Consider the following 71510-nt stretch of genomic DNA (forward strand, 5'->3'; position numbering starts at 1 on the left):
CTGCGACACACCTTGAACCATTTCTTGTAAGTAGGATTACATTTAAAACTCTTCCCCTTCCGGGCAAATACGCTATTATTCTGCCTTAGTTAATTCAATTAATTATCTATGGGACATTAGGCCGCAATGATTTCCCTCCACTATATTCTTGTCCTTGGCAACATGTTGAGCCTCGCCCCAAGAAAGGTCGATCGCTGCCACCAGCTCGTCCTTCACGGTCTTGCACCACATGGTCTAGGGTCTCCCATATTTACTTTTGCCGTTGGTGTCCATTTTAGGGCAATTGTTGGTATACGGTCCTGGTCAACTCTCAGTACATGCCTTAGCAATACATTAATAATTGATATCACACCAGAGTGAAAGTGCAGCGAACCAAAAACAAATGTAAAGATACTGTTATAAAACGTGCCTGGTAATGGCACCATGCGGTGTTATTATCGTTTGTCACGACGCCATATTTGAAGTTAGATAAAAGTCTCAAAATTGCAGGAAGCCAATAATTATTTTTTGAATACTCGTCTCCACAGCCGACGCAACCTACTGTCTGCTCTCTTATTTTCCGCATCAAACTTAGTGATAAAATTTCTAAATGCCTTCAAATGGAACTCAAAGTCACATGCTCTATCTCTCAGTCTCTGCGACGTTTCTGACTTGCTTCCGTTCCTTATACTATCAATTAGATATATCACAAATGCTTTGCTGATGCCTATGCTGACAGCGCTAAAAACTGGTGCAAGGAAAGTATTGGACAATAGCTCCATGCTCTTGGCAGGACGAAGTTTCTTCGTGTTTGAGGCAGAACCAAGCTTTTTCGCTTTGCCCCCATCAAGAGTGCCATCTTCTGAGGTGGCCCATCGTCTTGCCTGCAATGTGCCGACCTTAAGCTCGTCTTGAAGCTTATTTTGCGCTTCTCTTAAGGCAACGACCCTCCGATTACGAGGCCGTTTTATTTCAAGCTGGTCGCAAATTTTGATCAACTCATTGAGACACTGCTTTAGACTATCCAGACTGTTTCCCTCTGCTTCAAGGGTTCTATCGACTTCATCAAGGCTATTGTTTTCAATAAACTCCTTGGAGAGTATTCTAGCTGGAGCATACTCTTTGGAGGGTATGCTATCTGTAGCGACCTGACTACCAATCAAACCCAATGCCATTCCACCAGCCGTCAGTGCAGTCAAACCAAGAATAACCGGGGAGGCGAAAAGACATCCAACTGCCGCGAGAGCACCAGTGGCCATGGCGCCAGCTCCCACCAACCCGGCGTCAACTCCCTTTGACCCGGCGCTATCAACATTCCGCTGCGTCTTGTCCAACGCGTCCGCAATTCTTCGGAAATGTGAAATTGTCTCCTCCCTCTTCCTCTCCCACTGTATGAAGGCCCTGCAGGTCTGCTGATAGGTTTCGTCAAACGCTCTCTTTAATTCACCTGTTGACAGTCAACACAGAGTGGTCGGATCAACATGCCATGAGTGAGCATCTCTTAATGTCACGCACAGTGCACACAGGGTCTTGTGGCTGGCACCACGCCTGGCCAATTTGATCTTCCCTTTTGCTGATGTATACACACCACACCAGGTACTCTGTTAAGGCTCCATTGACTTAGGGAACGACCAGGACCGGCTGTGATATCACTGACTCCTGAAGATAGCCAAAATAAACGAATTATGAATCGTAACATTGGTCGTGAAAGCCAACGTGTACAAAATTAACAATGTTTGGCATACTAATTATAACTCGAGAACCAACAGTAGTACAAATAAACACGTTGGGAGGTTCTGATCTGAGCTATGAGAGTGCGCAAAACACGTTCAATGGTCAGACGAGCTCAGCTACCACCACCTCTGCCATCTGCGAGTCACAGAGCTATAGACATAGACGCGGACACTGAAGAGTGCACAACAGTGCATGTTTGGACAAGACAGAGAGAGAATGGGAATTGAAGGCCATTCAGAATTTATCCATGTACGCGAGTTAAAGCAGGATATGGCTGCGGATAGCACGACAATGCCAAACAAAGGGCACAATAAGCGTTGACGAACGTTTACTCGTCCTTATAGCCATTCTGTATCTGCGTTGCAGGTTAGCTGAGTTCCGGGCACGGGATGCTCCTGGCAGCAAGTGGTGGTCGCTCCTTCGCTCCGTCTAGAGAACGAGCCACAGCAAACACAGAAAATGCACGAGTGAGTGGGGAGGCAGATAAAAGGGGGGTTCTACTGTAACCACAATTACACCAAGTCTACACAAATACTGGCTATTAACAGAACTGAGTCTTACTGTTCGTGTGCTACTGTGTACTTAAAAAGGTTCAGTTGTCAGTATTGTGTCACCATTTTGAAGGGGGAATAGCGCACGAGACTCAAAAATACCACGATTTTGATCGAATGTTGTGGGTGTTTCTTAGCCGTGTCTAAAAAACAACTACTGTGGCCGCCCACGGTGGCCATGACCTTGGTGGGGGGGGGGGGGCAAAGCAGTAACGTGGCGTGGTCAGCATGGGCCCCTGCAGCAAATGGGGCCCCCCACTGTTAAAATGCCCTCTTCATCGACCAGCATTTGCGCCCCCTCCTGCATTGGTTGGGTACCGGTGCAAGGTGCACCGCCTGCACACTCTACAACGAAGCCGCTGGAATGATCGGCATTTCAATGATGAGGCGGTTCAGTCTTCTTGGTTCTTTCGTTAGTCACGTAGAAGGGAAATAAAAAATAATAAAAATAAAAAATAATAAAATTAAATTCTCACGACGTTTCGGCCACAACACAAGCAGCCGTCCGAAACGTCGTGCGAATTTTATTTTATTATGTTTTATTTTTATTATTTATTATTTCCCTTCTACGTGACTTTACCGAACGATTTTAATTTGGAGCTTTTGTGACTGCAGGAATTACTTATTGGTTCTTTCGGTAAAGTCACGTATAAAGATAAAATAATAAATTAAATAATAGCATACTACGACGTTTCGATTGCAACACAAGCAATCATCAGGTATAAAAGAAATAGCAACAAAAATCTAACCAGAAAACTATAGACAGACATATAACAAGACAGATATCACAAAGATACACAGAGAGAGAACACGCATCGGCACAAAGAGAGAGAAAATAGCATGTCAATGAGTAGGACGACGCGTGGTACGGTAAGAAAGAACCAAGAAGATGAATCCCTGCAGTCACGAAAGCTTTAAATCGAAATTTAGGCGGTTCAGTATTGTTTTAGCGAACTTGCAGAGAACGGCAGATATAGTTCTCAGTATCTTCTTTCTTTGGTATGTTTTGAATATTATTTTTATCTCACTGTCGATAATACATTTTTGGGCTGCATCGGTACACGTATAAGTGTATCTTTCAGACTTGAGAATTCTAGTTTCCTGAGTGCTGTCATATGCTTGGCGGTCATTCGATGACACGTACGGGGACGTTAAATTAACTGCGAGAATCTGTGGCGATGCAGAGTAATTCTTTATTTTATTGGTGACAGATTGGACACTGACGAAAATGACAGTATTTCAGTATTGTGCACTATTTACTTAACACCAAAACGAAATACAGCAAAAACACTACTTTCAATATCGTCCCGCGAAACACAGACGTGTGTGTGTCGCTGTGAGCACCTGGGTGCGTGTTACGTGTGCGTCAAGAGTCCAAGTTGACTTCTCTACCTGTAGACAGCACCCCGACGACCCCTTCCTTGTTCTTCGTGTTCGACAGCCACGCGATCACGAAAAATGCCTTGGATGTTGCGACGCTATGGATCGGACGGACAATCGTAGTCACCACCACAGAACAGGCCGACGAAAATGACTAACACCCTCACTAAATACATCCCTTCTGTCGTACGTGTAAAAATTTGCATTGCTTTAGGCCAGGGGTCAGCAACCAGATTAACAAGATGTGCCATTTTTTTATTGAATTCGGTAATAAAAAAAACCTCAATATTTCAATGCAGTGTTGGTGAATACGAGACGATGGGTCCTTAATAAATAACGGTCACGAAGACGTCCTTAAAGAGCCGCATGCGGCTCAGGAGCCGCAGGTTGCCGACTCCTGCTTCAGGCGATTTACACTGAGGTACATAACCATTCCCGCTTTCAATAGAATCATAACTTTTGCTTCTCTGCACGTAAGCATCCACATTAACTTCTTGTACAGTACAACATTACAACAGAATAGTCACGCGTTTTGTCTTTTTCAAATGAGAGGTCTCAGGCATGGCGATGTCTCATCTAAAATCCAAACACCAATAAACTTGTATTGATACCATGGTGCAGTGAGGGTGTTACATCACCATATCGTTGCATGCGGACACTCAAAAACCATAACGTTTGCTGTTGTCATTAATCCTAACCTCTCGTCCTCTTCCCACTTATCTCAACTCTGCCAGACCTCACATCTCGCTCGATCTCCTGAACTCCCTATTTTCCATTTCCTTTTTCCAGTGACAGCTGAGTTACTCATCCGTGACTTCATCGCATCCCAACTCAACGCAGTCAAATTGATCCTTTATCACCTCCCCAGTTTCCACATCTATAAACTCCAGATAATCACAAATGTCACTGCCAGACTTCTCACCTGCATCTCTAAACGTGAACATATCACCACCCCCAATAGGTCAATCTCTCTACTGTCTCTCAATCCAATCCTGTATCCTTTTAAAGATCCCACGCACTGTCTCCAAGATCTTTCATGGACTGATTCCTTCCTTCTGTTCACCTCTCACCACTCCCCTCTCAGCTCACTCTCCTCCCCTCTAAGCACACTCTGCTCCAGCAATCAAGGCATTCTGTCAAAGCCTCCAGCCAAGCTTCGCTCGGTGGGAGGTCGCCTAATTTTCCTCTGCTACCCAAATCGTCTGAAACGCCCTTCCCCCAGCCGCCCGTGCTGTCAGCTTCTTCCCCCTGTTCAATTTGCCCGAAGACCTTCATTTCCCCCCCCTCAGACGCGGCATCCCGTTGGATCTGGCTGGAGAGGAACGAGCAATGGCAGAGCCACACAGGCAGGAGAGAGGCAAGGCTGAGTCGAGTAGCGGATCGAGGGGGTTGATTCCAGGACACTGGTTCTGCTGTCCAGCCCCCCCACCCCCTCCCTGAGGTGTAGTGGGATAATCGACGAAACGCCGCTGAAGGGGGGTGCCTACTCGAGAACCCGGTGAAGTCCCCGCTCAGCTCGGTGCCAGTTAGGGGAGTTAGTGCCTTAAATGAGGATGGAGGAGGAAGCGATTGAAGTGCCAATCAGGCCCACAGAAGCCACAGGGAAGTTGAGTAACTTTCACGTGAGCCGGCAGCGATGACCCTCATCGTATTTCGGATATATGTGGCTTCTCTCTATGCAATAACATAAACATGCCCACTGTTTACAGCATTTGAGATCCAAGTTGCATTTGGACGGTATATTAATACAAATTGTACAGTATTGTACGTGGCAGCGACAAACCTGGGGCTGAACATTAACGGCAGTTCTCTTCCGAGACACATTTCACATTTTAGACGTGTCCTCCAGGTGCTCATTACCTCTTTGGTCGTCGCTTCGCCACCTCCGCAGATGTCAAGAAACGGGAACTCGTCGCCATCTGCTCTATTTTAGTCAGCGATCCAATTTATAGACTTGAAGGTATGCGGGGCGTGTGTGTGTGTGGGGCACGGTAGTGTAGCGTTAAGCACTTGGCTGTGCTACGAACCCGGCTGTCCAAGTTTGTTTCCTGCTCATGGCCAATACCGGCGACGATTATCTGAACGGGTCCTGGGCCTCCCCTAGGTCGACTCAGCTTCAAATGAGTACCTGGTGCGGTGTGTAAACATCGCCACTAGGGAGACAAAGGCGGCCGGGCGAGGTGTTGGCCACCCACCCCCTCGTGTGCCGTGTCGGTCTTTATAGGTGATCGCTAACAGCACTTGCCCCGACAGGCTGTTAAGGCTACACGGGGGATATTTGTCTTAGTTTTGTGGTGCGGTGCTCGTCTCATGTTTACATCGGAGCCAAGTGTCAATTCCACATTCTCATGGCAACTCCGTTGCTTTGCATGACCGTCAGCCATCATCCCTTCTGCACGAGTCCACTGATTTTACTGAACAGTTTGAATGTTGTATTTGACCTGCGTGTGTTTTGTAATCTGTGCACTCCTTCCGTCAATATCAAAGGAATTTCAAGGATGCATCTGTCGATGCTTTTTGGCACACCTTTCAGTTTTTGTTCGATTTTCTTGGTTGCTCACTGTCATATATCGATTTAGAACAATATAATGGCACTTCAGATAAAATGCAAATCCAAATTATAACTAACATAAGAAGTCGTTAATACAAATACGTGATAGTTTATACAAGAATCGAATACAAATGATAGTGGCGATTAGCAGATAGTTAAATGTATTGGTAGCCTTTTGTGAATGAAACACTTAATTCAAAGTTTATGGAGGCTCACGGGTGATGTTTTGCATTATAATTATAATTAAGAACTAGTAATTCATGAAGAATGGGGGGAAATATTAACAGTCGCATTTTTGATAAGTATAGGCAGACCTCACTTAACGTTCAAAATGCGTTCCTGGAAAAGTGAGCGCTAAACGAATCTGAGCTAATAGGGGTCATTCTACCATTGCATATACGAGGATGCGTTCCAGACAGCGTATTTATTTCGTACAAAAATGTATGAGGACTTTATTGGGGTATCAACAATAGCGCTAATAATACAGATGGTAAAAACATGTTTTACGTCTTATAACATCGGTAAGTATCATGTACTTTTCTATTGTAGTCCTACACGGTAGCGATGGGGGACCTGCTGTGCTCACAATCCAGGACATTCTCAGACGTCAGTGATGCCACCCTCAGTCTAAACTCTGTGGGGAGGTTTCTTTTAGGTGGAGTCTGAGACTCTCTCCTGGACTCGCGACTTCTCGCCTTGCTAACGGGGGGGGGGGGGGGGGTGTAAGATCAATTTTAAAAAAATCGTAATCGTGACCACGAATCGTGATAATTGAATCGCGGGCGTGGGATTTGGTTCGCTCGGCTTACGTCGCTCTCATTGGCTACTTATAAGTACTTTGTTGAAAATTAGATTTTGTTTTTGTAAACATGTTCTCAAGGACAAAGAGCGCGATAACGAATCGACGTTCTATGGGGTCGCGCTAAACGAGGTCTGCCTATAAAGTTCTATCCCACCGACTTTCAATTCGCACTGATCGTTCGCACTGACGTAATTGTGACTCGCGACAATCAATACAAAAACACGATATTCGTGCAAAGTACAAGAAAGACAAACAAATTACTGAACACATACAAATAAAACTCAACAATACCCATCCTATCGGCAAAGCCCACTGAGTTATTAACTTATTTATCAGAAGCGACCTGGCCAAAAATGATTGCTCAACAAAACGGCCCATAATTTTTACATTTATAGCACCAAAATAATCTCAATAAATACATTTACAAAGAACTGCGTCAAGACATCCAGTACAGCGTGCACAAACATCGCACTGCAATCAAAAACACGTACAAGTTGTACACACCACTGGTTCATGTAGAATGTTCTCTAGCTGCGAGAGTTGCAAAAGATGTCCATTATTTGATCCTATGATGTTCACAATGTGTTCCAGTGCAACTGGGTGACGCTCATTGTGGAATCGCGCTCCTACACAATACCGTGATCCATTGCTTGTGGCTTAATATATTTTATATTTCAGTGTTGTGCAGTTGCTATGATTGTCAAATTGTTGCCCATCAATCATAAAACAATGTAATAACAAAAAACCACACCCGCAATTTGGGAACGTGTGACATTAACATTTGATTTTTCATTCAACCATTTGGGGAGTGGTGTGCAGATGGGGGGTGGCCCAGTACGTGTTTGGATATATCACACGTCACTCATGGTGCGTTCACACCGCACTGCGATAACCACTTTGCCACCGTGCCTACAAAAGTGCTATATATTTCATATTACCGTGGTTAGAATGACAAATATGACAGCGATGTAAAGATTATACCTTTTAGTGTGGAGCCATATGCTGAGCCCTGCACGTTATTTGGCGATGTGGGTGGGGCAGGCGCCCTAGGGGGGTGAAGCGGTAGCATATCAACATAAGCGCACACCCATAGTTGCTATCGCAGCCACAGGGAACAAAGGTAACTTCGGACTAAGGGTCCCTGTGTTGGCGACGGAGAGACAAGCAAAATGTGGTAGACGTGTTGTTTATGGGTCACTCTTTCTCTCAGTTAATGCTCGGACTGCCACCCACAACAACTCGTACAAGAGTTTTTAGGCCAAGCCACTCCAAGTTTGTTGGTCTGACTGTTTTCCTAATGTACAAAGTTTAATGTTCTTGGAATACGTGGTGGTCTCCAGTAGAAGTAAATTCAAAAGTTGATTGATTCGATCTTGACTTAAAGCTTTCGTGACTGCAGGAATTCATATTCTTGGGTCTTTCGGTAAAGTCACGTAGATAGTTAAAAGAAAATAACAAAAAACTACGATGTTTCGATCGCAACACAAGCGTTCGTCATCAGGAAGAAAAAAGAGTGGGACAGCTGCTGAGATAGACTGTTTAAAAGGTTTAAATTGGGTGTAGCCCAAGGGTCATAAACGAAGTGGGCTGGGCTAGTGAAAAAAAAAAGATTGGGCTAGTGATGTTAATGTGAGAGATTAGCATGTTAATGGAAGATCGCAGAGAAGCAACGTCGAGCTCAGCAAGCGAAGTGGCTGTTTTAGTGTGGAAAATTTTACCTGTTAATGTAAAATCAGAGCCGAAAATAACTAACATCGGAAAGTGGTAGGATGCAAACATCACAGCCAGTTATGATTTCAACTGGATGATAACGTCCTTCCAATGATTGCTCAGTTTATACCCAACTTCTCGATTGAAGTTGTGTCTGTGTCTGTATTTGTGGATGGTTTCATGAAAGAATCTTTGTTGATAGCGAGTGGGTTTGCAAAGTACCTTCATCTTAGATAAATCAATTTCCTGTGAGCCCACCGCATTAAAACAATGATCAGACACGTCCGAGGTATTGGTCCTACCATGTTTCAGATCTGCCTTATGTTCACAAACACGGTCCGAGACATATCGCTTAGTTTCCCCAATGTAACTACTGCCACAAACACAGCTTTGTTTGTAGACGTCGGGGTATTGCATGTCAGGGATCACATCCTTCACAGACGGGATCAGATCACGAATTTCATGTACTGTGTAAAATCGAACCTGGATCTTGTGTTTGCTTATGATTTTGGAGATCTTTTTGGTGACCTGCTATGTATGGCAATGATTGGGACCTCAGATGGTTCTTTCCCAACGGTTGGTGTGAAAGCTTTACGGATTGTGTAGTCTGAATATCCATCCATCTTGAGAGCTTGGTGTACGTGTTTCAGTTCACTGGCTAGGTGATGAGGGAATTCTTCTGGGCAGGATGGTGGTGGAAGTCTGGTTTTAGAAATGCATCTGTATGGGTGGCTTTCCTGTAGACAAAGTGTCCCATTGAGCCAATATGGTCTTCTTTTGATTAAAACATCCAACAATGGTAGCTTGCCATCCTTTTCCACCTCCATGGTGAATTTGATGGCTGTGTGTAGGCCTCCGCAAGGTAAGGTGATTTACCCTTTTTACCGGGTAAAAGGTGTCGACATGCCAAGGGGTAAGGTAAAGGGTAGGGTAAAGGTAGCTTGGAAGAATTACCCGGTAGGGTAAAGGTAGGGCGAAGTATTACCCGGTAAATATGGTGCATTGTTTACCACTAAAAGCTCCGTCGTGCAGTCCGTGGCCTCCATTTAATAAGTAATATTAAAACAAACTTTATTAAAAACACGCTTTTATTAAATGTACTAGTAATGGCAGAACTCTACGACTCCAGGAAGTGGCCCCGAGGCTTGCCATAATGTCAGGGACCGTGGTGATTTACAGCCAACGTCAGTTGACCATGGACAATTAGACCCAAGCCGAAACATAACATATACAAAATAATGTTTAAAAATATATAGATTTTTTTATGATAGAATATAGTATTGTCATCAGTATGACCTAAGTATACCGAGTTTGCAGTCGATACCACGTTAGGAAGTGGGTAAAAATTGAGTTTCAAGATTTGAGGATACAACAACAACAACGACAGACAGTGAGTTAATAGAAAACGTGTAGAATTGGAATCATCGAGAGTATTCTATATGATTAAAGCGCTCTACCTAGCATTTACCGTTATAAACTTTGTTCATGTGTCGTAGTTCCCTAGTAATTACCCTGTAATCGGGTAATTTGTATGGGGTAAGGGTAAAAGGTAGGGTAAAGGTAAGCTCGTTGCTTTTTACCTTTTACCTTGTACCTTACCTGCTAAAGGGTAAAAGGTAGGGTAGAGTGATTGTATTGTGGTAAGGTCAAGGGTAGGGTAAAGGTAGGCTCGTAGTTTTTACCTTTTAACTTTTACATTACCTTGCCGAAGCCTAGCTGTGTGTATGGAATTGATGTGGTTGAAGACTTGGTTCAGAGCTGGTCGGCCATGTGGCCAGATGACGAACGTGTCATCTACGTACCTCTTCCACAAGGACGGACGTAGAGTGGATGCCTGGATGGCATGTCTCAACTTTTTCCATCAAAACATTGGTTACAACTGGAAATAAGGGAAAACCCATTGGGGTACCTTCAACTTGTTTGTAGAATGTTCCATTTCAGGTGAAGTAAGTGTTGGTTAGGCAGTATCTCACCAGGGCCGGTACATCAGCATTCAGTCCTTGTTGTACCAAATCTTCAATGTTTGAAATGGTGTCAGGCACGAAACTAACGAGCAAATCACCCGGAGATAGTGATATGTCCTTTATTAACGATACCAAGTGAGCTGAGTTAAGTACAGATGAGGTGGTCTTACCAGTGAATGTTTTGTAAGGTCTCAGACATAAATCGGGCCAGTTTGTAGGTGGGTGAGTTAATGGTAGAGACGATAGGATGAAGGGGTGTCCATTCTTTATGAATTTTTGGTAATTCATACAATCTGGGTGGTCTAGCAGCAGAGGGTTTCAAGGAAAACCGCTTGGTTGGTTCGATTAAAGATGTCGAATCAGTGATGATATTGTTGGTTTTCGTAACGAGGCAGTTGGTGGGATATTTTTAAATTTTGGTATAGCTACCATCATTAAGTAGGTCCTGAATTGTGTTGTATGTGGTTTTGTCCATGGTGACTGTGGCATTGCCCTTGTCGGCTGAGAGGATGATGATGTCATCTCTCTTTTTTATTGAGAAAGCTCAAAGCACTCATCCTTACTGATGTTGCTAATAGGTGTCTTAGCGTTTTTGAGGATTGCAGCGATTTCTAATCTTGCCACATCTGCAGTTATGGGTCCCAGACCCTTAAGAGCTACGTCGACCTGGGCAATTATTTCATTAACAGGGATGTGTTTAGGGGTGACTGCGAAATTCAACCCTTTGGCTAGAACCTATTTTAGGCTGTCGGAAAATGGACTGTTACTCTGATTGATAACAATCTTGTCAACGTCTAACTTTTTGACGTGTGTATCTGGCTTCTTCTTGGAAAGGAGGTTGAACTTGGAAATCAGGTTATCTTTGCATTTATCTCATTGAGGCAGGCTGAAGAGGTTGTAATTTTATCTACATGCTCCCAATCAGATGTAGACATGTTTTCGTCAATGTGAAGTGTGATTTCAGCAGAGTCTTGTTTAAATTGTCTAGTCTAGTTCAATCGGAGCACTCTTATTATATCTGAAATCAGGACTAAGCCAGCCCTGAACAAGATCCGTTTAGCATTGGGAGAAGTAACAGCAGCAGATGTCAGTGTTAAAGCGATCGGTATTACCTGAGTGTCGCAGCATTTCTTCAGAAATGTGAGCAAATCGATCATATGACCCTTCTTGTCTCGAAGTTTGTTAAAAGATCTAATAGTTGTGTGGAAACCCTCTCCATAGAGGCGGTTATATCTTAACTTAAAGCTTTCGTGACTGCAGAAATTCATATTCTTGGGTCTTTCGGTAAAGTCGCATAGATAGTTCAAAGAAAGAAACAAAAAATAACAAAAAACTACGTTTCCATTCAAACACAAGCGTTCGTAGACCCTTGGTCTACACCCATTTTAAACCTTTAAAACAGTCTACCTCAGCAGCTGTCCCACTGTTTTTTCTTCCTGATGACGAATGCTTGTGTTGCGATCAAAACATTGTAGTTTTTTTGTTATTTTCGTTAAACTATCTAAGTGACTTTACCGAATGACCCAAGAATATTGATGGATTCGCCCAGGTGAATCCCGTACAACTGCTCCCCTATCGGTAGTAAATCAGGGAGCTCAGGCCCAGAGTGGTTGTGAACCAGAAAGGGGAGGCACAGAGCATAAGCGGCACAGTCTAGACTCGAGAGGAGGAAGTGCTGGAGAGAGTGGTCGTTTGTAGACGAATGGGAAGGCATAGAGGTTCGCGGGAACTCGTACCTTCTGCGTCTAAGTGCCACCGCGCCGCGCACATCGGGTCGAGTCACCCCAGAAAGTTCGTCTATGCCCAGCCAAACCCGACATGAGAGATTAAATGTTACACAGTCTGTCGTCGTGGTCTTCATATTGTTGGTAGTGCATTGTGTGTGTGCAATTGTCTGTTATTGTTAGGCAGATGTCTAACTCTATGAGGGCTCAGTTTTAACGGGAGGCCCTCAGTTTAGAAATCCTGCCTTGCCGCCAGCGAGGCATGCACAGGGTCTTCACCCCGAGGAGCGGTTTCCCAGAGCCGTGAGAAGGCCGCTTAACCTCGGGTGGAAGGGGTATGGGGGTGTGTGTGGGATGAGGACCCAACTTTAGGCATTGTGCACTGTGCACGCAGTAGGGCCACCGCCGAGTAATTGGTATCGTGCACAAAACGGTTCCCCCCTCTTATCAGGCTATACTAGGCACGGCCTAATATAACCGCACCCCGTACCGCCAGAGCTCGCCAAAAGGTGGGAAAAGTGTATATTCACCGTGGACGCGAAGAACCAACCTTAGGTTATGTTCACATCACCCCTGTGGAGAGATACACATATATCGATACCCACCCGTGGGTAAGGTTACATATATGTACATACACGCACGGATACACCCACCTAAAGCGACGGTGGCATGGGTACTTTCTACTCAACGAAGCGGGGTGAACTATTATCTCCAGTGTGAGGTTGCGAGGTGAGATTTGGTTTCCTAGCTGCGGTGTGGGCCCGTGAGTTTGTGGCGTACGCCGGTGCACTCGGAGGGGGTGAGAACGGCTCGGGGCTGCTCCTCCAACCCCAGGCCCATGCTTCGCTCTGGGACTCGGACGTGGAAGTCGGCCTGCGGCCCGGCCAGGCGGCATGGCAGATAGCCAATCGACGATGGCGCACGAGGGTCTGCCCGTGGCGGAGGCTGCTCCAGACCAGCTCTCGCCGTGCCGGAAAGGCCTCGGGTGGCGTTGCCTCCCTCAATTCCCTCCCACCCTGCTCGTGCAAACCTCATGTCGCGTCACAATCGTTTTTTAATGGGAAAATGTCAAAACTGGGTGGTTTTTAACTTTTGCCGACAAAACTGGATCCCAAATGTCAAAACTGGGTGGTCTTGGAAAACGACAGGCAAAACAGGGTGGTGCTTTTTGATATGACAAAACTGGGTGATGTTCAATGTGGACAAATGTCAAAACTGGGTGAAGAAGGTGTACCATTTAATGTATCATTTTGTACACGTTTAGGTCCTTGCGTTATTCATCCATATGTCGCCACAGATTTAGAGCGTTCCAAATGATGTTTCTCGTGGCTCATGTTCCACACCTTGCACCACAAACTTTCCGTTTGCATACTGGCACAGTGTGCCAGCTCGCTTACTTGCCGTTTGCATACTGGCACAGTGTGCCAGCTCGCTTACTTGCCGTTTGTATACTGGCACAGTGTGCCAGCTCGCTTACTTGCCGTTTGTATACTGGCACAGTGTGCCAGCTCGCTTACTTGCCGTTTGCATACTGGCACAGTGTGCCAGCTCGCTTACTTGCCGTTTGTATACTGGCACAGTGTGCCAGCTCGCTTACTTGCCGTTTGTATACTGGCACAGTGTGCCAGCTCGCTTACTTGCCGTTTGTATACTGGCACAGTGTGCCAGCTCGCTTACTTGCCGTTTGTATACTGGCACAGTGTGCCAGCTCGCTTACTTGCCGTTTGTATACTGGCACAGTGTGCCAGCTCGCTTACTTGCCGTTTGTATACTGGCACAGTGTGCCAGCTCGCTTACTTGCCGTTTGTATACTGGCACAGTGTGCCAGCTCGCTTACTTGCCGTTTGCATACTGGCACAGTGTGCCAGCTCGCTACTACAGTAACACTTACTTGCCATTTGTATACTGGCACAGTGTGCCAGCTTGCAACTACAGTAACACTTTCAGCTCGCGAACATACACGAACTTGCCATTTGTATACTGGTGCAGTGTGCCAGCTTGCATGTACATTAGCGCGTAGCATCAACCAACAATCCAAAAGTTTGGTATTGACGCGAGTCACTAGTCTAGGTCATCACGCAAGGTGGCAGTGCGCCCGCCTGGTCGCAAGCCCGCCCCGAGCTCACTTCCGAGTGCGAGCCGTAGCTTGAAATGTTGGTCGTTGGGGTGCTGGCACATTGTGCCAGCGTACAAATATCAAGTGTGTGTAGTTATATGGTGCTGGCACACTGTGCCAGCATACTAATACCAAGTGTTTAGATGAATGGGGTGCTGGCACAGTGTGCCAGTATACAAATACCAAGTGTTTGGATGAATGGGGTGCTGGCACACTGTGCTAGTATACAATTATCAAGTGTATGTGACAAATGTCAAAACTGGGTGCACCCTGAGTGTCCAAAACTCAAGTTTTTGGCCACCCAGGGTGCACCCAGTTTTGACATTTGGGATCCAGTTTTGTCGGCAAAAGTTAAAACCACCCAGTTTTGACATTTTCCCGTTTTTTAATGTATTGCATTACATGATTAAATTTAGACATGGAAGTTTGCTGAATTGAAAGTTTATGTTCACGTTAAGTGAGTGCACTTAACAATGGAGCAGACTTCAGTGCATTGTTTTATGTGCTGCAGATGATTTTTCGAATTCAGTCATTAGTATCCTTTCGCTCGCAAGCAAACACCACATCGAGATGATAATCTTCCGACATCAATCTTGCTGCGCCGGTCACGTCATCCGAATGTCTGACTTGAGACTCGCAAAGCAAGTTTTATTCTCTCAGCTCAGTCAAGGAGAATGCTCAAGGGGGGAGAAAAAATGCTTTAAGGAGGTCTCCAAGGCCAACATGAACAAGTGCAACTCTTGGGAGACTATTGCCCAAGATCGTTCCAGGTGGAGGAAGCATTCTGCTGCAACGATCTCAGCACTTCAAAAGCCTACGATGACGACAGGAGAAACGAAAAATATAAAACTAAACTATTTGTATTTTTCTTCTTGGTTCTTTCGGTAAAGTCACGTAGAAGGGAAATAATAAAATAATAAAAAATAAAACATAATAAAATACAATTCTCACGACGTTTCGGCCACAACGCAGGCAACCGTCCTCAGGTGAAGAACAGGTCTGTCGGAAAGACAGCGTCTGAATGAACATTACCAAGTTTGGCAGCGTGTATTTAAGCTGGGTTAGAGGAAGGGCGCCTTGACAAAGAAATTTGCATATCAACAGAGGAATTTAGCACTATACATTGTAAGAAGATGAATCCCTGCAGTCACGAAAGCTTTAAATCGAAATGTATTTGTATTTTACCAGATAAAGCCCCCTGAGCTATACAGATCTTTCTCAGAAGCGACCTGGCCACAAATGATAGCTCAACGAAGTAGCTTATCACGTGGAAATGTATAGCACCCAAATACTCCAAACGATGTTTAAAAATGTAGAGGGAAAACCAGAGGATCCGGAGAAAAATGCAGATGTCAGGGTCGGGATCGAACCTACGATGTTCTGTATACCAGGTGAAGTCGTTAACATCTCTCCACCATGGGTGTGGCAGAAACAGTCGTGTGGTCGCAGACTGAATCAACAACCCAGGGCTACCTATCCTGCTAGGAAACACTAAGCTGCGACAGAGTCCGCCAATCTGGGATCGGTCTCATCAGCTGTCTTCGGACCCACAAAAACATTGAAGACAATTATCTTCGACTGCGAGTGATTGCCAATGAAAGGATGGCCAGGGGGACGGCGACATGCCTTAGCGTGAGCGCGTTCACCACTTAATGGAGATATTCACCGTTCTAATCCAGAGGCCACCCCGATTGCCACCGCGGGCGAAATAACCATGGCAATACTACGCGCCGCTCGTTTGACAGCCGACGTTAAAGATCCCCCGACGTCATTGGCAAGAGTAAGACCGCTGTGTGGCAGTGTCAGGGTCCAAATTGATAAAAAGTCGAAAATAATTTCAGAAATTATTCAATTTGGGATTACGCATACCAACATCGCCCCCTACTGGCGGACTAATGCCCTAGGTCACTTGCACATGAGACTTGAGTTCTCACCTGGTAAAACAAATGAAACTTGAAACTTAATTACGTAAATATGTAATTCATCCTTTATTTAAAATCAATTGAGATCCTGTTTGAGACCAAAAGTCTCTTTTTCATCAGAGACCTGAGTAACAAAACAGAGGAGGCATGTAAACCATCAACATATCTAATGCCATGAATCTGATATTTATATTGAACGTTAAAAGACAACTATGAAACATTATTCGCAATAAATTAACAATGATCAATGCATACACCATAAACATTTATGCAATATAAACTTAAACATATAACATCATGACCAGTACAATAGATGTGTTTATGGAACAAGCAACAGTTTGACTGCAATTATATGCAAGTTGCCACACAACAAATCTACTCTTACATAAAAAATGGGATGGGAAGGAACAGTTTATAACAAGTAGGCTTTCGCGACCAATATCGATGATACAGGTTTTTTGGGTTAGATCGCATCAACATAAATGTCATTAAACCTGCCACCACCCGACACAGCCAATTAGTAAGGTTTGTCACGTAAACAAAACATGTAAATGTGTTACTAGTACAGCACACCGGGAAGAACGTTTTGAGATGTTGCCCAGTTGAGGCCCAACATGTCAAGCAACCAGTGCCCAACAACGAACGGCACGATTGAAGGTGTTTGTTTTTGTATTCCTGCATATGGCAATATTGTAATAAAGGACTCTTGCACTGGGTCTGTCTCCGTTGTCCTTTATTTGGTTCGTACAACTTGACCGCACGGCGTCTCGCTCAGTGTCTCCTCCGTCTCCCGCTCGGCAGCCCACTGCTGCCGAGCTCCTGCAGCCCCGTTGCTGCCCCACCATGCAGCCCCACTGCTGCCCGTTACGCAGCCTCACTGCTGCCCGATCTGCAGCCCCACTGCTGGCTCTCTGTCGCCTCTGTGCCCGGACACCGATGGCCGATGGTGCCGAGTCCCCGACCTGTGGCGATCGCGCCACTTTACTTCTCCTGCCCCGCGTGGCCTCCTCCTCTCTCTACTCTCTCTCCTGGAGCCCTTCCGGTTCCTGTCCTTAAAAGCTCTCTCTCCCCACGTGACCCTAACTCCTCCCACCTGTTACGTCACATCCAGCGAGCCCGTTTACGCTCGCATTACAATATGTTAAGAAGCTAAATGCCAATGTCGATGTCTGATAGCCACAAGGGGAGCTTCAGGAGAGTTTCTGTAGTTTTGCTGTTCCTCCTCTGCTGAAGGAACACATACCACAGTGGTTTGCATGCCCACAAGTTACGCTGCTCTGCCTACTGGACCCGTCTGCTGTTTGATACGGTTGATCATAGCATCTTAGTCGATCACCTTCAGAGCACTTATGGCATTTATGGTACTGTACTCTTATGGATTGCATCCTTCATTACAGGTTGGATACAGTCAGCTTTGGTGGTAGCCAGTCAGAAATGTCACCGGTGAATTGTCGTGTGCCACTTGGTCCGGTGCTGTTCCTCCTCCACACCGGCGTCGTCATCGCCCATCATCATATCGGCGTGCGTTCATATGCCGATGATATACAGCTCTACCTTCACTCAAATGCTAAGTTGTGCGTCTCTCACATCCTACACCTGATATCGTGCATTGCCGACATAAACAGCTGAAGTTGATTTGGAACAAATCTGAATTCATCACACTCGGGAGCTTCCATCAGCTCGCAAGGCAAAATTGTGAGTCCATCGGCATAAACCGCTGTGACATTCTAGCGTCAGATAAGGCAACGTGTCTCGGCATTCTTGCCAACCAGACGGGACTTCTATTAACTTTGTCAGCTACGTGCCGTCCGTCATGTGCTGACCGTTTAGACATCGTAGCGCGCGATAAGAAATGCTTAGACTTACAATTGCACGAGAATGTCTTGTCTTCAATTTGCCATACATGAAGGAGACATTCACATCGGCCTGTTGATGTTCTGATGATGCGGTTGATGATGACACCAGCGTCTTTGAGGAGGAATCTCAAAGCCAGGAGGTGCGATGTTTGGGTCTTGAATGAGTCGTTTATTCTGGACACCCGTGCTGTTCCACTCTGTTGGCCAGTATTGGAGGAGAGTTACTATATTGTTGAATTGAGAAAGGTTGTACGACTTTGGGGAAATACAACCGTGGGAGATAATTGCAAAGAGCAGTGCGAGGGAAAAAGTAGAGAGAAAAGCGTTGTGACCTGCAGTGTGGTGGATGAGGTAATACAGTCTGGTAGTCCTCATCACGTGTAGACGAATCAACAAGTGAAGTTCACTGGAGCGTCAACCATGATCGTTTGATCGTTGACGCTCCAGTGGGGTGAAGTGGAGGCTACCCCCCCCCTCCCCCCCGCACTGTTAAGACAGCGATGCCACGTGGCTTCAGCTACTGGCTTAAGGCTGCCTCCTGCCGGTCGAGCCATGCTCCTTCAGGGGGTGGCTGCGTGGGCCTCACGTCAATCACCTCCACGCCCACGCCCGCCACCACGAACTCCAGCTCCCCCTCCCGCCGGCCCCTCCGCCAATCGAACGCAGCCAAGTCGGCTACGTGACTCAGGCAGCTCACGAGCGGCTCGGCCGTTCCATCTCCGGTCGCCGCAGCGACCAGTCGCCACAGAGACAGGCGCTGATCGGCGGACACGGCGGCGACGGTTGCCTCGGCGATGGCGTCCGGACGAGGTGGTGTTGCCACGGAGATGGGGAGCACGGCAACGGCCGTGACCTGCGCAGCGTGGGCATGGTCGATGCTAACCGACGCGAGCGAGCACAGGACTGGTGGGGCCTGGCCACCGGGCGTTTCCACAGAGACGATCACCATGGAGATAGCGCCGTCGTCACCGCCGCTGACAACGAGGAGGCGGTGGTGTCGCCCGTCCCCATGGTCGTTATCCACCAGTTGGACCCGCACGCAGCTCACCCCCGACTGGTGGACGCGCAATGCTCCGCACGGCATGCCCAGGTCTGCGGGAGAATAATGTCTTCTCATTCTCAACTGATACAAATGATAACAAGACAGTGATTTCCTGGTCCAATGAGCATTGAGGCAATGCTCATCACCTGTTTACAGCCCTGAACCAGTGGTGGAAATTCTTCATTCCTATGATTGTGGAAGTGTTAACCATAGACATCTACTGTTGACTTCCCAACAAAGTGGTATTCTATTTTATCGACCCCAGAGGAATGATGGGCTAAGTCAACCCCCAACCAGGATTTCAACTTGGGACCTTCCGATTGCAAGCCGTTCGCTCAGACACGGAGCCACCTAGCCGAATTACAAATCTGCATAACGGAGCACACGTGCGGTCAGTTACATGAGGTGTAAAATTCAAGGATCCGTGAAAACATTTTGCTATCTATTTAGAACTTTTCATTATTGGGTTTTTAAATTTTATTTAATATTTAGGCGGAAAAGAAAAATAATCGCCATGTTGTGGCAGGCAGTCTCTAGCCGGCGTGCCGGTGCGCGCTCGCTCACCAGCCGGCTGGCTCGTCCCTCCCGGCTCGGCGCTCGAGCTGGGCCGCCCGCCCACGAAGCGGCCGACGTCCCAGAATGCAACAGTGCCATCGGTGGCACCGCTCGCAAGTAGAACGCACCTGAGGAGGCCGCGCGGTCAGACACAAACAGCAGGCGAGGAGTTGATCTCCCAGCCACCGCCCAAGCCAGCAGCCAGTCCAGGATTTAGTTCCAGCCGCTCCAACGAAGCCCGCTACCGAGGTGCGGCCTCCATTTTATTTATTCATTCATTCGTTGTTCCCAATTCTATTCCAGCTGTGCTGGCAGCGGCATGTCAAGGGACAAAGAGTCCATTTGGAATTCTTGCACAGCAGCGCATCGCTCCGTGGTATAGAATGGTCTGGCAGAAGCAGATAACACAGCACTACTTATGAGAAACCTATACAAGTTACCTTTTTATACACTTTTAAACAAATTAGTTTATTTAGAAATACATGCTTGATATAATTTAAGCGTTTGTCTGTTGCTCAGTGTCCACTAATAGGCAACTATTCATATGCCAATTTTAAACCTGTTCATCGGGAAACAGTTTTAGATTTGTATTTTCATCAGGCCCCATGGTATTAAGTAACGTCTCCAACTCTTATGCATTGTCTCCCTAAGTATGTGCTATGAAGGACCATTGCCTGAAACGTTGCCTATTATTGTGGGCGCCATGGTGGCGAGATGTGAACTCGCCTGGTGTACAGGAGGTCATGGGTTCGATCCCGACCCTGACACCTGTATATTTGGAGTTTGCCTGTTCTCTCCGTAGTAGTATTTTGGCTGCTATAAAATTTCAACATAAGCCACTTCATTGGGCTATAATTTGTAGCCGGGTCACTTCTGAAAAATAACTATATAGCTCAGTGGGCCTTACCTGTGAAATAAAACACATTTGATAGTTTAATAGTTGCCTTTTAGCTCACCCAGCAATATGGCTTACTCAAGTTTGGCTTCGAGAGCTTTGACTGTATTATTATTGTTAAAATAAGGCAGCATCACAATTGACAAGAAGCCAGTATCCCTTCCCCATCCTCCACCCCGCACCTCTGGCCGTCAAGGTTGGATCCCAGGTCCACGGAGTCGACGCAGAGCACGCAGCGCTGGAGGGCGTCCGATTCGGCCAGCAGCTCAAGACTCCTCGCTCGCTCCTCAAACGCAAACAGCCTGCGTCCCGGAGAAGAGACAGCGGCACGCGGCTCACGTAGTGTGCAGAGCGAAGACGACAAGGACGATGATGACGACGATGATCGAAGTGACGGTGCGAGGCGGGTGGCTATGTCTCCGTGATCCGGTGTCAGGGAATATAGGTTTCCGCAAAACGGGATTATAATAATAATAGTAATGACAACTTGTATCATTCTGCTTCCAATCGCTTAGAGAGGTGATGACTCAGAGGCACGAGAAGGAAGCACAGACAAGCGGGAAGGCAGCAGCAGCCACACAGTGAGCCGATACCAATACTTTCCTAAGCTCAGCGGTCCTCTTTAGGTGATGATATTTCACCCAATTAATGAGTGTTCATTTAATAATGTGATGTGCTGCTGGTTAATATTGTAAGCAGCACAGTATTTTCTCTCCGACGTGTTTTCCTGGGCGAATAAAGATCTAATATTTGTTTACACCGGCACCAATAGGATCTTGGGTTTGAATTCTGCTTTCAGCCTTCCATGAGTAAACTGGGTTCTCAAGTAGAGCGAGCTAATAGTCTCAACTCCATCACCAATGACTGGGCAACCAAAACTATCTCGTTGATCATTGGTTTTTTACCCTTTTTATCTGGCAACAAAACCGAGTCATGTTTGCATTAACCACAATACCTGCGGTCGGAATGCAAACAAAAAACACAACTCTGATAATGTATGCACTGTCCTTGAAATTGACACACCCGAGACAGCTTTTCTTCGAGCCTAGTCTCACATGGTGTTGGACCAGATGATGCCAAAAGGTGTCAGTTTTGTTGCCAGATAAAAAGGGTAAAAAAAACAATTATCATATTTTGCTACTGGCAAAGGAGGTTCAAACGGTGCAAAACTATCTCTTTAAATTTGGGTTTTCAATTAAATTGGCCAAAGTTCAGTTTTGTGAACAACATCTTTGCAGCAGGGCATTGTGGAAAAATATAGTTTCCCTTGTATGCGCGATGAAGGGCCCTTGTCAGAAGCATTGTCTATTATATATGCATATGATCACAATGTTATTGATGAACGTGTTTACGCTTTTTTGTGGTACGTGGATTAAGTGGTCACTTAAAAGGCATCTCAGAATTCGTTTGAGGCTACCTGGCTTCTACGCACCATGCTCTGAAACGCAGGTGTCTCACTGCTCTGCGGGCACTCCGAGCGGTCAAAGCCGAGAGCACAACCAGAATAGAAGACACCAGCATGGCTGTTCTGATAACATCACGGCACCTACTTGAGGAGCCGGATCAGGAAGGCACACGTACTCTCGAGATCCGAGCTCTCGCCCACTCCTCATGATGTTGGTGTAAGAATAATATTCATCTCCAGAGAAAGGTCGTACAACGCACTCACATTTTGCTCACTTTGCAACGTAACTGGTTTTGAAGCGCAATTGCCCACGTGGCAACTCGATTAGCTTGGTTGTGTCAGGTGGTGGAGGGTTATCGCTACAATATGCACGATGATCGAACCAAAAACACAAATCATATCGGTAGGGAAAGCCCAGGTATGAAGTTAATATATAAACAAAATAGACATTGGCGAGCAGGCGAGCGAGCAGCCTCACCTGACATATGCGTCACTGCAGGCGGCAGCCAGCAGGTGAACCCCGTGCGTTCCAACGCTGGGCCCCACCACACACACGCACATGTACCTGTGCCGTGGCGGCGTTGCGGGGGGAGAGAGGGGAAGGAACCGGCATTCCACTTCAGGTTTTGCATCGTCGAGTAAATTTACCATCCCAACATTTAGACGTGGGATCACTGCCGCGATGTGGCGATGAGAATGCTGGGCCTGAAATCCAGAGGAAACCGATTCAATCTCCCGGCACTGCAGCAGGAAATATAGCAGAGAGGTCATTGCCGGAAGTGTCATCTTATATATGTGTATTCGTGTTTAAAGCAGCGTTAATGAAGAATGTCAAGAGTTCTCCGATTTGCGTTTGTCCAGAGAAAGTGCGATGCTGCATTTTATCTCAGCAGCAGCATCAAAAGCAGCAGTACTAGCAGCATCAGCGGCAGGAGCTGCGCTAATGCTTACCGAGTCTCGGGGTCAGTCTTGACGAACCGGTGCCGGTCTCTCCGTCGCTCCCACTGCGCGTCTAGCCGGTGCGCGGCAAGGCTCTCCACGTGGCACGCCGTGTCGCCCGGCACCACTGTGATGCGGCAGCAGCGCAGCTCGGCTCGGCCGCCAGCCGAGAACAGCAACCGTGAAAACCCGCGGCTCCGCTGCTCCGCCACGTCCGGTTTCGGCTGCGCCAACGGTGGGGTCCTCGGCCCGCCCCTCACGCCTGCCGCCCCTGCCACCGGCGGCGTAGTTACCGAGCGGCCGTCCGAGGAGGTGCCCAGCAAAGCGGCGCAGTCGGCGATAGCTAGCGCCTTGACGCTCGACACGTGTTCCCGAAGGGTGAGGAGGGTCACAAGGTCGGGGTCGCGAGGGTCGCGAGGATCACGGGGATCGCGGGGAACAGGGAGACGAGAGACACGCACGGTTGTGTCCTCGCTGGCCGTGACGATGAGCCCGTCACCAAGGTAACGCACACACGTCACCTCTCGCCCATGCAGGCCCTCGCGTAGCACTGGCTGGAAGTGGTCGCGTGACCTCCGGCCGCTACGGCATAAACACACCCGTCCAGCTGTCGACAGGAAGGAATGCACACAGATTACGCTTTGATTAATGCCTTGCGAAGATTTCATTCAAGAGCTCGCGAAATAAGCATATAATCAACCCTCCCTGCGATACCATCAATAGCCATGTCATGTTTTCTATTCAAGAACGTTTTTTTTATACTTTTATGTACTGTTTGTACGGTCTTGTTCTCTCCATTCGTTTAAACAAGTTATTTGCGTATATTTTTCATGAATCGTAATTAACCTATTCTCACGCACGAGCAAAGTTGGACATGAATCGTGAGCGTAACAATACATTTTGATCGTCAAACCCACGGTCCATTACCCGCCTACCATGACTCGAGACCGACCTTTGATGTAGGCGAGGACCCTGGGGCCGAGCTGGGGGCCGCGAGAGTCCTGCTGGTAGGCCCAAGAGCGGTGGCCGCCCCCGCATGGCACACTGGCCAGCAGACGACCCGTGCGCTCGCAGATCGCAACGAAGTTCCTCGACCGGAACCCCAGCACCACGACCCGCGGCTCCCGGGCGTTGGAGTCGACGTTCACGTCTGCCGTGGACAGCGTGGTGTCGTCGATCAGCAGCAGGCGTTCGAGCCAGTCAGCGCGCTGGGCCGGGCGATGCGCGGACAACGCAACGAGGTGGAGGCCACGACCGGACCTCGCTGCTACGGCCGTGGTGCGGTAAACGCCGTCGCGACCCGTCGAGTAGACCACCGTGGTGCCGCCGCCACCCTCGTCACCACTGTCCATACGCGCGCGCACGACCAAGGACGTCACGCCATGCCGGCCGTGCAGGCCGAACAGCGACGATGCGGGGCCTGGGATGCCATCGTCGCTGCCGGCACTTTTATCCTCTTCGCTGCTGCAGCCGTCGCTGCCGTCGCTCCTGCCGATGCCTCCGTCGCTGTTGCACTCTTCGCTGGCGCACAAGGGTCGGGCGCTACCTGGTTCAGCAGCAGAAGGTGGCAGTGCAGCACCTGTGTTATCACCTCCATCACCCTCATCACCCTCGTCACCATCGTCATCGCCACTGCAGCCTTCACCAGCAGTGCCACCTACTGACTTCCCATCCCATCTGGCAGGCTCGGCGTTACGGGAAGACACAAACAACAGCAGGGAGCCGCGGCGGTCGCCGCAGACGACACTGGGCGGAGCCGAACCCGGCACAAAAGAGGCGCACGTGTGCCAGCGTTGGCGGCACATCGGCAGCCGGAAGCGGGCCTTCTCCCGCACGGTGAGCCCCGGGCCGCTCGCACTGCCATCGCCTGCCGGGATCGTGACCTCCCACCAGATGAGGAGGCCGTCCGGTCCGGACGAGAACAGGGACCGCGGCCTCTGACCCGTCGCGAACGCCATCGCTACCGCACCTCCACCGTCTGTCTGTGCGTCGGCCCAGGTCAGGTTGTGAACTTTGCCCTCGTACGGCTGGCTTTCCCAAGACGTGCCCGGACGGACGAGGGGAAACACCCGGACCTTCCCGTCTAGGTTGCCGAGGGCGATCATTGTTTCCTCGGCAGCGGTCCCCTGGGTGACGGCCATGAGGGAGTAGGAGCGGAACTCCGGGAGGCAGAGCATGGTGCGGGTTGTGCCACCCTCCAGGTCGTGCCACAGGACCTCTCCTGCGTCCGTCATCACGATGAGGTCCCGCAGCGTCGGCAGGGCCAGGATCTTGGGGGTTCCCGCTGCGTGCAGGCCCAGCTCCTCAGCAGCCATCTTGCCTTCGTCTTCCCCCGTGGCACTGCCCTTCAAGCCCAGCTGGAGGTGAAGGGGGTATGGGTGTCAGTGTTTCGCTGTGGATTTAATTTCGTCATGCTCATAGTCTTGTCGACTAAACCATCAAACCATCAAACTTGCGGTTCACTATTACTCAAATGTTGGTGTAAGGGTGTGAAATTTCTGACTCCATTATATTATTTGGTCAGCCAATCGATGAACTAGTTTCACATACATTTATAGCCAAGTACCATTCTTGGTTTTCCTTAGTGCACTATCTTCCACAGTGTACTCACAATGTTACCAATTCGAGTCTAAAAACAATAATTGAACAATCGACAATCGATCAACAAGACCAACTAGGACCACCCCGAACCCCCGCCAACCCCCCAGCCCACCTGCCAGAGCCGCACGGCGGAATCGGCGCCGCCCGTTGCCACAACGCCGGTGTCGGCGTGCACGGCGAGGGCTCGCACGCCACGGCCGCCCGGGTGGCCCCGCGCCGAGCCCAGCACACGCCCGTCCGCCAGGTCCCACGTCAGCACGGCGCCGTCCTCGCCGGCGCTCGCCGCCACGCGGCCTCCGGTCCCGGGGAGCACTCGCACCACGAACACGCGCGCCTGGTGCCCGAACAGCACCCGCTCGGCCGGCATGTCCGGTGGAAGTCGTTGGCCCGCGCAGCCGCTTGCGCCACTGCCGGGGCTTGTGCCGCCACGGTAACCCGTACCTTCATCACTCCGCTCAGAGCCGTTGCCGCCGCCGCCATCGCCCGACGCGGCTCGGACATGGACCGACCTTGCGGTAAAATTATCCGTTTGCTCGGGAGGGTGGGCAGCGTCGAACGTGGGATCAGGCGGGTCGACCGTGGAGTCGCCGAGTCGCCACACCCGCACGCTGCGGTCATCGGATGCCGACGCGAGAACACCCGACCGCTCGTCGTAGTCGATCGAGAAGATGACGCCCGAGTGGCCGGCCAGCCGGCGGAGCACTGGCGCATGGCCATCCGGCCCGGCCTGCAGAGGAAGAGCAAAGCGAAGCAGGACTAGCCGCGGTTATGGCCGTACTTTGGTGGCTCCGGTAAATAAAAAAGTCCGAAATGCAATCGCATCTCAAAATGCCGTAAAAATTTGAAAACAAAACCACATTAGGGTGGAAGGGGACTGAGGGGGTGCAGGGGTGGGTTATCAGGCCAGGGAACACGGGAGAGAGGAGCGACAGCGGCACCACGGCACAACTCGGGACGAAGCGACCGCGGCTCAACAGCAACAACGACAACAACGAGCCCCAGGGACATCCGGTGGGGGGGTGGGGGTTAGGGGGCAGTACCCACGCTGTGGTGGTTTTGCGTACCTGTGCCGGTTTCCACAGCACCACGTGGTTTCCCACGGTCCCCGCCAGGCAGCAGAGCGAGTCCCAAGTGGAGCCGACGAGCCGAGCCGAGTAGAGCACCCGCGTGTCGGCGCACCGCGCCTCGCGCCTCACCACGCCACGCCGCCACTCCCACAGCCGCACAGCATTGTGGGCCAGTGCGACCGCCAGCAGATCTGCCAGGCAGGGGCGAGAGGGGAGCAGTGGGAATGGGGCTCCGTGATGATCAATGTAGGGCGGTGATGTGGAGAGGTTTGCGGTTCGATCCCTTACGGCCACCCTGGTTAATGCTGCCGGTGTATTGCAAAAATACTCTATTTATGATTCACAGTGCAAGTAAAAAATTCGCTGTTATGTTGTATGAAAGGGGCCATGTGTGTTGGCGACACAGTCTAAGTAAGCGAATTACATAATTTAATATAGCCACGCAGCAACTTCACTCTATACTAGGCAGCATATACTCGTCTGTGAAACACAGGAATTGTACTAGAATAGTGCAAATAACATTTCTGGGTCGTTGGCCTGTGTTGTCACGCAGGAGGCAAGGCTTAATCTCATCCGGCACACCACATCCAACCACCCTGTGGCAAATCGTAGTCAACATTCTGCATGCAGTCCTCCAGCCTCCCAGGGAAATACTCGGCGAGAAACAAATCCCCCCTGGTCGAGGGTGGTGGAAGTGACCTGCGTGGGCAAGTATACCTTCGTTGCTGCATCCGGAATCTTGTACAAATCTCGAGTCCCAGATCCAGTCGCGCTCCACACGAGGTTCCGAAAGTTTCTCAATGAACGGAGCACGTGGGCAGCAGTCCGCCGCTTGCCTCGCCCCGCTCTCGCGCTCCGACCAATGGCTGCAGGCGGCTCCCTCACGCCCCGCCTCCTTATCACCAGACCCCGCCTCTTTATCACCAGGCCCCGCCTCTTTATCACCAGGCCCCGCCTCTTTATCGCCAGGCCCCGCCTCTTTATCACCAGGCCCCGCCTCTTTATCACCAGGCCCCGCCTCTTTATCACCAGGCCCCGCCTCTTTATCACCAGGCCCCGCCTCTTTATCACCAGGCCCCGCCTCTTTATCACCAGGCCCCGCCTCTTTATTAACAAGCCCCGCCTCTTTATCACCAGGCCCCGCCTCTTTATCACCAGGCCCCGCCTCTTTATCACCAGGCCCCGCCTCTTTATCACCAGGCCCCGCCCCCTTATCAACAAGCCCCGCCCACAGCCTCGCCACGGCGAATCCCTTCCCACCGAAGGCCGCGACCAAGTCCCCGGCCTCGCCTGGACGCGCCTCCCGGACGCGGAGGCCGTGCACCCGGTGCGACCCCAACAGCAGCAAGCGGAGCAGGGGCCCCGGGCGACGCGGGTCGCACACGAGGAGCCAGGGGCCCTCGCCTGGGCGAGAGAGGAAGGCGACACAGAAGCAAAATAAACGCGCGCAGGGAGACGCCACGAGACGCGGCGGTGAGGAGGCCGCTTTGAACAGCTGATCGTCAATATGGCAGCGCCCATTGCGGCACCATGTGTGCGCCTTCCACACACACACACACGTGTCAGCTGATTGCTAATCGCTAATTGCAATTGCGGGTGAGTAATCACAGTCGAGGTGGCGGTGAACTCGGTATCATTATTCATCAATCCACTGCTGGATGAAGACTTTGCTATCTCACGCCTCCGGGATTCGTAATTGAGTACTGCCTCTCGCGACTTAAAACTCGCCATGGGGCGATAAAGTGAGAACCACTTTGTGCGATATCAGCCGCTGTTTGTAATTCGGACTGACTTCGCGCCCGGCCATACCAATATGGAATTACCACCAATGGCTAAGGTACTTTAGGAGCACGATCTGAGAGCGACATAAGGCGCGTTTTTTTTATCATAGCCACCAATCGGCGCTAAGAGGCGGTGTTGTAGGGTGGTTCGTGAGAGACTTTTGACTCACCGATAAGCAAATACCGGCCCGCAAACTCCAGAGCGGTGATAGGCGCCCGGAGAAGCGTGGAGGCCGCGGCGAAGGGTCGAAGAGGGACCTGCCCCGAGGCGACCCCAGGCCCGGGGGTACACGGGGAGTCGGGACCCCGAGGCGGCACGGACGGGAACCCGCGTGCCTCTTGCTCCATTCCGTGGCCTCGACGTTCGCTTCTTCGTGCGGGCTTGGTTGTCCCGAGCGCCCCCTTGTGTACGTACCGTGCGTGTGTGATTAAGGGGAGTCGTGGCGCACTCGTTAGCGTATTTCGACTTGAACCCGGCGACCTGAGTTCGAGTCCAGCTCACGGCCAACAGTGACGATTATCTGAACCGGTCCTGGGACTCCCCTAGTTCGACCCGGCTTCAAATGAGTACCCGGTGCGATGTGTAAAAGAATCGCTATTGGGGAGACAAAGGCGGTCGGGGCGTAGTGCTGGCCTCCCACCACCTCGTGTACTGTGCCGGCCTGCGTAGGTGCTCGCTAACAGCACTTGCCCCAACAATCTGTTAAGGCTATACGGGGGATCTTTGTATGGTTAAGGAAAGTGGTGGCGCAGTCGTTGGCGTACTCCGACTCGAACCCGGCACCCGAGTTCGATTCCCGCTCATGGCTGCCTTAAATAAGTTGATTTTGTTACATTGCTCTTTGCTGCCCACAGCATAGCATTGGAGCAGCCTATAATACCTGTTTATTGGATGGTGGTAGCACATACAAGCATTATTCGGACGCAACCCTGCGCATCTTCTGAGATCGACGCATTCCGGGTGATTTGGGCACAGGCTGGCCTCTATCGCTACCAAATTGAAACAAAAATGCAAGGTCTCCATTACGTGTTTTCAATTATGATATTCCCTTGGCAGGAATGTAGAATTTCTACAAACATTGATCTGCAAAGATATGACTCCCACGTCTGCGCTCGTGCAAATGGTACACCATATTTGTTCACGTCAGGATTCTTTTGTTTCTGTTTCCCACAGGTCCAACTTTACCAGGACCCACCACCCTTACTGGGACCACCTCCATAACTAGGACCACCTCCTCCCCGCTGATGGCGATGCCCGCTCCGTTCCGTGCCCCCAAGCGCAAGCGCTGGCCTCGCGAACCGTACGAGGGGCCTTTTCCGGTGCCCATACGTCGTCGCGCCCCTCTTCTGCTGGACGGGCCAACGCCCGTCCCTCTCGAGAACGAACCCTCGAACACAGACGTGGGCGCCGCTGACCCGTCCACCACGAGGGGTATTAGAGTGGCGCACCAGCAGCCTGGCAGCGTCGCTCCCGCCGCAGGGCCGAGCGCCGCTGTTGAGAACGAAAGCGATTCCATGTGTGGGAACCTCGGTCTACCTGTTGCCGCTGTGACTTTCGGCGAGGGGAGAGAAGGGAGCGATGAGTCAGAGCGCTACAGAGGAGAGCTGGTGCACAGTGCGGTGCTGGTGCGAGACCGCGGGGACATGGAGGCGCTGTACAGCCGAGTAAGAGCGCTCGCTCCATTCTGCACGTGTGGGTGTGTGCTTTCTGACTATTCCCCACCACGTCCCCACTCTGGCTCGCAGTGCGATGCAATTCAACATCGTCTTTTGCTTCCGTAAATTGTGTCGTCTCGGTTGTGCTGTTTGGTGTCTTGTAATGAGATGAGGAATCAATTTGGAACTTTTGTGCTAGAGAACGGTCCACAGAAGTTGATGTACCAGAACTACTTCGAAGATTCCTATCAGTGTGGAGACAACGGAGACTAGTGACACTAGTGGGTAGACTGTAGAGATCCCTAAATTCACTTGGATTCTCATGTCAACATCCCTTTTATTATTGTTTTAATACAAGATAGAATTCAGTTAATTAACACCACTATCAACCTTGAAGCTGAAAGAGTTGACTAAACAAGTGAAATGCGCTGCTCGTATTGTTTATTCCTGTTTTGTTTTGCAGGGATTTTTTGGAAAAGGGTTTTTGTCGAAAAGCAGACCTCAGTTTTCTGAGACCCGACGTTTCACGCCTCCGGGAAGCCAGCCTTGCCGGGACCCTCGGAGGGATCGTGAGCAACCCGGCACATTGCCTGGCACGCGCAGCGTCGAGACAGTCTCACTGCTTTGCGGCGCTGCTACGAGCAACGGCAACAATGACGCTGTAGGGGACGGCGCTTGCCCCCGCCAGCGCGATGGTTCGGCCGTCGGCCATGATGATGGAGATAACGCAGCAGGACGAGAGGTGGACAGGGACAGTGATGGTGCCGCACGGCTGGATTCAGCGCATGCCGCTCATACGGATTCAGGAGCGACAACGGCGACCGAAGAGGTACCGGATGAATCGTGCAAGCCCATCGTCGGGTGTCAGCAAAAGACGGAGCGCATTGCAGAGCATCTGCAGCTAGCCCTGGAGGAGGTGAGTGAATTGGGGATCTCCTTGGGGAGGAATTAAAAAATGGGGCAGCAGACGGCAGTGTAGAAAAATCCCATTGTACTGTACTTTCCATGCGTCCAAGTCCGCGATCTCCTGACCCGCACTGACCAGCGTGGTGTGGGCAGACCATCCAGCACTGTATTGGCTACGTACAGTGCGAAAGAAGTTCAACGTTCATACAAAGGGCTGTACAACTACATTTGGAAATTTAAAATGTAACACTGGAGGGCTTCCAGCAAATAAATTACATGGGAATCCATTTTAATCCGGCCAACCGCTTATAACACATTAGCTCAGGTTATTAACTTTTTACATTAAAGTGCTTACATCATGCTGCCTGTATTATTTTTGGTGTGGCGCTTCTGTTTTTCTAACTTAGCCCGGTTGTATTTTTTTTTTTGCTTCAGGCATTTTTTTTGGCGTACGCCCTGGGGTGCCTGACCGTCTCCCTAAACGAGGTAAGCGATGATGGCACCCTGATGACGGCGATGGAAATAAACCCGGGGCGTGGACCTTTAATTGCATGTTGACAGGCGTTCTAAATTCAGTCCGCCTGCACCATGCACCACGTGGCGTGGTGAGACAGTGAGAGCTGGTGACGGCCTCTGGAAGCCTTCTTCCTGCAGTGGATGGATCGTGGCTCGTGATGATGATGAGTGTATGGGGCGACATTTGTTTATTTCCAATGACGCTTGTCTCTACAGTCTGTTAAAGGTTGCACGGGGGTGTTTGTCTTTCGTGTGAATGTGCGAGTGTGTTCAAATGTGCATGTGTGCACACTTGTGTATAACAAAACCAGTTGCAGAGCTCAGGCCTACAAGCCTAAAATATCAAGAGGCCATAAACAAACAGCACTTTAAAAGTTGTAATAGAGTTCGTGCATTTATTGAATTGAGCAAGGTTACATGAGCTTGGTAAAAACAGATTTCAGGAGGAATTTCCAAAGTAGATCAGTGCCTGAGAAGAAGCAGAAAGAGAAGTACGGTGGTTGACACCGTGTGGTCTGGGGTGTGTGGATGAGACGTGTGTGTGCACACGTGTGTGCAGTATTGTAGCGCTTAGCGTGCTGTGCTCCGAACCCGGCGACCCAAGTTTGATTCCCACTCACGGGCCAAAACCAGTGACGATTATCTGAACCGGTCTGGAGCCTCTCCTAGGTCGACTCAGCCTCAAATGAGTACCTGGTGTGGTGTGTAAACATCGCCGCTAGGGAGACAAAGGCGGTCGGGCGTGGTGCTGGCCACCCACCCCCTCATGTACCGTTCCGGCCTTCATAGGTGCTCATGAGCAGCACTTGCCCCAACAGTCTGTTCACGCTATACGGGGGGCCTTTATCTTTGTGTGCATGATGCAGGAGGAGCTGTCCCTGAGTGAGCTGTGGAGAGTGTGCGTGCGCGCGTGCCCACGCTTCCTAGCCCTCTACCCGGCCTACCACTACTTCCGCTCCCGAGGCTGGGTCCCCAAACCCGGCCTCAAGTACGGAACCGACTTGTGTGAGCACCAAGCACAGCACCAGCGGCAGCCGATGCGTGCCCTCACGCTCTCACACACACCCTCCGTCTCGCACGCCCCCTCTCGCTCTCTCACACACTCACCCTCGCTCTCTCACTCTCACACACTCTCTCACGCCACCAGTAGGCATTGCACACTTGCTGTCACACAGTTCCGAGAGAGTAATTACAGTCGACTTCTCGATTATCTGGGGTAGGGCAGGACGGGACTAATGCAGGCGGCTTTGTGGCCCAGGGTTTCCGAATTTGAGCACCCTCAAAAAATATACACAGCTTGGTAGCAGTTGAAACGCAATACTGTGGCACGATGGTAAATCCTCTCGGTAACTTTGTAATTAAAACCATCGCGACACCATGTGTTTCACTGCCAGTTCTGTGCCAAAATTAATATAGTTTTGTTCCTTGCTAACTTTGACTTGGCTTCACAATTTGTAAATTGCATAGAAATAAGAGGGACCCCCCCCCCCCCAAATACAACAGGCCCCTCATCAAATTTTAGCGACCCTGGGAGGAGGACAGCAGACAGGGGTGTCCTGGATAAAACCAAAGCGCAGCTAATGACAGCGGCCTAGCGGTAGTCATCGTGAGTAATTTATCTTTTTGAATGCGTAACGTGCAAATAGAAATTATTCGGAGGCGTGGGTAACCACAGACAAATGGGAAGGAGCCAAAACTGGCTACGAAAATTGCCCAAGCTCCGTGGCCCGATATTGGGATGTTGGGCCAACTCAATTTTTCAGTGTTTTTATCCACGTGTGAGGAAGCTGGAGTACCTGGAGGTAACACTCATTCCTCATACGAATGCAAACCCAATTGAAATTAATCCACTTGCCGTACTGCCAATTGATGGCAACTTTGACGGGAGAATCAATTAGTTTTAGTTGGTTGCTGTTCCGTGTGATTGGTTCTTAAACCCAGCAGCCGCATAGCGGCAATTCATTAGAATGCCGAGCGTGCGATCAACGCATGCCCATTGATAGCACACAAGCGCGAATACTCGCGCGCACACGCATCTGCATGCACACTTGCGTGTGTGCGCACACTCATGGTTGCACCTGCGCTCGTGCATTCTCACACTCACATTGGCACACTCATGGATGCTCTCGCATGAAGACAAAGCTCCCCCGTATAGCCTTTACAGATTGTTGAGTCAAGTGCTGTGAGCATGCACCTATGAAAGCCGGAACGGTACACAAGGGGGTCGGTAGCCAGCATCACGCCCAGCTTCGTTTGTCTCCCCAGTGGCGATGCTTACACACTGCATTAGTTACTCATTTTATGGTGAGTCTACCTAGGGGGAGGCCCAGGACAGGCTCAGATAATCGTCATTGGTGTTGGTCGCAAGCGGGAATCGAACTGGGGTCATCGTGTTAGTAGCACAGTGCGCTAACCACTCCCCCACCACTCCCCCACCACTCCCCAACACTTGCATGCATGCATCCACAAACACATTTTCACACACACGCACGCGCACACACACACAGACTCGGTAACATAGCCACACGTTAACCACATGCGGCTGTGTCGCTGTATAGGGGTGCGTCATAGTTCCACTCTGTGCTGTGTTGTGTGCAGTGCTCTACCGAAAAGGACCACCCTTTTACCACGCTAGGTGAGCGTCTCCTGAAGCGTATGTGCGATCTGTGTGTTTGAGAGCGTGTCCATTGTGGGGAGCGGTGTCGCAGTGATTAACGCACAAATCGAGAGACCCGAGTTCCATTCCCGCTCATAACCAATAACAGTAGCGAATGTATTGAACCGGTCCTGTGCCTCTCTCGGGTCATCTCGGCCTTAAATGAGTACCTGGTGCGATGTGTAAACATCAGTATTGGGGAGACAAAAGTGACTGCACATAGTGTTGGCCACCCACCCCCTCGTGTGCCTTGCCAAGCGTAATATGTGCTCGAGAACAGCACTTGCCCCTACAGTCGGTTAAAGGCTATACGGGGGATTTTTGTCATCGTGTATTTATACGTGTGTATGCATGAGTCTTCATGTGTGCATACGTGTTCGCGTGCCTGCTCGCGCCCATGCCCGCTCACATCCATCCCCCCCCCTTCCCTGATGTGCCGTGGCCGTGGTCACAGCTACTCGGTGGTGGTGGAGATGGTGGACGGTGCCAATTTCCGCGGTGACGCCCTCCGAACCTTCAGCTGGCGCTCGCTCGCGGGCCTCAACCGGACGACCATGAACGTGTCCAAGGTGGCGGCCGGGTGTTAATTGAATTTATGAACTTGGCGGGTGAAAATATTTTTCAGCGAAGTATTTTTTTTTTACTTCGTCGCTTGTTGTAGAGGTTCGCGGTTTGAATCCAGCAGCCGCCCAGGTTAATACTGTGATGTGCACTAACCACACATGTGCGCCGTCTGCTTAACAGCGGACGTTAAAAGAGTCAATGACATTTGAAAAATAATCGTCCGTTGTGTGCTCGGCGTCACGGTCCAAATAAAAAAATTACTCGCAAATTACTTAATTGGGTGAAATCGCATCAGAACATCGCGCCCTACTGGCAGACTTATACCTGTCTGTGAAACTTAGCACCTCCCTGATTGACTTACACAATAACAATAGGGCAAACGCCAATAATAACATTTGTTATCATCACTGGTAGATGGCGACGGCTTGGGGAGGTCTTCATCCAATAGTGGATAGATCATGGCTGCTTATGGCCGATGATGGTGACGATGATGATGATGATGTGATTCTGTGTGTGTGTGCAGGAGCTGCTGCTGTGTTTCGTGGTGCGTCCCGCGGGCCTGACGGAGGAGGAGCTCTCTTCTCCCGAGTGTCTGCGCCGCTTGCGCGTGCAGGTACCGCGTACGCGCAACGCCACACGCATGCGCCACATCAAAGACAAAGACCCCCCGTATAGCCTTAACAGACTGTTGGGGCAAGTGCTGCTAGTGAGCGCCTATGAAGGCTGGTACGGCACATGACGTGATGGGTGGCCAGCACCATGCCTGATCGCCTTTGTCTCCCTAGTGGTGATGTTTACTATACACCGCACCAGGTACTCAATTGAGGCTTAATCGACCTAGGGGAGGCTTAGGACTGGTTCAGATAATTGTCAATGGTGTTGGTGGTCGTGAGCAGGAATCGAACCTGTGCACATGTGCCAACTGTGCGCATGAACATCACGGTGCCGCATACACCCACAGCTCTGAGATCAAAAATAATATAGTGGGAATGGAAAACGAGGTTATAAACTTCAAAAAATTATTCTAAATTTTTTTTGTTATTTACTTGCCTTTGCTGACAGAATACCTTCCTATGCCGTCATTTGGGATTGTTTGACTATACTTCACCACGCTGGTTCAATGCAGTTTGGTGAAGGGTGACGGTGCCTTAGACAAATTCATCACTCGCCAGTGATGTTAGCCTCGGCCGGGAATCGAACTCGAGTTTAGTTCGAATCTTGCACAATGAGCTAACCACTGCATTACCACTCCCCAGTACCATACCATGAGAGTAGCATGTGGAAAATCTTTGGCCATGGTTTTTTTGACCTAGGTCAGGGGTCGGCAACCAAAATAACAAGAAGAGCCATTTCTTTCCAATTCGGTACAAAATTCAGTATTTCAAGAGCCGCAATGCATCTGAGTACATACTGTACATACGTACATATCGTCAAGAAGCAGCACGTAAAGAGCCGCATGCGGCTCCGGAGCCGAAGGTTGCCGACCCCTAACCTAGGTAATGTAGATGGCAAACGCCCTTTTGCTCTGTGTGCACATTTATATCTGTACTGTACTTCCATTTTTGAAGCCCGCGCTGTAACCGGATGAATCGTCAGGAGCACGGTGAGAGACGTGTAAGTGAGAAGGTGGCGGTGATGATGGCGGTGGTGTCTGTGGCCAGGAGGTGGTGGTGGGGCGGTGGGTGTCTGGACGGGAGCGCGGCAACCGTGACGACCTGGATCTGTGAAACCCGCTGTGGGCATCGACGGGAGGCCGACTGGAGGAGACTCACAAGCCGATTTCTTCGGTGCTTTGGGCGAAACGAATTTGGCAGCATAAGCATGAGGTTTGGACGTGATACTAATCCTAACGCTGTCTATAAATGATGAGGAAACCCGGTAGGCTCTGAGTATTAATTTTAGCGATGAATCACCCTCGGGGAGAGTCAGGTTAGGACGCCACTCGCCGCTGATTTTATCCGTCGCTGGATTTCGCAATTTTTGACACGAGGCGCTTCCACCAGCAGTGCCGCGAGCAAGCACTTGGCAGAGCCGCACCTTTACGTTTTAAATTCTACTATTATTGTAAAATTATATTTGAAAAAAGTGTTGTCGATATTGTGCATTAGAATGATATCAATGGACAGTCCTGCTTTGCTTAATAAACGAAACAAATTGTGGTTTAGTTTAGTTTTTTATGGGGCCCCTCAGAAGTTTTTGGGCCCTGTACAAATGTCCCTGTGTCGCAGTGCCCCTAAATTCGGCCCTGATTGTGACAACGAACTCGATCCCCTCCCAGCATGCTTTGCATGTCACATGACATCACCTCACTGTGCATGTGTACAATGCACAACAAACCTTTAGATCACTGAGATAAATAACTAGGGCTATGTTATCATTTTTCATGATATTTTTGTTTACGTTACTGAGGACGTACGAGTCCATGCCCTCGCAGGCGTAGGGGTGGATCGCAAGTAATTGCAGAGGCTTTGGTGGGTCGGCTCGTTCTGGCTGCTGCCGGAAAATTGTATAGTAATTGTAAAATGTGGGTCATGAAGCACAAACGCTCATTATGCGATACCATCACCCGCGGGACACCCATGTGTACGTCCAACATAATCATCAGTTTTAAGGTCAACGCATCAAATTAAAACAGTCGAATTTGTACACCTGATTTGTATATTTTCTTCTCTGTTGCATACCTGCCTACAAGTGTGTACACGTGTGTGTGTAGGTGTGGTTATTTTGTGTAACATTGACACTAGTTGGGAACAGGAGTGGTGTGAAACCGCCAGTTCGTCTCGGCCTGTCGGCGCATAACACGAGGGCCTGTCCCGTGACCTCCCGGCGAAGCTGGTTATGCTTTGTACGGTGTAAAAGTGCACTGAGCCAGGCACAAGCGCTGTGGTGACGTCACCATCACTTAGACGCGAACGGCGGCTGCTGTTGTTTAGTAGCAGTGCGGTGCTTTGCGCTTTGTCCTCAGAAACTGGTGACACAAGTTCGATTCCCAACCTCGGATAGCATCGGCAACGAGTGATATCCAAACCTGTTCTGAACCTCTCCAAAGGTGACTGGGAAGTTAAATACCTACCTGTTGCTGTGTGTATACATCATCACCGGCGAGACAAAGGCGGTGAGGCGTGGTACCGGCTACACCGCATCCTCACGTGCCAATTTCTGCCTTAATAGGACAGGTGCTCGCACCAACAACAGCACTCGCCCCAGCAGTCCGTTGAAGGCTACACGGGAGGCGGATCTTTGTCTACGCGTGGCTCTGGGTGCTTAGGCGCAGGCACTTTGTCAATTTGTCGACTGCAGCCTGGCCCAGGCAAGCGCCCGGTGGGACTGCATTCCGCGCGCTGCAGCTGCCGCTTCAAAAAGATCAATCGTTGTGGGTTTCAGAGGAACAGTGTCGTCGCGAGAGACAGTACCTGGTGTAGTGGGCGTGTGTGTTTGTGTTCCCTACAAAGACAAACATCCCCCGTGTAGCCTACGTAGACTGTTGGGAACAAGTGCTGTCAGTGAGCAACTAGGTTCACGAGTGCGTGTTGTGGCCAGAACCACTCTCAACCACCTTTGCCTCTTATGTGGCTGCTTTGGAATCCCACGTGATAAGCCACTTCGATGAGCTATCATGTGTGACCAGATCACCTCTGAAAAGAGCTACATATCTCAGTGGGCTTTACCTGGTAAACAAAAGTTAATTTTTTTTGGCTAGCCTCGTGCTGATGTTAACACACCCACGTAAGGTACATACTTATTCAAGGCCGAGTCGACCTCTGGGGGTGGGGGGAGTCCCAGGACCTGTTCAGATCATCACCACAGATGTTTGCCTTTGCCAGCAATCGAACTCGCACCACTGGGTTCATAGTACGGTGCCACTCCCCGCTATGCTACCACTCCTCATAAGGTGCGGGCTAACAGCACTTGTCCCAGCATCCTGTGTACGCTATACGGGGGATCTTTGCCTCGTGTGCATGGGTGCGTGCGTGTTGGAACATCGGTGCAGATTACGTGTGCGTTCGGCAGGGAGGAGCTTTGGTCAGGGTGAGAGAGAGAGGAGGAGGAGGTCTCGCTGGCTGGTGCCAGGACCCCAGTTGGTGCAGCCCCCAACACCACCACCTCCTCCGGCTATATAGGCACCCGAGCCGTCCGCAGAGCTCACGTTAGTGCCTGAGTGCTGACGGGACCCGTCGCGCGTCCTCTGCTACTCGGCGAAATACACGCACGCACGCGCACGCACGCGCACACAGTCAGCCGGTGACAACAGCCACTCCCAAGTTTACTGCCGCCTCTCTCTCCCTGCGTGACAGCCACCATGGTGAGTTGTGCCCGCACCGCCCGTCACCCCGTGGGTCTTTCTGCTGCTCTCGATGAGCTGAGACGGTGGACGTGCGCGAGCTTTTCTCGACACCGCGCGTGCGTTGCAAGTCGGCTCCGTGTGCAGGTGCCGGGTGGATTATTACAACGCGGCGTTGTCCAATGGAGGAGATTCACCCCCCCCCCCGCCAGATGAATGTGGAATTTCCACCACTGGCTCCGGGCCATAAGTGGGAAATTAGCACTGCCGCAATGCTCATTTCATCAAGAAATCGCTGACTTTTCAACTTGGATTGAGAGATGGCGACGGCTTAGGGCAGTCTTCATCCAGCAGTGGATTGATCATGGCCAATGTTACGGTGTTTTAATGTTAGTGCACTATTTTGTTAAACGAGTGTCCCGTGGTCGATGTTTTTCCCCCCTACAAACTTGCCACGTACACATTAACAGACTGAACCTGCGGAGCAAAAGAACGTTTGTAAATGATCATCTAACGCATTTTTTATTCCCAGCATCTGGCAAGCCTCGTGCGTTATTACTAGCTCCGTAAACTATCACGCGACATCGCAAGCGCGCGTTATGTCGTAACACTGCGCACATTCAACACTCGGGCGGCAAAGGGGCCCAAGTTGGTGGCAACTTTTCGGCTGGTGGCTCGGTGACCGATGGGAGTGGACGTTCCAATTTTTCTCTCTCTCTCGCCCTCCCACCCCCGTGGCTTTAATTGCAAACTGCTTCGTCACCGCTGAAGTTTTAACCCTTCCCTAGCCACCGGGGCAGCAGTGTTGCCGTGCCTGCTCTAGACTTCACGTGCAAGTTGACCGATCCCCCGCCCCCCATCACCACCCCCGGGACCCGATCTATATTTGGCTGGGCGAGCACGCCCTTATCAGGACGGCATACGTGGGGGTGCGCGGACCACGCGTCCTGGGCCCCCCCCCCCAAGCCCCACACGCATGCCCCCCTCGTGCGTATATATAGGTGACTGGCTGCCTGGCAGCGGGCGTACCAATTTGTGGCCCGAATTTAGCAAGTTACCGTAAGATGATTCGTTTGGAGCAGTGGTTCTTAACCTTTACTACAGCCTTGCACCCCTTGATCGTTAGAAAATGTATAATTTTAATACATTCGTAGGTTTGATGAAACAAAGTTGTACTTCACGTGCCCGTGCCTAATTTGTGTTTGCGATGATTTACCTTCGAAAAACAAAATCTGCCCATGTCCCGCACCCCCAGCGGGGTGCGAGATGCACCCCGCAGGTTAAGGAACCACTGCTTTAGACACGCTGTTAAATCATGTGGCCGTTTCCTGCGAATGTTTGACTTGGGTGAAGATGAGACGTTCGTTCCGAAGAGTGGTTTTTCAGGTTTGTGGCCCCGTGTCATCGGGCGTGTCACCTCGGCGCGCGCCGCCGCCGACGGCCCCTTCGCGTGCAAAACTTCTGAAGCTGTCCCCGCAGTAGCGCGTCGCGCAAGCTTGAGAAGACATTTCTCGCGGACACGCGGTGCCCCCCCCCCGTGAAATCCACGACAGGAGCTGTGTACGCTTGCTCGTTCAAAGAGGGGACATTCCGGTTTGTTTCTGAAGGCTGTTTTTTGAACGCGTTCTGTGGTGGAGTGGTGGTGCAACGGTTAGCGCCATGCACTGTGACCTGGGTGATTTTGAGCTCGATTTCCTTTTTAAATATAATCCCCCCAATCATCGTACATTTTGCAGTTACAGATAGCAAGTCTTTTGTTTTGATCTTGCCCTATGTTCAGTTCACCGTCCAAGGCGATGTGTTTAAGGCCGCTTTATACATTTTAATTATTATTATTTAATTGTATAAAAGCGGTCACACCCACTTGTTTTTCGTCACCACCACAATCATCATCATCAATCAGCCATGGTCAGACCACCGCCGGATGAAGGTGACTCCCAAGCAGCCGATTAAAACATGTTGCTTATATAACCGGGCCCAACACGGCCCCACCTCCAGTGGATGTTTGATGAGTCGCGTCTGCCCTCTGTTTGGCGACGTTGAGGCGTAGCTGGTGTCCCGTCAGCCCCCTGCGAGCGCTCCCCGTGCGTTGCGTTCGTTGGAGTTTCCCCGACGTTCTGAAGTGTGTCCTTGAAGATCGAGTTGGGTTTCCTTTTTCAATCGCCCTTTAGCTTGTAACATTGAATAATAATACCAAAAAATCGTTGAGTATGGATTACAAAAGAAATGTATTTCATTACTATAACTTAGGTTGTATATTTCGATGTAAAGCTTTCGTGACTGCAGGGATTAATCTTCTTGGTTCTTTCGGTAAAGTCACGTAGAAGGGAAATAATAAAATAATAAAAATAATAAAATAATTCTCACAGTGAGAATTATTTTTCTCACAGTGAGAATTATTTTATTATGTTTTATTTTTATTATTTTATTATTTCCCTTCTACGTGACTTTACCGAAAGAACCAAGAAGATTAGGTTGTATATTTAACTCCTCCGGGGTTAACTTATTCAAAACTTTGTCATATACTGTATCAGCATACAAATAATAATTTCAGCCCTTTGTCAATCATAGATGAGGCCTCCCCACGCCATATCAGATATGGGTGTTGTTGTTTGACCATACTTCGCCACTTTGGTCAGTGCGGGTTGGCGAAGGCGGAACATGGGACCGGTTCACACATCACTCGCCACTGATGTTAGCCGTGACTTTACCGAAAAAAAAAAGAGTATGAATCCTTGCAGTCACGAAAACTTCAAATCTAGAATCGGGTCGCCAGGTTCATGGCGTAGTACGCTAATCCGCTGCCCCACCTCCTCCATCCCACGTAAACATTTGTGGCATATATATTATTTTGTCTTTATAAAACATATAAATACTTCATAGACCTGTGTGGTTTTTGTATTGTATGTGTACTTGGGCACAACCTCCATTTGCACCCCCCTTTAATATTTCATTCGGCTTCATTATGAAGAAGTACGCGTGGTATAGGCAATACATCATTTATAACCTCGGGGATACTTCAAACGAGAGCTGGGACGATTCGTCAATTTTCAGTCAAAGAATATAATAAAACAATAATCAGCTTTTGTGTTCTGTGGTAGATTGCTCGACCCCTTTGAAACTAAACTAAACAAAAAAAATTACCAGGTAAGGCCTGCTGAATTAAACATTGTAGCTTGTTTTCAGAAGCAACCTGGCCACAATATGATAGTTCGACAAAGTGGCTAATCGTGTGGACATTTATCGCTGCCAAATAATCTCAACACGTGTTTATAAACGTGGAAGGGGGGGGGGGGGAAGACGGAGGACCCGGACAAAAATCCACGCGATCACGGGGAGAGAGAGTTTATGCAGGCTCCAAAATATACAGCAGCAGGCGTCAGGGTCGGGGAGCAACCCCATTACCACATCCTGCCTCGCGAAAGCGGGAACCCGCCCCATACAAGACACGCTCGGAGTGGCTTAGCTGTCCATGCCTTTGACATCACCAAGCTCCACCCTCCCATCACCTCCCGTCCAGCGGCGCACGTGGGAACAGACTTGAGACTTGTTAGTTTAACACGTAGGCTTTCGCGACCAATATCGATAAGAGGTTTTTTATGGGTTAGGGGCCGTCTATAAATGACTTCACGCGATTTTGGACGATTTTTTACCCCCCCCCCCCATTCGTCACAGCGTCACAAAAAGTCAGACCCCCCCTCAAATATGACGTCACAAAGCTCTGCCCCCCCCCCAAATAAAACATGCTTCAAATCGCTTTAAACTATTGTCATTGTAGTGCGTATTTAATGTGGCGCTGCACTCTGATGTTGTAGGAGAAAACATTTATTAAAAAGTCTATTTAATTAAGTAGAACGTGTTGTCTATATTTATTTAAAGTTGCGCATTTTTATGTGACGTCACATTTCTCACCCCCCCCCCCATCGTCACAAATGTCTGCCCCCCCCTTGGTGCGTGACGTCATTTATGGACGGCCCCTTAGATCGCGTAACCCAAAATACCTGTATTATGGTTGACACTTGTTGTCCGATTAGCCGAACCATCAACTGATAATCGGTTGAGCAATCCATCGTTAATTTACATCATCGGATTACAGCCCAGTTACGATTCAGACGATTCATAGAACGTTTCATATATACGCAGGAGAGCTTGGTAACTGGACTCAGACACGAATATTAGAGAGTAACACGCACGACACAAATAGGTCACACACTTGTTGTACTCTATAATATGTACATCAATTTTGATTTAAAGCGTTCGTGACTGCAGGGATTCATATTCTTGGTTCTTTCGGTAAAGTCAAGTAGAAGGGAAACAATAAAAAAATATATAAAACAATAAAATTCTCACGACGTTTCGATTGCAACACAAGCAATCATCATCAGGTGTGGTTTTCACACCTGATGACGATTGCTTGTGTTTATATTTTTATTATTTTATTGTTTCCCTTCGACGTGACTTTACCGAAAGAACCAAGAAGATGTACATCAATGTCAAGTATTCAACAGGAAACAAACTCAGCTTCAGCAGACAGTAACAACTCGCCTCAGGCTGCCTTTGGGCACACTTCAAATTGTATTGCATACGAACATCCATAAAAAAAAACAATAACTTACATTTATAATGCTGCCATAATTGAACAAACTCATCTATTCCCATAATGACCTCTATGAACTCTATGTCGTGTGAAGAAGGGCCATTGCCCGAAACGTCGCTGATTATAATTCCTCCTAAGGCCCCCCCCTTTATTGACGTACACATTCAGTTAATTTGTTATTCTCTTTGTTATTTATTATTCCATAATGTTATTCCCATATTGTTATTTATTTCATATGATTACATATTTATTATGCCATATTTTATTCCCATATTATTATTATTTATTATTCAATATTGTTATTCCTATATTGTTATTTATTATTCCATTTATTTTATTCTCTATTTTATTCCCATATTGTTATATATCAATCCATATTATTCCCATATTGTTATTTGATATTCCCATATTGTCATTATTATTATTCCCATATTCCCATATTATTTGTTATTCCCATATTGACTTCACAATTGATTGACGGAACTCCTCTCATCCACGGTACTGTGGGTGACCAATCACGCAGATCGTATTATCCGCCAATTTACACCGCCGATCCGAGGAACGCGCGGATCTGTATTCACAAATTTACACCACCGATCCGAAGTTAGAAATTTTACGGACACTTGGAATAGGGGTGCGGGAAAAAGGAAGCTTTGGTGGAACCAACTAATAATATGGTGGCGGATAATCGAAGCCCAACTGTAGTGATGATTCACGTGTCGCGATGTCTTAAAAGGTTGAACAGTAGCGCCTCTAGTGGCTGCAGGGGGTGACATGAAGGCGTGATAAACAACACGACATTTATACTGGTAGGAACCTCCTGGTTACACCAGCCCACAGGGGATTATTGTGTCCGTCGTGAAGGGAGGGGCTGGGTGGGGAGGGGCTGGGTGGGGAGGGGGGGGCTGGGTGGGGAGGGTGGGGAGGGGGGGGGGGCTGGGTGGGGCTAGGTGGGGGGTAGGAGGGGTGGGACTGGGTGGAGAGGGGCTGGTCACCCCGTGGTGCCCTTATAAAACTCAACGTTTAACCTACTCACACCGGCTTGTGCCCGCCCTCACAGTCGGGCATATTTGCAGAATACACCACGCCACCGTTGACCCTGGCCATTGACCGAGCAACCCAACGTTCCTACCAGCTCCCTCCGCAGGAATGTGTTATCCATCGCTTTTTCAATCCACTGCTTGCTGGATGAGGCCTCTCCATGCCCCGTCGGTCATAGAGGATGTGGCGGAATTTTACCATATTTCACCACGCTGGTTAGTGCGAGTTGGTAACCCCTCCCCCATGACCTGCCTGCAACGCTGCGTTCCGCTCGCCTTCATCCAGCCAGCGGATGGACGGATAGCCGCAAGTTGAATAAGCGGTCTTCTCAAACGAAGCAGTAGTGACTGACTCAGTGACACTAGAAGTAGGAGGCACTCTATTTATTAACAGCCTTCACAGCTCACAAGAGGTAACTACAGCTCCTAGTCAGGACAGCTGGCAGACTGCCTGACTGATGACGCTGAGAAGGTGAAGACGTAGACGAAGACTCCAGCAGCACGACGGGATCCCACTCCAAATGACAGCCCCGAGTCTTTGCTCGCGGTCCCCTTTTATCCTCCTAGCGTGGCCTCGCTCCGCCCCGGCCACACCCCCCTTCTAGAACCTACTCGCGGTTTCCCGGGCTCGCCTCACGTGCCCCCTCTGTAACCTTTCCCCTACATCCCTCTCTCTGACTTATCACGTGACTTGCTGACAGACAGGACTGCTGCAACTGCAGATCCCCTTCTCTGCCAGCAATCAGCGCTATGCTACGTAGTGACCATTCCATGTCACTACATCAGTATAAAAGACCCCCCGGGTTGTGAAGTTCTTCTCTCGTTGAAGCAGTGCCGGATTATCCTCGTAGCAAAAGTAGCTACATATGCTACGGGCCCCGTACTTTAAAGGGCCCCACGCTAAATGCTTTCAAGCTATCAGTTCCGGTTCAGTGATTCTGCACTTGCTCTATTACAATAGTACTATATTGCCTTGAACTTTTATGAACGACTGGGTGATTAAGGTTAGCGATTTGTCGTATTATCTGGCTATATAGAAAATGCAAAAAAAATAGATAACTTTACGATGCAAGTAAAAATGTCATGTTTTTATTACATATGTGTTTTTTTATGGCCCCTTTTATCATATGCTACAGGCCCCGCACTAGCTTCATCCAACTCTGCGTTGAAGGGAAGAGGCGGGGGTAGCTGAAGCTTCTGGGTTCACGGCGACGTGTGGGACACAAATAGGCTTCTGGCGACGCACGTGGCCCTCTCTCTTTGCCACACGCACCTGCTCGCACCGCTCAACCCCGTCACTGCCACATTGGTGGCAGCAACGACTGTGGCAGCAGCGGCGGTGGCAGCTATAGCATTGCCTGTCTTAGGTGTGTGTACGTGTGTATCTAGATTTATCAAATCTAGATTTGGAAACTCATATTTTTAGAACTGCTTCTAGATTTTTCAAATCTATATTTGAAAACTCTTTTCTTTAGAACTGCTTCTTGTGGTTAGTTTGTTGTCCTGCCCCCCGCAACTCCGATTCGCACGTATTCTGGAACTTCTTTTGCACCGTACGTAGCCAACCGCGCTCATCGAAGGTGCATGGGAAGGAACAACAAGGTGCTGTAGCCCAGGCTCTCAGACAAATTCGTCGTTGATAAAACTCGACCAAGAAACCTGCTTAAATTGAGACAAAACAATAATCGGTTAATATTCTTTGATTAGACCTGTAATTTTTAAAGATATTTCCTAAATTTATTTCAAAAGAGAATCCATGCATGCATTAATGTTAATCCAAGTCAATTGTAACATTTATTAATGTAAATGAAATAACCCGATGTGAGTTGTCAAAATACATATACTAACCTTATGTGTCCTGAATTTTTGGGCCACCCTGTATCTATACAGGAGCTTTATAGTGGTTTAAATGCAATAAGTACTGCACCCGATAGGGTGATAGAGCTTCCAATTTGGTAACTCAGCCATACAGCGTCACTAGGTGCGTACCAGGGTATCTCGTATTACTTATTCCACTCAGGATGATTCTGCCAACAAGTGCTCACAGTAGGGAGAGATGCCATGCTAATTCCAATTGAGTAACATGCGGGTAACTGCTTTTTTTTAACTTTAGCCAATGACGTCGGCACACATTGGCCTACATCTTGTGAAGGACATCACGAGATATTTAACGTCCACGGAAACAGTCGGCGTATATGGTTTTGATATTTAATACATGCGCAGTATTATTCAGGGCGGCCGCTGGAGCCAAACCGTGAACCTCCGTGCCAAGTGGCGAGCGGGATAAACTTGATTCTCCCGTGTAACAACGAGAGGGTCCACACCGCTCTGAGAGAGTTTTATTATTTCTGAGTTCCATATGGATGCTTCGTGTCATGATTACACGACGCCGATATCATGACCGGGATGAAAGAACGCTGACATCGACCGATCGTGCCCTACCCAACGTACCGCGCTCCAGGCCTCGAACCTGGGGTGATGGCCACCGTGGCTCTGCAATTCCCTGCCCCTGGAGGTTAGGAATTCGCAGTCGTTGGATGTCCCTTCTGTAAAAGATGTGGTTCCAGACATACAGTACCCTGGCGTCTACAAACTAAGTTTCCTCTGTGGTAGCAGTTACATTGGAGAAACCAAACGACATGTCTCGGACCGCATCCGTGAACATAAGGCAGACCTGAAACACGGTAGGACAAACACCTCAGCCGTGGCAGATCACTGTTACAATTCAGTGGGCTCACATGACATTGACTTCTCCAAGACAGAGGTTCTCTGCAAGCCATCTGGCTATCATGAGAGATTCGTTCATGAGGCGATCCACATATACAACCACAGAGACAATTTCAACCGAGAAGATGGATTCTGGCTTAGCAATCATTGGAAGGACGTAATAAACCATTTCGGATCTTAACTGATTGTGTTCACGTTTACGGTGACTTTCAGACCACGTTCCACTCACTGGCATGGTGCAGTGTGCAGAGTAATGTATGGTGTCGTAATTGTACAGTAAACATATAGCAGTATGATACACATTAGGGTGGGTAGAATAATACATAGTGTTATATTAAAATGGATAAGGCAGCAACTGCAGCAGCAGCAGCAAGTGCAGCAGCAGCAAGTGCAGCAGCAGCAGCAAGTGCAGCAGCAGCAGCAACTGCAGCAGCAGCAGCAACTGCAGCAGCAGCAGAAACTGCAGCAGCAGCAGCAACTGCTGCAGCAGCAGTAACTGCAGCTCCCTTTGATGCTGTTAATCCTGCATAATGCACATGCATATGCAGTACTAATCACATTCCTGCATTTCCCATAAATATGCTAAATTCCTTTTGATATGCAAATTCCTTTGTCAATGCGCCCAGCTTATATATATGCTCCAAGCTCGTGTGCTGTTTCATTCAGACTCTGTCGCCTCGACGGACCTGGTTTTCACCTGAGGACGGCTGCTTGCGTTGTGGCCGAAACGTCGTGAGAATTGTTTTATTATGTTTTATTTTTATTATTTTATTACTTCCCTTCTACGTGACTTTACCGAAAGAACCAAGAAGACGTTGGATGTATGTTGATCTTCTTTCGCACCGTAACTAGTAGTCAACCGTGCTAATCGGAGGTTTGGGGGATGGGCAACAAACTAAACACACACAAAAATCAGTTCTGAAGAGATGATTTTTCAATCTAGATTGAAAAGTGAATATCTCTAGTGGCTTCCTAATATCGGAAGGAGAACTGGCCTCTTTCTCCAGTTCGACATGTTTTCTCTTTCATCATTCTCTCCCCAGTTGCTTCTCCTTATTTACCACCCATCATACACATGGCCCCTCTGAGCGCAATTATTAAATGGTGCCTTAAAACAATAAAAAATTATTGCTCAAATTGGGGGGAAAGGCAAGATATGTCCTTTTTAAATACATCATAAACCATATGTAGATTGTATATGTGTGTGTGTTTCTATTGGCTCGGTGGAGCAGCGGTACGTGCCAGACAGGTACGCTCGCTCGCCCTGCCAGGTGCTGGCATAGCCAGCCACCTCTCCTGGCCGACCGTGGCTTTACACCAGGGGTGGGGAACGTCCGGCCCGCGGGCCGTACGAGGCCCGCGAAATTATTTGGTCTGGCCCTGCCAAGGCAACCGCAGACAGGACTCAAAATTCAATAAATCTAGGAGCAAACCTGGAAAAGCAGTTGCGAGTAGCAACATCATCAATACCAACTAACATCACACGACTCGCCAAAGAGAATCAGTTCCAGCCATCACATTAGGGGGTGAGTTAATTAAATGTTTGACCAAATATAACACGCTAATTTTTAAGTTGATAATTTTGTATGGCCCGCGAATGATCTTATAAATATCCCCACCCCTGGTTTACACCCTGTGCAGCACTGCGAGTCGGGCACCACGAACACGCGCGTCCCTCGCACTGCGCGTACGCACACGACTGCGTGTCTGCGTTCAAGTTGTCGTCCTCCCCCCCCCGCACCTCCGATTTGCACGGTTGGCTACATACGGTGGTGCGAAAGAAGTTCAAAATACATACAGTGCATACGAGTTTTTTTTTTATTTTACCCCGGTGAACACTTAAGAGACTGGGGGGGAGGGTGAGTCTCGTTTAAAAAGAGTGACTGGGTCGCCGAAGTGAGTAACATCAACGAATCAAATAAAAATCGAGGGAGAAAAACAAAAACAACACAACTGTGTCACACGAGCAATCGAACAAACAAACTAAACAACATTCTGCGTGTGCGCGCGTGTGCAGCGTGAGTGCATCTCGGTACACGTCGGGCAGGCCGGCGTGCAGATCGGCAACGCGTGCTGGGAGCTCTTCTGCCTGGAGCACGGCATCATGCAGGACGGCACCCTGCAGGACAAGCAGTCGCAGAGTGCCCTGGCCGCCGCCGCCACCGTCGCCGCCGGCAGCGGGGGCAGCAGCGGCGGCGGCGGCGGCGCGCCGAGGCCGCACAGCGACCGCAAGGACGCGTTCAGCACCTTCTTCAGCGAGACCGACGCCGCCAAGTACGTGCCCCGCGCCGTCTTCGTCGACCTGGAGCCCACCGTGGTCGGTAAGTTGAACCCGGACGATGCAAAACTCGCAGTCCGCACAACCCGCGGTAACTCGGCGGCGGGAGGTTCGAACGTCGTGGGCGCGTGCGTTTTGGGTACGGGCCGATGGCGAAAAAATGTATCTTTTGAGAGGCAATCGTTTCAAAAGTGGGTCTGTGAAGAAGGGCCATTGCAGATGGTGCGTCCTGTTCTCTCTCATAACGAGAAGAGAACAGGCCGGCTAAAAGAAAAAAATCCATTCGGTGACGGTAGATTTTATTCCGCGTTGTGTTCTTGTGCCACGCCACATCACGCGGCTTGCTTCGAGGTGATCGGACGACTTCACGAAGAGGGAACCACGATTGGGTTCGTGTGACGGCGACGCTTTGTTCAAAAGTGCTCTCTCCTGGGTAGCTTTCGTATCTCTGCAAGCCGCGGCGACCAAGAGGCATCGTGTCAGCCCACACGCCGCCACAAAACGCCACCTTTCTCAGTCCACCAGTCGCTCGCCAATGCAAAAGCGCGTACCGATGCGCGCTGTTTGTATCGCGACCTATAAAGCCATGATTGTAACTAAGATCTGTACTGTGTACTATTGAACTAAAGTCGAACCCCTCTTAACGACGGTATTTGGTTCCACGAAACCGGTCGTTAAGTGATTTGATCGTGAAGCGAGTATAGGAAATACACGTTAAAGGCTTAATTCGTTCCAATGGCATCAAAAGTTACCCATTTTCACCCAAAAACGTACTTTATAATATTTAAACAATTGATATTAAGATACTAACACCATTATAATCACATAAAAAAACACTGTTAACCAATGCATTAACTAATATTTACTGTACCGACCGACAACAGCCCGTCGTAAACAGCCCGTCGTAAACAGGGGAATGGTCGGTAAGCGAACACATTGGGCTCTATGGAGGCACTACACTACTATACACTACACTATACACTACACTATACACTACACTATACACTACACTATACACTACACTACTATAGACTACACATTGAGCTCTATGGAGACCTGTCGTTAAGCGATTAGTTGTGAACAGGAGTGGTCGTTAAGAGGGGTTCTGCTGTATTTTGAACTATGTTTACATACCCAGGCAAGGCACACTGAGCTATGAAGCTCTTTTCGGAAGTGACTTGGCCATCACAAATGACAGTGGCTTATCATCGTGTGGAAATGTATAGCAGCCCAAATACTCTCAAGCAGGATTCTAAATGTGAATGGAGAAACCAGAGGACACGGAGAAAAATCCACACGACCACAAGGAGAACATGAAAACTCCAAATATACAGGTCGAGATGGAACCCACGACCTGCTGTATACCAGGCGAGGTAATTAACGTCTCGCCACCGTGGAGTCCATCTTTACCGTCCCAAGACACCCATGAAATAGCTGATTGGGCCCTTTCTGCTGAAATAAATGAAAACAATCCCGAAATGTCACCTTTTATCTGCTTCCTTGTGAGGCCACACAGCCTTATAGACGGGTGCGTCAGGTGATTTATTTACGATTGTGCACCACTCCCAAACGCAGCAGCGGCATCACCAAATCATGCTTCATTCAGCGAAACGAAATTGATCCCATTGATAGTCAATCCCCAACCAGGCATTGAACTCCCGATCCTTCCGACTGAACCGCTCGCTATACCACTGGGCCACATGGCCGATTCATGTGCGGCATATCCTTTTAAAGCAACAATCATAACTTACAAAGTTAAAATAACGTTTTGGTGTTAAAGTCTCAACTCTATTCACTTTTGGATTTTGTTTAAGACTATAAGGGATGTGGTGTTGTCTTGTGTTTGGAACTGCTGTTGTTATTGTTGTTGTTTTGCTGCCTTTGCCAAGCTTGCATTTAGTTTTAAAACACCGACAGGAATGGATATACTTTAGCATATTGTATTTACATCGTTTATTTATTTATAGTGACTTTCTTACCTTTCCTACACTTTTCACTCCTATCGGTTTTTGCATTCTTGTTGTAACCTTCTGACCCGTCCCTACTGAACATCCGTGAAATAGAGCTCCATCAGCTCATTGGATTCCTCCGGTCTAAATAAAGATTCAGATTTTTTTTTCTGACCAATCCTGCGTAACACAAGAATAACAACAACAACAACCATATTGGTCGCACTTTTTTACGCATTAAACCGAAGCCTCCGCACGCATCCAGCCGATCGCAATACGCTCGCTACAACAATCTCGTCACGCTCAACCTCCCCTGCGCGTTCGAAGGAACCGTCGCTTTCACGACATTCAATGAGCCGGTGAGAAGGAAGTGAAAGAGAGAGGGGGGGTCGTTACTGGAGATCAGCGGGGGGCATCTATTCGTGGATTGCCCCTGCGTACGAAGCGATGAGATCAGCTCACGAGCAAGGGATGTCGTTGAGACGGATGGCAGGGAAACTGGACCATGGGGGAAATAGCGCGACGGGATCGAGACGCCTTCGTCCATAAGTGGATAGAGTTGAATTTCGATTTAAAGCTTTCGTGACTGCAGGGATTCATCTTCTTGGTTCTTTCGGTAAAGTCACGTAGAAGGGAAATAATGAAATAATAAAAATAAAACATAATAAAATACAATTCTCACGACGTTTCGGCCACAACGCAAGCAGCCGTCCTCAGGTGAAGAACAGGTCTGTCGGAAAGACAGCGTCTGAATGAACACCACCATGCTTGGCAGCGTATATTTAAGCTGGGTTAGAGGAGGAAGGGCGCCTTGACAAAGGAATTTGCATATCAACAGAGGAATTTTGCATATTTATTGTATTTTATGATGTTTTATTTTTTTTATTTTTTATTTCTCTTCTATGTGACTTTACCCAAAGAACCAAGAAGATGGATAGAGTTGATGAAAATGAAATTCCCATCAAGAAATCGTTCGTTGTTTACTTACAATGTTGAACTTGATCTATGATACACACCTAGCGTTGCCAATCCTCCCGGATTATCCCCGGAGCCTTCTCCAGCATTGGCATCGATGTCCTGGTGACTACTGGAAGCAATTCGGGAGATTTTAATCCTCGGATATTTTAATAAAATAAAATAAAATCTTCCACAATAGCTTCAGTCAGAGGGAGCAACCTTATACACACCGGCCATCTAAACCTTTTAGGGGGGGAGGGGGGGACAACTACCACGCACCTCATAACCTACCTCTTTTTTGACAGCTCCTCGGCACAGTCAAACGAAGCCCCCCCGACTTGTATTGTGAAGGTTATGCTGCTATCCCCCCTCCCCCCACCTCCCCCCTCCGCCCCCCCTGCTATTGAGACTGGTGGTATCACGGATGAAATCCATCCGCCCTCCAGGCCTCGCGACCTCCTTTCTCTGCCAAGCCCCGTGGATATTTTATCGTTCGTGCCGCTTGTTTACAGGGACGGCATCAGTCGCGGGCATGCCACGCACGCCGCACGCAGCAGGCAACACCAACCGCACGCATTGGAACCATGTAAAAATGTCATCGATATCGCAGTCCACGATTTATCCACCGCTGGATGATAGGGCCTCTCCAGGCCGCCGCCGTGCCTCATTGGTCTCGCGATGAAACGTTCCGCCTAGCGCCTGCACACGAGTCGATTTCATCGCTCCATCTCCGTGGTGGAGATCCTCCTGGGTTGTTGCTATACTTTGTTAGGTATCGCCCACCGGCCACCATCCCTTCTAGCTATGACGTGCCCTCCCCAATCCTGCTCACCTTTCTTCACAGTCAAGGTTACATCTCTAATCGGTGTTTGCTCCCTGATCCTGTGGTCCTAATCTCGTCTGTGGAATGCAAAGCGTGCACCTATCCATGCTAATTTGCACACGTAGTCAGTTTCTTTAATTCTATTCTTCGTTGTCCACGTTTCTGCTCCGTACGTCACAGCAGGTGACATACACCTGATATACACCTGCTGTTGAGTGGAGGAGGGCTTACGACACATTTTATTTACACGACCACACCCAGGGGTCGGCAACCAAAATCACAAGAAGAGCGATTTTTTAGAATTCGGTGGAAAAAGACCCTCAACATTTCAAGAGCCACAACGAAGCAGCAGTCCTTAAAGAGCCACATGCAGCTCCGGAACCGCAGGTTGCCGACCCCTGACCTAACCCAAAAGAAACCAATTATGCATAGTGATATACACCGACTGGACAATTCTTTCGAATAATATTCATACATTAACCCCTAACCCTTCATGCCCCCCCCCCCCCCAATTTCCCCCTAAGTTTCTACCACGTTCTCCACATGGATCCCAGGCCGATCGGTGCTCAGGGCTGCAGGGCTTCCCAGTGGGGGGCGAAAGACAATTACCCCCCCCCCACCGCTGCCCCCCCAGTCTGCCAAGTTTGGAGGAAGAGGGCGAAAGTCTGCTCCCCCAGCAACGCCAACACGCGCGAGCCCCATTCGCAACGCGCCTTGACCCCTCGTGTGCGACCCCTCTTTCAGACGAGATACGCACGGGCCCGTACCGCCAGCTCTTCCACCCCGAGCAGCTCATCACGGGCAAGGAGGACGCGGCGAACAACTATGCGCGCGGCCACTACACCATTGGCAAGGAGATTGTCGACCTGGTGCTCGACCGCATCCGCAAGCTGGTACGGGGCGGTGGGGGCGGGCCGGTGGTGATGGTGGTGGGGAGCGGTGGTGTAGCGGTTAGCGCTACGCTACACTATGAATCCCGGCGAGCCGAGTTTGATTCCCGCTCACGGCCAATTCCAGTGACAATTATTTGAACCGGTTCCTGGGGCCTCCCCTAGGTCGACTCAGCCTCAAATGAGTACTTGGTGCGGTGTGTAAACATCGCCACTGGGGAGACAAAGGCAGCCGGGCGTGGTGCTGGCCACCCACCCCCTCGTGTGCCGTGCCGGCCTTCATAGGTGCTCGCTAACAGCACTTGCTCCTACAGTCTGTTAAGGCTATACGGGGATCTTTGTCTTTGGTGGCCGGTGGGGAGGAGTGGGGCAAGCACTGTCAGTTTTTAACGATTTTCCACTGACGTTGAAAATGGTTACTGCAACCGCTGCGCTGCCCAGAGAGGTCCCATGGAGGCCCCGGGGCTGGAGGTCCTAGACATAATTCCACGTGGGGCCCCCTTGATTCATGAGTAACATAAAATCAGAAATGTTGTGGAGTGGAAGATGGCAGCCTCCACGCGGCCCACTCTGGTTAAGTGAGAAATCAACGCGGCGACCGAACGTCGAGCATCCCCCAGTTTCCAGACAAACAACACAAGCAGCGCCAACGGCCTGTTCAGGGCCAATCAACGCGCCAGATGGGCCCTGAGTCAAGAATCCTCCAGAAATGTTATGGGGTCCTTTTGGGGCAAATTGCACCTTCTGCACTCCGTGCTTCACCCTCTCTGGGCGGCCCTGGCAATAGCTCTGTCCGTCCGTCCAACTGCCTGAAACGCTGCACATAATTAGGAACCACTGTGCATCATGAGGAACCACGAATTATGGGGAGATACATGCATTCGTCTACGTGAATAGGGTCAGGCATAGGCAGAGGAGAAGAGGAAGCTCCTGAACCTGGACTTGAAGAAGGGAAGGAGTCGGCAACTTTATTGACACTGGTTTGTGGTGTTTATTTTCCGGAGCGTGTTAGAATCGGAAAAGTACTGAAATCAATTGTCCACGCTCCATATCCGTTTGTCAACACTGTGCTCCACGTCAGAAAATTCACGTTTCTTCACTACACGCCCAATCCCCGGGTTTGATCTTTCACGAAGCTCATACTCCTGGTGGGGGAGGACATTTCAGACTAATCGGGGGGAACATATATTCCTCGTCACTGACTTGGATCGTTGTTACTGCTGCCTGTGTTCCCAATCGCTGTCCTCACCCCCATGTCCACCCCATGTCCCCACCTAATGTTCCCACACGGACCGCAGGCCGATCAGTGCTCGGGGCTGCAGGGATTCCTGATCTTCCACAGCTTCGGGGGTGGCACGGGCTCGGGCTTCACGTCGCTGCTCATGGAGCGCCTCTCGGTCGACTACGGAAAGAAGTCCAAGCTGGAGTTCTCCATCTACCCTGCGCCACAGGTGAGTTGGCGCTACGGTTTGCGGACAAGGCCTCGGTGCTCCGGATTTAAACTAAACTAAAAAAACTAAACTATTTTTTTTATTTTACCAGGTAAGGGCTCACTGAGCTGTATAGCTCTTTTTCAGACGCGACCTGCCCACGAATGACCGCTCAACAAAATTACTTATCAGGTTGAAATTTAAAGCAGCAAAATAATGTAAATAATATAAACCCATGTTTCTATCGCATTACTGACCTGCCCCAACTCCAATCGACTTGACCTGACCTGACCCGACCGATACCAACCTATACACATTCTGACCCGTTTCTCCATCCTTCCGCGGCCCTCGTGTCGCGTACGGCACAGGTGTCCACCGCCGTGGTGGAGCCCTACAACTCCATCCTCACCACCCACACCACCCTGGAGCACACCGACTGTGCCTTCATGGTCGACAACGAGGCCATCTTCGACATCTGCCGCCGCAACCTGGACATCGAGCGCCCCACCTACACCAACCTCAACCGCCTCATCGGCCAGATTGTGTCGTCCATCACGGCCTCGCTCCGCTTCGACGGCGCCCTCAATGTCGACCTCACCGAGTTCCAGACCAACCTGGTGCCCTACCCGCGCATCCACTTTCCGCTGGTCACCTACGCGCCCATCATCTCGACCGAGAAGGCCTACCACGAGCAGCTGTCCGTGGCTGAGATCACGACGGCCTGCTTCGAGCCGGCCAACCAGATGGTGAAGTGCGACCCACGGCACGGCAAGTACATGGCGTGCTGCATGCTGTATCGCGGCGACGTTGTGCCCAAGGACGTCAACAACGCCATCGCCGCCATCAAGACCAAGCGCAGCATCCAGTTCGTCGACTGGTGCCCCACGGGCTTCAAGGTGAGGATGCTCAGCGTGAGGTTTTGCAAAACGAAATTCGCCATGGAAATATTTTGTCGACAAAGCGTTTTTATTTTTGAGTCAGCGATGGCTACAAGTGGACTTATAAGCGTGACAACTGACTACCACTACTACCCACCACCGTCATCACCATCACCAGAGAACAAAGACCAGCTGACCATGACGAGACAAAACTAACAGAGTCTGAGTGAAGACACAGGCCGAGATGATGTAATAGTATTACTAGAGACTGCAGTGCACTGAGGAAAACCGAACAGGTAATTAGCTATGTGTATATAACAGGATTTACTGAGTTTAATAATTGGCTGACCTGATAACGATCGGAGGAGAAACACTGCTACACAGACACCAATATTTAGCAAACGAACGTGTCTAACGACTAAATAATTAACTGATTTATTCGACTAGACTAAGATAATGACGACATGAAATCCACAGAGACTCGACTAATATTTCCCATAGTCTCATCGACTAGACCAGGCCCAACACTAAAATAAAAACTTCTGACTGCATGAGCACCGGGTAAAGCCAGTGTCGCCAACGTAGCGATCTTGTCGCAAGATCTCGAGGCGTTTTGTGTTTCCATAGCGAAGAACGTTTCTCAGACCGACAAGTATAGAGACTCCAGCACTCCTGCCCGTCCAACCTCCATGATGCTGTTACAAATAGTTCTCCCGTGTATTTTTGGGTTGTGGTTTTAGTTTGCTGTCCTTTCGCCGCACCACCGATGAGTACGGTTGGCTACGTACGGTGCGAAAGAAGTTCAATATATATAAATTCATACGTACCGCTATGTGTTGTTTGAAACGATTTCCGACGTTTCGCTCCTACGTGCTGGGAGCTCCTTCAGGAACTAATGTCAATGCTGAGAGCTACTACGGAACTCAGTTTTTAAAAAGAAACTTCCAGGTCCTGGCACAACATGTCAGACATGACGCTGGACAATACGCGGTACAACCCACAATGCAACCGCGAGAACGTACGCGGTAACAGTTTGATGATGGTACCTTTCATGATGACACCTTCCAACGCGCCCTTTCTTGTACCTCTCACCACAACTCATCCGGTGGCCCTCACCGCCACTCCCCCTGGTGTCTCCCACCACCCCAGGTGGGCATCAACTACCAGCCTCCCACGGTGGTGCCGAGTGGCGACCTGGCGCGGGTGCAGCGCGCCGTCTGCATGCTCAGCAACACTACGGCCATCGCTGAGGCCTGGGCTCGCCTGGACCACAAGTTCGACCTCATGTACGCCAAGCGCGCCTTCGTGCACTGGTAAGTTTTCAGCAGCAACGTTGATCATGGTTGCCACGGTGGCGAGATGTTAACTACCTCGTCTGGTATACAGAATGTCGTGGGTTTGATACCGACCCTGACGCCTGATGTATATTTGAAGTTTGCATCTCTCTCTCCTCGTGGTCGCGTGGATTTTTCTCCAGGTCCTCTGGTTTCCCCCCTCCACATTTAGAATAAACATGCATCTCGAGTATTTTGCTGCCATATATTTCCACATGATAAGCCACTTCGTTGAGCTATCATTTGTGTGCAGCTTCTGAAAACGAGCTATCTAGCTAAGTGAAAATAAGAAGAGTAAGAAAAGAGTTTATGTAATTTTTTTATTTTAAGGAGTGGGTTGCTGAAGTAGTGGTTAGAGCAGTGCTGATAGGACTGTAGATTATGATGGTGACGATGCTGATGAATGATGAGGATGCTGTTTCTGATGTGGGTGATAAGAACGTTGCCGCTCCAAATGTGATGAATGATGTCGATGATGGTGATTTGGCCACAAATACCATTGCCGAATGTGATGATTTCTGCATCTGAAGCTACTGCCAATGGTGATAACACTTCTACTCTTTGTTGGTGATTCTGGCGTAATTTATGATGGTTACTATCTTGACGATGTTGACGATGTTGATGCCTCGGACTTGCCTGCAGGTACGTGGGGGAGGGAATGGAGGAGGGGGAGTTTGCCGAGGCCCGGGAGGACCTGGCCGCCCTGGAGAAGGACTACGAGGAGGTCGGGGTCGACTCCCTGGAGGGCGACTGCGAGGACGGGGAAGAGTACTGACCCGTTGACCCATTGACCCGGTGACCTGGCCTTCCCTTGCCAGTGCCATGGGCCTTCGTGGCTGCTGCCTTAGCTATCGTCAGACGCGAACACAACTCAAACGCCAAAGGGGCTGCGCTCGTAAAAATGAATTCTGTAGCTCGCTTATTCATTCATTCATAAAAAGGTAAAGGTACAGCCCTGCAATTTTTTGCTCGCACAACTGCTGGCAGAAGGGCCTCGGCTAGACGGAGCGCTAGAAAGACTCTCTAGAGGGTATTGGCACGCCAAATCCATCTCACCTTTTGTATGCAAACTTAAAAGCATTATAAGAATACCGGGTACAATAATACTGGATAGTATTATATGCATAATGCTTTCGCGGTAGTGCCGTACACTGACAATCCCTCCTCCAAGTCCAGCCTAGAAGCGTTCTGGAGAATATCGAGTGAGACATGAAGCCCTGTGTCATGGAAAAGCGTGGTGTCTGGGTAATGGATTAGTGAGGTGGCGGGGGGCAGCGTTTTCATTTTTTTCTTTCAGAACCCAAACATTTTCCTATCCTCAGCAACGATAACGATGGAATAGACATTGAAACGTGGACACCGCGATGCTTGTTTAGGAGCGCAGCCACCGTGCGATGTTCAGCTTACAACGCAGCGCACTGATGCGACATTCAAATACACAGTCTGTCAACGCCACGCGTGTCCGCTGTTATTTTTTGTCGTCGCGAGCGGTGTGTATATGTGTGTGTGTGAGCGGCCATGAGTTCGGTACTGAGTGCGGGTTGAGGTTAGGGTCAGGCCCGAATTGGCGGACGGAGTTAAGTTGGTGAGGGATGATTGAGGGGCTTGTGGACAGGTGGCGGCTCAGAAGTCAGTGCCATGCTGAAACCACCCGTTTTTCCCACTGGCACATCCAAGCTGAGCTAGCATGGAAGGCCCTTCTGGTATGGGTGGTTTTCCACTGGCTATTTGGCAAGCCAAGCTGTGACCAAAGTGTGATAAGCTGGCTTCAAGGGACACCTGTGCCGGGTTGGCTCAGTACAGCCTTGGTGTGGCTCACTTGTGCAGCAGGACAAAAAAGATACAAGAGTTTGTGTATGTACATAGATTTGGATGAGTGTATGCATGACACCTTCACGTTGAATATATCAACGCAGGCCCTGCTCCACTCTACAGCTGTGCTCCAGTGTGGAGTGCCAGCCTTGTCACACAAACCTTGTCGACATCGAAATGGACACTGCACTTCGTATCATCAGTGGCTTCCTGTGCTGGCAAACATCGCTCCAGACAACAACCAACATGATGCTGCGACGATCCGGGAGTACAACAAGATCATGGAAACCTTTGCCCTGCCGCTCCACCAAGACGTAAATGAAACCCCACGCCCTAGGCTTAAATCCAGGAAGCCTTTTTGGATATGCACCTCCGCTCTGGCAGCTGAAAATAAAGACACCGGCACTCGACGGTCTGAAGGGTGGGGCGGCTACGAACGTGCAAAAAACATCGTTGAGGACCCGACCGTGGAAGTGCAGGGATTCTGTCTCTCTCACGACGGCCGTGGACCACACTGAACAGCGCTCGGACGTAGCACGTTGTCCCATTAAAGTAAAATCAATGAATCACCAAACTGCGACTGTGGTAAAGCCCAAACCATCAAACACATCACTGATGAGTGCGCCATCCACGCACACCCTGGCGGTATCGCTGCAATCCATGCAGCGTCTACTGCTGCCTTGGATTGGTTGAAGGACCTTACCATTTAACGATGACATCTATACAAACTGTTGCTTACATGCCATACGAAAGAAAAAAAAAGTGTATGCATGTATGAATGCAGCAGCATACGTCACCGCTACTTAGGGGTGAACGGCAGTTGTTGTCATGCCGAAGCACAGTAATTCCATCGCCGCTCGATGAACGCAGTTCGATTCCCGGAAATGGCTAACGTCAGTGCCAAGTATCTGAACTGGTTCTGGGGCACCTATAGGTCGACTCGACATTATATGAATGCCCGGAGTGGTGGTGTAAGCAACGCTTGGGAGACAGAGGTGATCAGCTGTGGTGCAGGCCACACCGCCCCTCTATGCACTGTGCTGGCCTTAATGAGTACTCGCACAACTTTGAACTCGTAACCTGGTCGCAAGCTTTACACACTATCAGCTTTAGCATCACAATCCATGACAGGCAAATTACTGGGTTCACTGATAATCGGGACCGTATGTTTTTAAGTGCTTGCCATGAGAGAGCAATGTACGGTATATAGAACTTTATGCTGACCGTTCTCTGTTCGTGAAACCAATCAATATCTGGGCCATAGTTTTGAGGGGTCAAAGTTCAACATTTTGGTTTTCAGATGTTTCTAGTTGTAAGCATCACTATGGTTGACATCAGTCCGTCAGAACCGACGATGATGATGATGATGGAAAAGCCCAATATTCTAACACAGAAAGCAATCTAGATTTAAAGTTTTCGTGACTGCAGGGATCCATACTCTTTTGTTCTTTCGGTAAAGTCATGTAGGTATAAAATAAAAATTCAATTCGATAAAAAAAATAGTTTTATATCTACGTGACTTTACCGAAAGAACCAAAGCGTATAGAAAGCAATGTATGACCTTGATGAATCCCTGATAATCTCAGCACCACACTTTCCCCTTGAAGTTACAATGAACTTGGCCCATCAACGATATCATCACCGTCGTCATCAATATTCCTAAGGTTTGGATTCCCATCCAGAAGGCCTTTTCATGTACTCCTCAAACTACCCAAAGCACACCTCAACTACTCACATCTGCATCAGGTATTTGCTTTGCCTCTCAGGTGATTCTCTCGGACAGGGGAGGCAGGTCGCGTGAGTATGGCTCTTCTCAAGGTTTATCTTGACTTTCTCTGATTATCCCCATGATTTATTGGCGCTTTCTTCTGATTTTATTTCCCAATAAGAATTAATGAATAATGCTCCATATTTCAATGAACACGTCGCGTTATTTCAAACTTGCCTTAAAAGACGACCAGGTTTGTATTTGTAACTATGACTAGCAACCTCGCACGTCCTTCGGATGTGACCATCCGTCCATCCTTACCCCCCCCTCCCCCCCTGGTTAACCAATGGTTAAAAAGTCAGAGTAAAAAATATAACCCTTGTCATCTTTTATTGCAGCCAACGAGACTTTATAAAATATATATACTGTGTCGTGAATGCACCCATCTTTGAACGACGGTCCTCCGCTAACATCCCCGCCTCCACCCCCCCTGGTGCATCCCCGTCTCGTGCTTGGCAACCCCCCAGGGCACCCCTCACCTCCTCCTTACAGACAAAGAGCTCCTGTAACAGACTGTAGGGGCAAGTGCTGTTAGCGAGCACCGATGAAGGCCGGAACGGCACACGAGGGGGGTGGGTGGCCAGCACCACGCCCGGCCGCCTTTGTCTCCCCAGTGGTGATGCTTACACACACCAGGCCAGGTACTCATTTGAGGCTGAGTCGACCTAGGGGAGGCCCATGGCAGGCTCAAATAATCGTCACTAGTGCTGAACCGTGAGCGGGAATCGAACTCGGGTCGCCGGATTCTGAGCGCAGCGCGCTAACCGCTACACTACCGCTCCCCTCCATGTCCCCCCACCCCCCAAACTGCACCCCCCACCCGAAATTCTCTTCGGGCCCCCCCCCACCTGGGCGGGGGGCGGCGCATGGCCTCCAGCCAATAAGAAAGCGCTGCTGGACGCGGCGCGTGCCTGGCCAGCCAACAAGCTCGCTAGCAAAACAATTCAAATAGAAATGCCGTACTGGATATTGTAGCGAGACGTTAACTATCTGGGTTCACTGATGTTAACGATCTCGCCTGGTTTTGAGGAGGGCATGCGTTCGATCCCGACCCTGATGCCTGTATATTTGTAGTTTGCCTGTTCTCCCCGTTGTAAGCGTGGATTTTTCTCTGGGTCCTTCGGTTTTTCCCTCCGCATTTAGAATCCACACGCGTTTAGAGTATTTGGCTGCTATAAATTTCCACATTACAAGCTGCTTCATTGGGCTCTCTTTTGTGGCCAGGTCGCTTCTGAAAAGAGCTATGCAGCTCAGGGGGTCTTCCCTGGTAAAATACAATTGTTCAGTGTTTAGTTTTAGTAGGAAAAGTTGGTGATCGGCAAATACGGACTTCTGACTCAACATGCATCCTTCACGTTGCAAAGCCGCTAATGTCACGCCACAATCTTCCATGAGGGGGTACTCCAGGCTAAGGAAACGTTTAGTCGGGCATTGGACGCAATACTCAACCTAAGTACAGTATTGCTTTGTTCCAAAACATGTGGCTTTCATATTCACGACGTGTATATCATTCTCTGGATGATAAGACTCAACCCTTGCATTTTAAAGTAAAAGTTGGTGCATGTGTAATCAGTTTTGTATAACTTTATCGACACTCGTTTGTGGTGCGTCCTGTTTTCCGGAGCGTGTTGTAATCGGAAAATACGGTAATCAATTGTCCATATCCATGTGTCAACACTGTGCTTGCACGTCGGATAAGCCACGTTTCTTTACTCTACGCTTAAGGGGCCGTCCATAAATGACGTCACGCGATTTTGGACGATTTTTGACCCCCCCCCCCCTCGTCACACGGCGTCACAAAAAGTCAGACCCCCCTCAAATATGACGTCACAAAGCTCTGCCCCTCCCCCCCCCCCAAAATCATATTTCCATTTTGAAAATTAAACATGCTTCAAATCGCTTTAAACTGTTGTTGTTGTTGTAGTGCGTATTTAATGAGGCGCTCCACTTATGTTGTAGGAGTGTTGTTATAACAATTAGTGTTGTTATAACAATTCTATTTTTATTTAAAGTTGCGCATTTTGATGTGACGTCACATTTCTCAACCCCTCCCCTTCTCGTCACACATTGTCACAAATATCTGACCCCCCCCCCCCATGTGCGTGACGTCATTTATGGACGGCCCCTAATCTCTGGGTTTGATCTTCCACGAACCTTATGGTCCACACTAAATCGCATATAACGACGCAATGTCTTACCCACATTCGTGACTTTACCGAAAAAACTTAAGAATATGAATCCTTGCAGTCACGAAAGCTTCAAATATAGAATTAATGCCCTCTACGGGGAGGAATTCCACCTATCTGTTACGTGACTTTACCGAAAAAACCTAAGAATACTATCTGACTTGACCACCTGATTGTGAAATCGTAGTTATTGTTCTGTGTCTACATCAGTCATACGAAAAAAACAAGGAGTCTGGATAATCAACAGTCCATGCTCCACATCGACAGATCCGAACCACGTTTTCCCAACTACACTCGCACGTGGCCTCATGCTGCAAACTCAATGTTTGAAAGTTGATATGTTAACGACCTCGCCTCGTATACAGGAGGTCGTGGGTTCAATCCCGACCCTGACGCCTGTATATCTGGAGTTTGCAAGTCTCTCTCCCCGTGGTTTTGTGGCTATTTCTCCAGGTCCTGCCGTTTTCCTCTCCACATTTAGAGACATGTGTTTAGATCAGGGGTCGGGAACCTTTTTGACTGGGAGAGCCATAAAAGCCAAATATTTCTAAATATATTTCATTGACAGCCATATAGTATTTTTAACGTATAATAAATTAAATATGCCTTACTTTTAATGCGACTTCTGGTCACGGGACCCGTGACCCGAGAAATTTTATCTTCAAAACTAATTTCTGTTTACTTTAAAATGACACAGTATTATTAAGCAATATCACAAGTATTTTAAAATCAGTTCAAAACTGATTTTATTTTTATTTTTTAATTTTTATTTTTTTCAACTCAAAATTGTCTGGGAGCCATATGCCGTCACCGGAAGAGCCATATATGGCTCGCGAGCCATAGGTTCCCGACCGCTGGTTTAGATTGTTTGGCTGCTTGCAATACATTCCCACATATGATGCACGCCACTTCGATGAGCTGGCATGTGTGTCCAGGTCACCTGGTAATAAATAGCTCGGCTTTACCTGCAATTTCACATCAAGGCTGTCCAACACATTCGACCACTTTTGAGTAGTAACAAAGCCAACACGGTGGCGTGCAGCAGAGCATCGGCAAAGCTCGATCATTGGAACTCACTACTCTACGGGACGTCTTCCAAATAATATTACCAAGCTGCAGCGTGCACAACATTCTCTGGCACGTGTCGCGATGGGTAGGGGCCGTCCATAAATGACGTCACGCACCTGGAGGGTGGGGGTCAGACATTTGTGACGATGGGGGGGGGGGGGGATGTGACGTCACATCAAATTGCGCAACTTTAAATAAATATAGACAACACGTTCTACTTAATTAAATAGACTTTTTAATACATGTTTTCGCCTACAACATCAGAATGCAGCGCCACATTAAATACGCACTACAATGACAATAGTTTAAAGCGATTTGAAGCATGTTCTATATTTTTTGGGGGGGCAGAGCTTTTTGACGTCATATTTTTTTACTTTTTGCGACGCCGCGTGACAAAGGGGGGGGGGGGGGGTCAAAATCGTCCAAAATCGCGTAATGTCATTTATGGACGGCTCCCAAAGTGTTTGCCACAGACGAACCACAATACATTGCTGATCTTGTTAAGGAACTAAAACCATCACGAGATCTCTGCTCATCCTCGCAGCGACGTTTAATCAGCCGTCGGTCACCGCATCGCACGCTTTCAGCTGCGCTTCTGCGGCCGTCTGGAACGCTCTTCCTTCCGATATTAGGAAGCCACTGGAGCTATGCAATTTTTAATCATCTAGACTGAAAACGAATTCTTTAAAACTGATTTTCATGTTTAGTTTGTTGTCCTTCCTCCGCACCTCCGATGACCACGGTTAGCTACGTACGGTTAGCTACGTACGGCGCGAAAGAAGTTCAACACATACATACACACCTGGTAAATACAATAGCGCTGTAAGTAGTCGTTTGTCCAATATCCATGTTCCAGATATCCTCCCTCCAAACTCCATATTCCACTCATGATCCACTCGATACCGAGAGTGTGAGTCCATGCTCCATGTTCCACTCGAGATACCGAGAGTGTGAGTCCATGCTCCATGTCCCACTCGATACCGAGAGTGTTCAAGTTCAAGTTCATTTATTAGGTATAGCCCTGTGAGCCATTCAGCTCTTGAATCGGGTGCAACCGCAACAAACAAAAAACAAAAACATGAACAAAAAACATCTTAAAGTGAATATGTGACTAAGTGCAAACAGAAAATTCAAGAAAAGACAGCAAAAATATTGCAGAAAAAACACCGTACACCAACGCTGTGTGCAAAAATCTCAGTGGGATGCAAGTCAAACAACAACAACAACCACAAGACAACTTAGATTAAGGCCATCAGTCTAACTCTGTACTACAACAAACAAACATGGCTAAACCAATACACTTTTCGAAATCACCAAAATAAAGCCATGAAAGCAATGAAAACGCAATCATAGGAACTGTGACGGAATTTTCACAATAAATGGCATAAACAACATGTACTACCAAAACCCTGTAGCCATAGCTGGCTGCATGAGTCACTCCACAACAGCAGGAGCATCAATCGGAGTATTGTAATTTTTCAATGCACCTTTAAGATCAGCACACTAAATCAAAACACAGGTCATACTTTGTAGCGATCATCCGGAGCGAAACATTTTATTTTAGGTCACTGAATAGCACTGGCAGCTAGGGGTGTACAACTCCTCTAGAGCAGTTTTGAGTGAAGATCTCATAGGTAGTGACTCAAGTTTCAATTTATTTGCAACAGCAGTGTGAGTCCATGCTCCATGTTTAACTCGATACCGAGAGTGTGAGACCATGCCTTGTATTCCACTCGATACCGAGAGTGTGAGTCCATGCTCCATGATCCACTCAAGATACCGAGAGTGGCAGTCCATGCCGCATGTTCCACTCGATACCGAGAGTCTGAGTCCATGCCGCATGTTCCACTCGAGATACCGAGAGTGTGAGACCATGCCTTGTATTCCACTCGATACCGAGAGTGTGAGTCCATGCTCCATGATCCACTCGAGATACCGAGAGTGGCAGTCCATGCCTGGTGTTCCACTCGATACCGAGAGTCTGAGTCCATGCTCCATGTTCCACTCGAGATACCGAGAGTCGGAGTACATGCTCCATGTTCCACTCGAGATACCGAGAGTGTGAGTCCATGCTCCATGATCCACTCGAGATACCGAGAGTGGCAGTCCATGCCTGGTGTTCCACTCGATACCGAGAGTCTGAGTCCATGCTCCATGTTCCACTCGAGATACCGAGAGTCGGAGTACATGCTCCATGTTCCACTCGAGATACGAGTCCATGCTCCATGTTCCACTCGAGATACCGAGAGTCGGAATCCATGCCTCATATTCCACTTGAGATACCGAGAGCGCGAGTCCATGCTCTATATATGTGGAAATCCGCGTCGGGTTTTCCCATCTCCCTTCGCCGTGTCCACTATGGACGCCTCGCAAACTCCGTCCATGCCCGAAAGCGCTACGCCGGAAAAGATCCGCCAGCTCCTCTCCACATTCATATCGCCGGAGAGGTCTCCCGATGTCGGGTGAGTTCGAGGGAACGCGTTCACCCGCCTCGCCGATCTCGTCGTCTTCGTCGTCTTCGCGATTTCCCCTCACGCGTGAAGTGCGCGGGAAAGGCCTAGCCGATCAACACCGACCTCGGATAGTTTCTCCTACCGGCTAGGGGGCGAGGGTGACCGGGCAGGCCCGTGCGCGACACGGGGGTGGGGGTTTGGTTGCGGTTGGTCTTGTGGGCAAGCGCGAAGCTGGCAAGTTTTATTGTATAAAGTAGTGGAGTGTAATACATTAACGTCGGACACGTGGACACTGACGAAATAGAATGGAACAAATACTATGTTACAGTATGCTGAACTTCTTTCGCACCGTACGTAGCCAACCTCGCTAATCGGAGTTGTGGATTGAAATCGGACCGGAATCTAAATGATTAAAGAGGCGAGCGACAGCTTGGTGTTAGCCGTGGCATGGTTCAGAAACTTGGTCCTTGACGAAATGTAACAAAAAGTTTGGCCCAAACTTTGGCATAACCCAGGGTACGGCGAGCTGCGGCTCTTTACGAACTGCTTCGTGATGTAATAATCAATGTGTCACACAATTTGTGTTACCTGGGTACTAAGTGTTATTGTTTTTAATTGCTTATGCCTACAAAGTATAGAAAATGGCTATTTTTCCCCACAAACTTTGCTTTTGTGACCAGGATTTTATGTGAACGAAAGACACAAATGCACACGTTTTCTCGTTGAAAATAGGTACATTGCAAAATATCACTGTCCTGATCACAAAAGCAAAGTTTGTGGGGAATAATAGCCATTTTTTTGTACTTTTGAGGCATAAGCAATTAGGAAATAACACTTACTACCCAGGAACATATTTTGTTTTGTTACACAGTGCAATATATACTCATGAATTGTGGAGCTTGAAATACTGCATTGAGTTTTGTAACGAATTCGAAAAAAATGGCTCATATTTTGTTATCCCGACTCCAGGCCTAACCCTATCCCTTAGCCAAATCTAAACTTGTATTATTCCCCTTAAGGAACACATGCTTGGGAAAGCGATTGTTCTAATTACACTGGGTTTAAGCACTCGCTAACATCACCAGTCATATGTGGCCATTATATTCCGTAAAGTTTGTATTGTGTTGGTTTCTGTATGGACATGTGCACCTTGCCTGGCACAAGCGCCAATAAGTGGTGATGTCACTGCCGCTTTTTGGCGGACGGTGGTGTTGTACGTGTGTGTCTTTGTGTGTCTGTGCAGACAAAAGAGCCCAGAAACCAGAGTAATGCTGTCTCGGAACCGAGAGCGCTTCCTGAAACGCGTCGAGACCTTCACTATATCCTTGTGGGCATCAGTGCTTGCGGAGGGTTATCGTATAAGACTTTTGTTAATGAGGGTCAACGTCATTCACTGTCTGGCAGTGCGGTTTTGCAATCTAAATTATTCGTTTGCAACAATTAATCACTTAATTGATAAACAAAACATTTTCTCACGGTGTATTACATACTGCATTTGCCTGAATTCACAGGATGGTGGAGCAAGTGTCACGGTTGTTCATGCACTTCGCTATCACCTAAAAAGAAATGTATTATTAAACCCCAACTTTTCTAATCTGAAATCATTCTATTTAGTAGCACACATACATTATAAGGGGGCGCAACGGTGGTAGTACAATTGTTTGTGTTCTGCACAATGAACCGAGCCGTCTGAGTTTGAGTCCCGGCCATGGTTAAAATCAGTGAGAAGTGTAATCTGGACTGGTCCTAGGTCTCCCCTTCAACTTTCACTGACCGACATGGTGAAGTATGGTTAAACAATCACTACAACCATGATGGTGAGGGGGAGCCCTTCATCCCACAGTGGATTGACACACGGCTGTACATTTTATGAAATCAAATAGGTGAATATGTTTCAGACATGTCTGTTCATCGATATTAAAGTAGTCGGAAGTAATATATAACAGCTATAATGTGTCCCGAACCAGTAATATTTCTTACACCAGTGATGTTTAACCTCTTGGTATGCCTGCCCCTCCCAATCAAGACCACTGGTCCCTGTGCCCCCACCTTCTACAGCCAAAAACGCCACTAACATTACGAAGGCCACATTACTAAAATATCACATCAACAGTGCTCAACAAAGCATTTGTTTCAAGTTGCGTATTCATGTGGCAATGATGTTCCCCCGTGTACAATATCCATGCCACGGCCTGCACCCCTGCTATAAAACGCTTGTTGAGTCTCTTTGGAGTGGGAGATGGACTTGCCGGCGGGTAGAGAACCGCTGTCTGATTTGTGTTTGTCTTGGTTTAATCGTTGTGCACTTGACGATGAGCCCCTGGCCCTTACCGGGGTTCTGCACCCGTCTGCGTGGGCCTGCGAAGCCTAGCTGCCTCTCCCCGCTGTGCTGCGCCGCGTTGGGATGGGAGTGTGTGGCCCGCGACGTCCTGTGCTGCTGCAGCTGCCGCACCGCCCAGTGCATCGTTCTGCCTCCCATCTGGGAAACTGCGCGTTGTGAGTGATGGTGCCTGTCGGTCGGTCGGTCTGTTCTGGTGGTTTGCCGATCAGCTGTTCGGTTGGTCAGTGTGTGCACGTGCAGAAAAAGTGGAATTGAGGAACTTGTCGATGCAGCAAGGTGATCAGATTGGAGGTGGTCGGGTGGATCAGAGATTGAGCCCTGAGCTGAGACTCCGAGGTCCTGGGTTCGAATGTGGTTTTCGTGAGTTGATGTTCTCAGCCTGGTCACCTATTACTACACACAAATAATGCCAGATTACATTGTTTTTTGGACTTAATTTGGATGCATGCTTGTTGTGCGACTTAGAATACAAGAACTCTCCGCTACAAATTGACGCATTATGCATTTCGCATCGCATATTTGTTGCCGATTAATTAGGGAACAAATCTCCTTAGAAGTGTTTTGTATTGCATATGTATTTTTATTGCGCAAAAAACGGTTGCGCGATTTCCACGAGAAACCCATGCGGTGAAAACTAACTTTTTGCAAGGTAATACCGCACTGTACCACTGAAAATCCCTCCGCCACATATTCACTCTTTGCCAGCCCGCAGTTTCGTGTGGTCATTTGCGCACGTGTTAGGTATAAATGTAGCATTGTGTGGGAAAGTGCTGTTCCCCCCACTGTCTAGGACTTGAAGTGATCTCAGAAGAAGCTATGTGATATCCGATTCCGTGGGCCATTAGTTAACGTGAACGAATGTTTCGATCTCTGCATGGAATTCCTCTAACTAACTTTAAGATTATATTTCTATCATGTTTTGGTTTCATCTCACTCTCTAAGGCATACCATTTGGGAATTTGCAATTATTCATTCGCATTCATCCAGATAATAATAATGTGATCCTCTGATTTGGCAAGCTCCGAAAACCAAAGCACATTCGCTTCAATCATTTACCAACATTTTTTGTTTATTTTCCTTTCAATAGGTGAGAACTCAACATCAGGATATCACTCTTCGTTTATTTCGGTAAAGTCACGTAGAAAGAGAACATAATAAATTGAGTAATAGCATACGACGTTTCGATTGCAACACAAGCAATCATCATCAGGTACAAATGGAAGCGATAACCAACCTAGTAAACGTAGAAATATAATGTAATACAACACAGATAGTCGGCTAACATAACAGCCAACACCCTACCTGGTTGATTACGTTCTTCCAAAGATTGATAAATTTGAGAGAGAGACAAAACACAGAACCGGAGTTATAGACAGGATATCCTCATTTCCAATTGTGAACTGGCTCATTCAAATGACAAAAGCAAAACAAATAACTTCAAGTAAAGCAATGAAGGAAATAGAAATTAGAACAAAAACCAGTGGAGTTAACAGGGCCTAATTTGTCACTGAATGTTTTCTGAGCCACTGGTCGACTGCAATAGAAACTGGTATGTATGTGTCGGGAACTTCTTTCTTAACTTCATGGTCGAACCGTGCTAATTGGAGGTTCATCTGCAGAGATATATACTGGATGTGGTGTGACGGGTGCAGAAATCATTTCCAGATCGCAAACTCGGACATACCCTCCTGGAAATAAGCCATCGGCATGAATATCTTCGTGGATTTGCTCTCTTGTGTTCATCGTGAGTAACCTTGCACGTGCGATGGCTGCTGATTTTATTCACTGTGTCCCCAGACGATGAAAAAGTCAAGGAAGTAACAGA

General features: G+C 48.8%; 4 protein-coding genes across 4 annotated transcripts in view; 3 read left to right on the top strand and 1 right to left on the bottom strand.

Annotated features, from left to right (window-relative positions):
• Positions 1 to 16503: 16503 nt before the first annotated feature.
• LOC133342691 (tRNA (34-2'-O)-methyltransferase regulator WDR6-like) lies at positions 16504 to 28961 on the bottom strand. The gene is made up of 10 exons (XM_061552016.1): positions 28745 to 28961; positions 27511 to 28197; positions 26791 to 26984; positions 25839 to 26453; positions 24078 to 25482; positions 23138 to 23732; positions 22665 to 22751; positions 20964 to 21083; positions 19896 to 20014; positions 16504 to 19381 (listed from the first exon to the last, which is right to left on the bottom strand). The coding sequence occupies exons 1-10, from the start codon at positions 28920 to 28922 to the stop codon at positions 18807 to 18809; spliced, it is 4575 nt and encodes a 1524-aa protein (XP_061408000.1). The 5' UTR covers positions 28923 to 28961; the 3' UTR covers positions 16504 to 18806.
• Positions 28042 to 37520, top strand: LOC133342692 (tRNA-splicing endonuclease subunit Sen2-like). The gene is made up of 9 exons (XM_061552017.1): positions 28042 to 28266; positions 29749 to 30239; positions 30694 to 31146; positions 31572 to 31622; positions 32519 to 32657; positions 34251 to 34287; positions 34763 to 34877; positions 35396 to 35485; positions 36534 to 37520. The coding sequence occupies exons 2-9, from the start codon at positions 29820 to 29822 to the stop codon at positions 36597 to 36599; spliced, it is 1371 nt and encodes a 456-aa protein (XP_061408001.1). The 5' UTR covers positions 28042 to 28266; positions 29749 to 29819; the 3' UTR covers positions 36600 to 37520.
• A 1399-nt stretch (positions 37521 to 38919) lies between these two features.
• On the top strand, positions 38920 to 59512 carry LOC133342694 (tubulin alpha-8 chain-like). Its single transcript, XM_061552018.1, has 7 exons — positions 38920 to 39175; positions 49536 to 49839; positions 54270 to 54418; positions 55714 to 55866; positions 56214 to 56741; positions 57873 to 58036; positions 58700 to 59512. The coding sequence occupies exons 1-7, from the start codon at positions 39173 to 39175 to the stop codon at positions 58830 to 58832; spliced, it is 1434 nt and encodes a 477-aa protein (XP_061408002.1). The 5' UTR covers positions 38920 to 39172; the 3' UTR covers positions 58833 to 59512.
• Positions 59513 to 67223: 7711 nt separating this feature from the next.
• The window catches only part of ZC3HC1 (zinc finger C3HC-type containing 1), a 14773-nt gene continuing 10486 nt past the window's right edge, over positions 67224 to 71510 (top strand). The window contains exons 1-4 of the mRNA XM_061552019.1: positions 67224 to 67353; positions 68588 to 68663; positions 69676 to 69840; positions 71483 to 71510. The exon at positions 71483 to 71510 is cut by the window's right edge and continues 56 nt beyond it. The gene's annotated coding sequence lies outside the window, so the exon portion shown is untranslated. The remainder of the gene's footprint in view (positions 67354 to 68587; positions 68664 to 69675; positions 69841 to 71482) is intronic.

The sequence above is a fragment of the Lethenteron reissneri genome, chromosome 15 (assembly GCF_015708825.2).
Source record: "Lethenteron reissneri isolate LAM-NWPU_2019-01 chromosome 15, ASM1570882v1, whole genome shotgun sequence".
Taxonomy (NCBI): domain Eukaryota; kingdom Metazoa; phylum Chordata; class Hyperoartia; order Petromyzontiformes; family Petromyzontidae; genus Lethenteron; species Lethenteron reissneri.

Bases quoted from the DNA above. Each gene is read 5' to 3' on its own strand.
- LOC133342691 (XM_061552016.1), bottom strand. From the start codon at position 28,922: ATGGAGCAAGAGGCACGCGGGTTCCCGTCCGTGCCGCCTCGGGGTCCC. The intron at 25,483-25,838 runs GTGGGCTGGGGG...CTTCACCTCCAG, and splicing joins CCGCCGTGCGGCTCTGGCAG to CTGGGCTTGAAGGGCAGTGC. The intron at 22,752-23,137 runs GTAAGCATTAGC...GCCACGGCACAG, and splicing joins AAGACTGACCCCGAGACTCG to GTACATGTGCGTGTGTGTGG.
- LOC133342692 (XM_061552017.1), top strand. From the start codon at position 29,820: ATGGCGATGCCCGCTCCGTTCCGTGCCCCCAAGCGCAAGCGCTGGCCT. The intron at 31,623-32,518 runs GTAAGCGATGAT...TGCATGATGCAG, and splicing joins TGACCGTCTCCCTAAACGAG to GAGGAGCTGTCCCTGAGTGA. The intron at 34,288-34,762 runs GTGAGCGTCTCC...CCGTGGTCACAG, and splicing joins CCACCCTTTTACCACGCTAG to CTACTCGGTGGTGGTGGAGA.
- LOC133342694 (XM_061552018.1), top strand. The intron at 55,867-56,213 runs GTGAGTTGGCGC...CGTACGGCACAG, and splicing joins CCATCTACCCTGCGCCACAG to GTGTCCACCGCCGTGGTGGA. The intron at 58,037-58,699 runs GTAAGTTTTCAG...ACTTGCCTGCAG, and splicing joins AAGCGCGCCTTCGTGCACTG to GTACGTGGGGGAGGGAATGG.